Here is a 72089-nt window from a genome sequence, read left to right on the forward strand (position 1 = left end):
GATACACCGGCACTGGAGGGGGTGCAGAGGAGATTCACTAGGTTGATTCCAGAGTTGAGAGGGTTGGCTTATGAGGAGAGACTGAGTAAACTGGGCCTATACTCATTGGAATTCAGAAGAATGAGAGGAGGTCTTATAGAAACATATAAGATTATAAAGGGAATAGATAAGATAGAAGCAGGGAAGTTGTTTCCACTGGCGGGTGAAACTAGAACTAGGGGGCATGGCCTCAAAATAAGGGGAAGCATATTTAGGACTGAGTTGAGGAGGAACTTCTTCACACAAAGGGTTGTGAATCTGTGAAATTCCCTGCCCAGTTGAGGTTCCCTCACTGAATGTTTTTAAGGCAAGGATAGATACATTTTTGAACAGTAAAGGAATTAAGGGTTATGGTGAGCGGGTGGGTAAGTGGGGCTGAGTCCCCAAAAAGATCAGCCATGATCTTATTGAATGGCAGGGCAGGCTCGAGGGGTCAGACGGCCGACTCCTGCTCCTAGTCCTTATGTTCTTACTGTCACCCATTCAATTTGTACAACAATAAGAGCCACACCAGATTCCGTGTGTTCCCCCCGATCTCAAGTATTATGAGCTTGCTTCTGCTGCAACGACAGAAATACATTGTCACACTTGTCTCAGGGCCCAGTTGCTCCCACAAAACTGTTCTTCAAATGGTCATCATCGTGCTATTGAGAGGACTTCTGCAAGCTGTCAACTGATGCTTGGCACTGCACTAATTCCCTCTGACTACATGGTTGTCTAGCATGAAACCACTCTGTGGGGTGGGGGGGGTCTTTGTGCATGTGGCATTTGATGAGTCCCTGTGAGCAGGTCAGCCATCTCACCTCACATCTCATAACCACTATAGAAGATAGGCAGAACCGCCATCCACCATTATGTACACCACCTAGCCTTGCTGGACCTTATGGGGTCATTAAAGTGCTTCTAGCCCTACACCCATGTTGTATGACTATCCTGAGGCTGCTCAATTCCTTGGGCATGACTTGTGATGCTTGAGGGTCTCCTCCCCACCTATGCTGGGAACAGATCCTTCTGTTCACTTGCTGGTTCCAGGGGGAATCTCTGGGGCAGTGTTACTGAAATGTAGAACCACCTCTCACTGCAGCCATTCCTGCACAAATTCCCTTCTGCTTCATCACCTCTCAGCCTTCTGTGGGCAGACTGCAGAAAAGCAGCAAACCCGCCTTTGGAAATGGCTCTGTTAACCTCTGCAATGACACGAGACACAGTTTATTCGTCGGCTTCCCTGCAAGGTGAGTGTTAATTGACTGCACAGCAGAAGATCACTGCAAAGATCCCACCACCCATTGGTGCAGCCACATGGTCCACAAGTGACCCCCCCCCCGTGTTGGGACTCGAGTGTCTAATGCTGCGGGGTCAGACATTAGAAGGAAATGCTGGGGCCAGAGTTAAAGAAATTGCAGAATATGTTGATGCCAAGCAGAAATTACTGAGCTGCTGGGAAAGGAACACAGAACTGGTAATTCCGAGTGTTTGCAGGAGTCAGGACTTTCCTGACAATGAATTAACGTCTGAGAAATGAACAGAACAGGGGTCATGACCCAGAGACGGGAGTGTCAATTGCAGTATGGAAAATCTGAGCTGGAGAGTGGTTTGAGGAGCCCCTCTCATGCCACATCCTGTCAAGAGGACAAGAGGGCAGCAGATGGCAGCATTACCTTGTCCATTGGAGACAGAAATTGATGAAGCGGGGGTGTTTTCAGAATTCCCAAAGTCCAAAATGGAAAAGTAACCATGGGACAGGGAATATAATCACTTTCCCTTCCACACCCACTTTAACCTCCTGAATTTGAAGTCCTGAGCCTGTGTGATGTTAACTGGAGGAGAATCAGTTAGACCCATGATGTAGTGTGTTCTCTCATTAAAGACCTGTTTCTGCCGTTCTTATAATTAATTTGTTCATTCTCAGGTGTTTAACCTAACAAAACAAATTTAAAGCAAGAACACAATCCAACAGTTATCGCATTGAACTTTAAATAATTTTGATAAATAGCACAGCAAGGACCTTGGGTGTGATCTTACCTGCCGTTCACACCTTGCTCCCGCTGCATGAGATCAAGGAATTTGGTGGCAAGTCTCCCTTCACTGTGGTGGGAGGGGAAAATCCCACTGGTGTGAACAGGAGTAAGATTCCGGCCATTATCTTTTATATTAAATATGTTTCAGATCTTCCTGGTCAAACTGACTCAAGTGTCAACTTAGAATGTTTTTCGAATTGGTCTCGATATTGTATCTAATATTATAAATGAATGCTAGAATTGTTAGAAATTAGAATTATTTGCTTGATTTGATTCTAATAGAGATCACCTCCTACAGAAACATGAGGATCTATTCACTGTATTTTATTAACTTCACAGCTATGTGTCCCATGGTTAAATCCTGGTAACTTACAACCTTTAATAATCTTTGAATTTGAATCCACCTCTCGGACCTGCTCACAATGGTTAGCGCTTGTCTTAAAACACCAGGGACCTGGGTTCGATTCTGGCCTTGGGTAGCTGTATGGAGTTTGCATGTTCTCCCTGTGTCTGTGTCAGTTTTCTCCAGGTTTTCTAGTTTCCTCCCACAGTTCAAAGATGTGCAGGTCAGGTGGACTGGCCATGTTAAATTGCCTCTTAGAGTCCAAAGATGTGCTTGGTAAATGCATGTGGTTATGGGGATCGGGTGGAGGGGAGGGTCTGGTGGGATGCTCCAGACTTGTCCAAATTGCCTTTTTCTGCAGTGCAGGAATGCTATGATTATAGATTCAAATTAAAGCTATTAATTCAAAAAGGCTTTCATTTTCTGTCTTCCACCAGAAATTTGATCATTTACTCTTTAAATGTGCAAAGAAGAGGCATCTTAAATTGAATGCTCGGATTTGTTCTCAAATTGGATTCAGACAAATGGCTATGCTGTGCTTCATTCATATACAAAAGGTATATGTTTCCTCAGGGCTTCACCAGTGAGATAAATAACATGTGCAACGTTAATTTACATTTAACTATAGTATGGAGGCTTGCAGCCTCATGGCTGTGAGTCAGCTCCAGAGGAGGTTCTGGAAGAGAAACCTGAGCTCACCAGGGTGATCCCACACCCTGTTTTCCAATTGGTTTCCCAGGTCATGTGACCCTTACTTTTGCAGCTTGATCCATGGAAGGACAATAACCACAGGACTCTCATGCTTTGCTATCCCAACCTCACCAGAAGAGCTGTGAAAACTACATGGATAAACTAGTAGGGCAATGGATGGTAACAGTGTGTACATGTATTGTAATATACAATTGTGTGGGACAGGCTGGGTGAACCAGCACTGATTTGGGAATTGTTTGTCATTGTTTATATGTCCCAATGACACAAAGTGGATGGACTGTCTGTTTTGTTGCTATATCCTTTCTCTACATGTTTCATATGTAACATCAGCCTTCTGTATTTCTTTCTCAACCCCCCACCTCTTCTGAAACCTTCATCTGTGTACTTCTCATCTTTTGACTCGGCTTCTCGAAGCTTTCCTTGCCAGATCCACTGTACAACGATCAAAAAAAAAGTACCTTTATTAATGTTATAAATAGGCTTACATGAACGCTACAATGAAAATCCCCTCGTCACCGCACTCTGGCGCCTGTTCGGGTTCCCGGAGGGAGAATTTAACAGGGCCAATGCACCTAACCAGCATGTCTATCAGACTGTGGGAGGAAATCGGAGCACCCCAAGGAAATCCACACAGACACAGGAAGAACGTGCAAAGTCCACCCAGACAGTGACCCAAGCCAGGAATCGAACCCAGATCACTGGCACTGTGAGGCAGCCCTGCTAACCACTGTGTCACAGTGCCACCAAATCAGATAGCACAAAGAAGCCAGCTAAGTGAAAGTTTCCTATGTGCAGAAGATTATTAAATGAGCCATTTTGAAAAAAAGAATTCCAGTGAAAGCATGCTTGCCTATAGGTACATAGGGACAACATGTGTGCATCAAATCCAGATGTTGTTCAAATCTCATTTCCATCATATGAGCAAACTGCTGCTTATTATGCCTCCACAGGCAACTTGCTGCTCATTTGTGTTTCAGAACACCAGTAATGGTCTCCATGGAAATGCTAACGTTAGGCGAAGAAAAATAGGAGAGAAAAGCAGATTGTGAATGACCAGCACTGCCGAGGAGGGCCGCAGAGCCAGAATAAACACTCCTGTTCCATTTGTCTCCACAGGGGTATTTAAAACTAACAATTTTCTGTTGGCAGTCACTGAATAATTTATCGGAGGTGGGGAAACTTAATTCTTGTCTTGATCATTGCAGACCAATACCAACGAGTGAGCTTAAAACAGCCATGAGGTCCCCTTCTCCACCCGGACTGACTGCCAGGAATGTCTGAAAATTCCTTTGACTCAATCTTGGGTCGGATGCTTTTCAGGCATCCTTGGACTGCAGGACAATGGTCTCTGAAAAGAGATTTCATTGTGCCCATTTTACATCTAGTTGGAAAACAGTTACGTTGGAAGGAAATGCTCGAGAAAGTAAGGCTTAATGCTCCCAAAAGGGACACTGGAGGCCCAATTTTACCATCAAGTTGCATCCATTTTTTCGGGCGTGAAAACTTGGGAAAGACATACATTTAAATCGACTTAATAGGCTGCATGCCCAGCCTTACTGGCAGTTCCGCCATTACCACCTCGTTCACCCATCCAGAATCAGCGTGAAACAGACATGCTCCACAAATTCTAAGAACATAAGAACATAAGAAATAGGAACAGGAGTCGGCCATCTAGCCCTTCGAGCCTGCCCCGCCATTCAATAAGATCATGGCTGATCTGTCGTGTCTCAGTTCCACATTCCCACCCTCTCCCCATAACCCTTAATCCCCTCTCTTATCAAAAACCTATCAACCTGCGTCTTAAAAATATTTAGCGAGGCAGCCTCCACCACTTCAACGGGCAGAGAATTCCAGAGATTCACCACCCTTTGAGTGAAGAAGTTCCTCCTCAACTCCGTTCTAAACCGCTCCCCCTTTATCTGGAGGCTGTGCCCCCTAGTCCTACTATCCTTTCTGAGCGGGAAGAGTCTCTCCACCTCTATCCTATCCATCCCATTCATCATCTTATACGTCTCAATGAGATCTCCCCTCATTCTTCTAAACTCTAACAAGTACAAGCCTAGTTTGTTCAGCCTCTCCTCATAGTTCAACCCCCTCAACTCCGGTATCAGCCTAGTAAACCTCCTCTGCACTCCCTCCAAGGCCAAAATATCCTTGTGTAAGTACGGCGCCCAAAACTGCACACAGTACTCCAGCTGCGGCCTCACCAATGCCCTATACAGCTGCAGCAAGACCTCCCTACTTTTATATGCAATCCCCCTCGCTATGAAGGCCAGCATCCCATTCGCCTTCCTGACCACCTGTTGCACCTGCAAGCTGGGTTTTTGCAACTCATGCACAAGGACCCCGAGGTCCCTCTGCACCGTCGCCTGCTGCAGTTTTTCGCCATGTCAGTAATAATCCTTCCTACCATTATTCCTACCAAAGTGGACAACCTTACATTTGCCAACATTAAATTCCATTTGCCAGTTCCTGGCCCATTCGCCCAGCCTATCTAGATCCTTCTGCAGACTCTCCACACCCTCCGCACAATTTGCCGTTCCACCAATCTTGGTGTCATCAACAAATTTCGACACCCTACACTTGGTTCCCTCCTCCAGATCATCTATATAAATGGTAAATAGCTGAGGTCCCAGCACTGACCCCTGGGGCACTCCACTAGCCACCAACCGCCAATCCGAATAGTACCCATTGACCCACACTCTGCTTCCTATTTGACAGCCAGTCCTCTATCCACGCTAACACCCTACCCCCAACTCCATGCCCCCTGACCTTCTGCAATAACCTCTTGTGAGGCACCTTGTCAAACGCCTTCTGAAAATCTAGAAAGACCACATCCACCGGCTCTCCTCTATCCACCGCTCTAGACACATCCTCATAGAACTCCAGTAAATTCGTCAGACACGACTTCCCCTTAACGAAACCGTGCTGTGTCTGCTCTATCAAACAATTCTCCTCAAGATGCCTCGCTATTTTCTCCTTGATGACGGATTCTAGCATTTTACCAGTCTATTGTTCCAATTAGTGAGAAGGTCAATGCCGAGTGTCCAATGGCTCTCTGCTCGAGATCGGTGGGGTGGGGATGAGGGGGGGAAGGTGGGTCCGACGGCTCTTTGTTTGAGATAAGTGGGTGGAGGAGCAAGGGGGGGGGGGGTCCACTGCCACTGTGCTTTTGATCAGTGAGGGGGAAGGGGAGGGTCCGCTGACAAGCTGCCTGCAATCGGTGGGGGGTTGGGGGGAGGAAGAGGATGGATCACTCTGCCTGGGATCAGGTGGATCACTCTGCCTGGGATCGGGTGGGGGGGAAGGGGGAGAGTGGATCACTCTGCCTGGGATTGGGTGGAGGGGGGGAAGGGGGAGAGTGGATCACTCTGCCTGGGATTGGGTGGGGGGGGGGGAAGGGGGAGAGTGGATCACTCTGCCTGGGATCGGGTGGGGGGGAAGGGGGAGAGTGGATCACTCTGCCTGGGATTGGGTGGGGGGGGGAAGGGGGAGAGTGGATCACTCTGCCTGAGATCAGTGGTGGGGAGGGGGGAGGGACTCGTGATCGGTCTGGGTGGTGAAGGGGGGGCTAAGGGGGGAGTTAGTAATGTTGTGGGTGTGGGGCCATGACTGTGCAAGCCCAGGGGCAGGCACCATCTGCCCCAGGAGCACGGTGGCAACGGAGCCACATGCCATCATTTCTTTTCTGCAAATGTGCAGTTGGAGGTCCCGATCGGAGCTGCAGGGTTTTTGGGTGTGCTAAGATCCACCCATTGGCTTCTACAGCACGATTGATAATTGCTGATATTTGTTCAGACAGAGTGAGTATGGGGGCGCCTGAGAACGGGTCTAAAAGTTAGTTCTGAAACACTCCCAGTTTTAAGTCCGCCCAGTGCTTTGAATCAGAATAGTAAAACAGGGCCCTGGATGTCTGGTACCTGTGGGAAAAACAATTTATTCTGTAACCTTGACCTTATTAGCATGCTTGATTAAAGTGATTTGGAAGTTAAAAAAAGTCTAAAAAAGTGAAAAAAAAGATGGAGAGTTCTAATGAAAACGATGCCCTTGGTCTTTGCGAGGTTGCATTATTTCACAACTGAAGAAACAAATAAAGAAATGAATAAGAAACATGGAATAACATTCTTGCCCAGTATAAGGGCAGCAAGATGACACAGTGGTTAGCACTGCAACCTCACAGTGCCAGGGACCCAGGTTCAATTCCAACCTCTGTTATTGTCTGTGTGGAGTTTGTACATTCTTCCCATGTCTGCTTGGGTTTCCACCGAGTGCTCCAGGTACCTCCTACAGTCCAAAAGATGTGCAGGTTAGGTGAATTGACAATGTTAAGTTGTCCCTTTAGTGTCAGGGTGATTAGCAGGGGTGAAGTCGATAGGGGCTGGATGGGGTGGTTGTAAGTGCAGGCTCGATGGGCCGAATGGCCTCCTTCTACACTGTAGGAATTCTATAATTCTAAGAAACTCAGAATTTAACTTCGGTACAATAAACTAATATTCAGCTGTGGCACAGAGACAGATACATTTAAAATTGTCAGAAGAAAGACTTGCATTTATAGCATCCCTTTCACAACCCCACGACATCCCAAAGCACTTTACAACCAGTGAAATACTTTCAAAGTCCCATCACTGTTATAGTGTGAGAATCGCGACAGCTAATTTGTGCACAACAAGTTCCTACAAACAGCAACGAAAGGAATGCCCAGATTATCTGATCGTTCGATCTCGTAAAATATTCCAAGTGGAAACGTATTGACCTCAGCGCTCCTACAAGACTTGTGTTCTTTTCTGTGACATTTATTAGCAAATTAAGGGGAAAATCAGCTCAAAAACCCACATAAAACCATCATTAATTTCATGTACTAATTGAAGTCTGTCGTTGAGCGCAACATGACTGTTAGCTCCCTGCATCTGTTCCCAATAAATCTGTCAGCAATCTGCTGATTCGCTGTATGAGCACTTCAACATGTTACCAACTATTACAGAGAGCAGCAGAAGAAGGAGACAGCTGTTGATAAGTTAATCTAAATCAGACACCCACTCTGCTCCCAAAGATCCCTTCTGTACTTGGAAGAGGGATGTCACTACCTAACTAACAAATTTCAAAGAATGACACCTGATGGTTGTTAAAGGGCAGACAACTTTATCTTTCTACCAGAAAAAAAACGCAGGTGCATTCATTGACTTTTTAGTCATTGGTTCAGCTTACACGGCAACCCAGGTTGCACAAGGCAGTCAGCTTCCTGTCAGGAGCATTTCCCACAATCACAGCTGAATTCAATGCTGCATTCCACAAATTTACTGTCTGTGTGAAGCTTTGCACCAATGCTAAATCTGGAGTGTAAACGGGATCCAGACAGACTCCAAAGCAAAGTAAAATGAGTCTCAATCTATCTCTGCTTTGTTTCAGTGACACTGAAGCTGCTGATGTACTGGGTTGGGTTACATGCATCTATAACGATGCAAGTTTTCTGAAGAATTGCTGATACAATCGTAAAAATTCTTCAGGTTATTTCTATGCAAATGGAATCATACAGCCAGACTGTACCTAGGATTCATCTAAAAACAAATTCCATTCACCGAAGTATAACTTATCGAAATGACTTTAATCTTAAACAGTCCTTTAACAGCCACCATTTTTTGAAAATTGTACTTTTGTAAAATATCATAGGATCAGTTCTGAAATTTCAGTGTGTTAATCTTGCAATAGAGACAGTTTTGATAACCAGTAAAGTGTCAACATTCCTCTTATGTACCTGTCTTAAACTTAGAACAATACCTTCCTTTAAGTTACGTCTCTTATCTTGATACATTTGCAGAAATTCTATTTGATAAAGATAATGTCAAAAGTCATCAATGGTGTGTTCATGTGAGGGAGGGAGCCCCAGCTTTATATTCTTTCTTTCCCTGCTGCTACAGAACTTTATTTCTCTTGTAAGAAATGCTAATGAAGAAACACAGAAATAACATAAACAAAATTCTAATTAACGACAGATTTTTACTTACCTATCCTTTAATTGTCAGATTAATTGAGGTATTTCCTTTTTATGAAATCATCTCTTACATGTCAGTGACTGCTTTGTAATATTGTTTTGCGTTACTTTGTTGTAAAAAACAAGGACACCAAAAGGCTTCTTATCTCAGCGTTAACGCAAAATTACACTTTGACCTTTTTGATTTATTACAATGAATGCTACATGAGATTAGCCTGAAAACGGTTGGGTTACATTAAAATGTTAGTACACAGCCTAATTACAGGAGGTACTAAGCCCAGCAGAGGGTATATAGGCAGAGGATTAACTTTCTGGATGCATGAATGAGCAACAATGCCTCAGGAAGATCAGAACTTGATGCCAGGCAGTCGCTGATGTTTGCAGCTTTCAGAAAGGAGGCACCTTGCCAAGTGAACCAGGTGGACACGCACAGCTAGTGACCATTAAGATCAACTGTTTCTTAATTGCTTTACCCCTGGCTCCTCCCAGGGATCTGCTGAAAGGATTTGTTGAATCTAACAGGCTTGCACCCACAAATCTAACTCCCAACTGCTGGATACAATGTTAAGTTGGGCCAACGCTTTGTCACAGATGATGAAGTGAGTCAGAATGAGAAGGCGCTTGGATATGCTACTCTGGCTGGCTTCCTCCAGCTTCAGGCAGCCATGGATTACAAACATGTAGCAATCAAGGCACCCCCCCCCCCGGGGTCAACCAGCAGTACCCATCAAACCAAATGAAATTCTACTCTGCTAATGTTCAGACCATCGTGCACATCTTTGCAACATTCCCGGGGAGCTGTCGTGACACCGCAGCCCTGTGTGCCAGTCAGGATTACTGTGGGAAATCAAAGACATGAATTATTGCAGATGAGGAAAGAGTTCAAATGCTGCATTGTATATATCTCATGGCATTTCAGTTAGTTGTGACAACAGTTCAGAAAGAGTGAGCGTTATGTGGCAAATGTGGGCAAACATCAAATTATCCATTTTGGAAGGAAGAATAAAAAAAAACAGCATATTATATAAATGGTGATGGGTTGCAGAGCTCTAAGATGCAGAGGGAATGGGTGCCATCATGCATGAATCGCAGAAAGCTTATTATGCGGGTACGGGAAGATATTGGGAAAGCTAATAGAACTTTCTTGCATATTGTGCGGGGAATTGAATACAAAACAGAGAGATAATGTTTCATTCCATACAGAAACTCACTCAGCCCCCTTCAGCTGCACTTGCCAAACCTATAGACTTTACCACCGAGAAAGCCAAGAGCCACAAATGCATGAACTGCAACAGTTTTAGAACTCAACTCACCAGAACCTTCTTCAGGGTATTTCTGGGATGGGAAACAATTTGTAGCCAATGGCTGATCTTATCCTGGTCCTAAATCCACCTTCCTGCCAGCTCCTTGTCACCTTTTATCCCACTTTTCAACAGGAACATATCTGTTTCTGTTTTGAATATAAGTTGTTAGAAGGAAAAAAGAGCAAGATCCAAAGAGAGGGGGATAGGAAGAGAGAGATAAATAGGGCTAAGGAGAGATACAGACAGGCAGAGAGGCTGACAGAGAGAGCAACTCTTACAGAGACAGACAAAACGTGGAGACAAGCTCGACATAAGCAACTGGATGGGTTAATATTTCAGATACGGCCCTTCATAGGAACATGTTATGTAGCAGTTCAAGCAAAATTTAGTACTTCGTTTCTTCAAGATTTTCATGCGTAATGTTTTGACTATTCTTTCTGACTCTTTCTACATTTTTATCATTGTGTGTTTGAATGCCAATTCATCCATATTCATTTGCGAAGCTTTTTACCAATCTTGAAGAGAGGATAATATGCCATATGAAAAATGTAACAAATAAAGCACACACATCACCGGTGTTAGGTTTCAAACACTAGCTGCTCTTTCATAAAAGAATGAAAGTGCGAATGGAGAGTTTAAATTCTTTCAGTCGAGCAATAGTGTGTGGTCAGAAGGGCTCAGCTGATGCATTTTCAATCACCTTCACAGTTCAAATGCTCATTTTGTGTTCTCTGATAACTAAACATCTTAATGGAAATTAATTAGGACATGGTTCATTTCTGCATTAGTATAAAACAGCATTTGGAACAATCAAATGAATGACTGGTAATCTCTTTCAAGCACAGTCAAAGCTCCAGGGTAATGTTGGTAAGGGGAATGGATTTTTGCTTTGATAAATCTGGAGATCAAGGTTTAAAGATTTTTTTTTCTTGCGGCACACACATTGCACCACTCCAGATTACCAAACGAAAATAATGAGAAGTGCACACATCTTGCAGCTTCTGAAAGGGGGAGGAGAATTTGATGTTTTGGATGGAAATTCTTAAATAGCACTCATGCAGGCAGGCAGGAGAGCCTTTATAAAGGTTGGGGGTAGATAAATCAACATAAAGGACAATTAAAATTAAAGATACATGAATTTTTTTTATTAATTGGGAAATGATAGGTTCAATACGCAGATTTATCGAGATTTAAACACTGCAAACCTCCTTATTGCACCTCTAAACTCCCACATCCATTCCTCCCTCTCTGCATATATTTCCTGCTCCACCAGCCACAACCCTGGTTGCATTTTGCACGCAATGATTACAGGTATACATTTCATTCAGCAGGAAAGAAGAATGTCAACATATTGCCTCACGTAACGGTGGCACAGTGATTAGCATTGCTTCCTCACAGTGCCAGCGGCCTGAGTTCGTTTCCCAGCTTGGGTCACTGCCTGTGTGGAGTTTGCACATTCTCTCCGTGTCTGCGTGGGTTTCCTCCCACAGTCCAAAGATGTGCGGGTTAGGCAGATTGGCCTTGCTAAATTGCCCCTTGATATCAGGGGGACTAGCTAGGGTAACTGCATGGGGATAGGGCCTGGATGGGTTTGTGTTCGGTGCAGACTCGATGGGCTGAATGGTCTCCTTCTGTACTGTATGATTCTACGATCTCTATGATTGTAACTGCGTGAAGTTATGATGATGAGGGGACCTGCTGCATTCTCCTTTAGAATAAATTCTTCCTGAAAAGGCAGAAGGTCTCGAGACAGGCTGTGTGGATGGCAGAGTGATTGTGAGTCAAGTGTTGCGTATTCCAAGATGTTCCTCTTTTTGGCAACGAATCTCCTCAACACTCAAATGCTGAGTGAGTAAAAACATTGTTCGGTAGGGAGGAGGTGGAAGGCAGTATGAATGGTACAGGATGTATTGCTGGTGTCAATCACTAGATTTATATTCATTAACTTTGTGTAGTCATTATATATATTCAGGCATGCGTAGGCCATTTCTGGGATAGTGTAGATAGTACCGACAGCTGCTTCTCTCCATAAAACCTAAACCATCCTCTTAGTGGATTTCTGTTCTCCATGTCTAACAAAATTATTCTACTGGTTCTCACTTTGGAAAAAAAAGGGGCTTAAACAGAATTACTGGTGGAGAGGATGGTTAGATGTGCTTTAATGAGATGGAGGCTCCAACCCTGCGTGACTTGCAGTCATTTCGACCACTGTTCTCAGCTGCTCCCCAAAAACACCTCTGCTGGTTCAGAGTGTTCCTGATTTTGAAAGGTAAAGCACTGACATCCTCCCTCACGCAACAGCACAACACTATATTGCAAGTGAGTATCCTGGAGAGAAGTGCAGTGAATTAGTAGCAGATTGATGGATAATAATCCCTTTCACCAACGACGATCTTGCCAATACAGGGTGAATCCAGCCCTTTGAGTCTACAGGTGACAAGAGTAAGCTGTTCATTGGCAATTATTGTCTCCATTTCCACTGGAATCCTACGATGGATTTTAACCTTTACAACACATACTTTCTGACTCATCTCTGCTGCATTTTTAGAAAGGTAGCTAGCCTATTCTTCTTGTATTTCCGAGTGAGAAAGTATTTTTTTGACAAGCTGTCATGGTTTTATTGCATGAATGTCACTTTGACCTGACAGTAATAGCAGTTATGTGGGCAGAATGAACCATTCAGCCAAGTCAAAATTGAAATCCCACAAAAGTTGTAACTGTTTTCCATGGGTGATTCCGTGGCTGACATTATTAGCTGCTTTCCTCATATCTGATTTTAAGTTGATGATGATCTGCCACTAGTATTCAGACTCTAATGTTAATAAAATGAATGTGAACAAATGCTATTAAACATAGATCAGGAAGTTCTTTATCAGTGTAGCCTGGTATCCTTTGTTTTTGTTTGGCAACTGTTGTGGCTATTGACCACTCACTAAAACGTTCAATAATCCCAGTGTGAGGAGATAAGAACTGATACAAATCAAACCCATTCATCTTGTTTGCTTTCCTAATAGAAGCAGAGTGGAGGCATCAGTTGTGCCGGACGTACAAAATACAATTCAAAATCTTCAAAGTATTTCTTCTGTTTCCAATTGTCTTTCTTTACACTGTCCCTCCTGTAGGCAGCTATTTCCTGGTGTTCAGTGAGTTCCACGCTGATCCTGCGGCAGGAGCTGGGGACTGGGGGGAATGGGGTGTGGGGTGTCGCTGTTGGCAGGATCGCAAGAACCTGCTGGCAAGAAGGTTGGAGGAACTTTGCCCACAGCCGTAAGACCTATTTAGAATTTAGCATCTCCGGGTCAGTGAGGTGCTTAGCAGTAACAATGAAATTATACACTGTTATAAACTCAGTCCCACCTCATTCCACAAGGAAGCTATTTCCTGGTGTTCAATCTCTGGTTTCAAATTTGATGAAAAAAAATTTTTTAAGCCTCCTTCTCAGGAAAAATAAACGTAACAAAAAAAAAGGGAACTAGATTTCGATGGGCTGTTAACACAGTTGCCGGACAGTAAAAGCAAGTCAAGAGGTTTCATTGCAGGGACAATGGAGTCTGGGTCTCAGGTGCTGGAGGAGCAAAATGTTCACTTTATATCTCTGCAGTCAGGCATTGGATCAAGTACTAGAAGCCTGCCAAATGTGAGCTGGTTATTAATTAGTTATATATCTGGCTGCTAGTGGGATGTCTACGGAGAGAAAAAAACAGACACCAGAGTATAACACACTTGGACCCTCCTTTAGGAAAGAATTATGGCCCAGATTGTGTTGTGATACTGATGATGAAACTGTCGGTGATTATTATTATTCCATAGAAACAAATTACTTCTGGAATCCAAAAGTTGCTGTCAGCGATTCGGTGTTGAGGCAACACTAGTTTGCAACCAATGGTCAACAAATTGAATCGACTAGAACATCCCTCTGACACGATCAGTTTTATGATTAAACTCTTTGAAACAATACACCTTGTGGAATGAGGTGGGTCTGAGTTTATAACAGTGTATAATTTAATTATTACTGCTAAGCACCTCACTGACCCGCAGAAGCTAAATTCTAAATAGGTTTTATGGCTGTGGGCAAAGTTTTTCAGCTCTTCTTGCCAGCAAGTTCTTGCGATCCTGCCAACAGCGACACCCCACGCCCCATTCCCCCCATCCCCATCTCCCACCGCAGGATCAGTGTGGAACTCATTTGATCTTGTAATCTTTGCTGGAAACTTCCAGAACAGATGGTCAACCTTGAGAGTCATGTGGCTTGTAACAGCCATATTTTAGTTCAGCAAAAGTCCATTTTAAGGTAGGAAAAAAGAATCAAGTTTTATGCACGCGGTTTTGACTTACTTTCACATCTTATTGTCACAGTACAAAGTTCTGCCAACAAGTGCATTCCTGTACTTGAGAACAAAAATCAAGGCTGACATTTTAGTGCAATACTGAGGGAGTGCTGCACTATTGGAAGTGCTGTCCTTTGTATGAGACGTTAAAATGGATCCCCAGCTGTCTCTCTGGTGAGTGTAGAAGACTCAGTGGGACATTATTTTGAAGAAGAGCAAGAGAGCTCTCTCCTCTGTACTGGTCAGTACTCATTGTTAATCAGTCCCACAAAAGTAGGTTATCTGGATATTGACATGCTGCAGTGTGTAATTCACAGCTTACCTACTCTCCCTGCTGCTGCATACCAAGATATCTCGTGGCTCCAGGTTGAAACTGCCATCAGGAAAGGGGAAATTGATGCGACCACAATCGTCAGATCGCCCTGGGCAACTTTCTTCAAAACAGAAGCAAGCAATGCTGCCTTGCCCACGATCGAAAAACGGGTCAATGCCTCCAGCCAGCTGAGTCATGAAATAAACATTAGCCTTGTAGATGCAGGAAGGATTAATTATGCCAATTCCTGTTGAAAGATAAAATAGTGTGAATTAATAGTTTAAAAAAACTGACAAAGCAAATTTACTGATAAGATTAACTGAATGGAAAATATATTGAGATTAATTGAATTAAGAAATAGCTATCCTGGAAAGTCTGATGCAGCAGATAACTGTTAGATAGATATTTGGAAGCTGTTTAATCTGAACATTTGAAGCATAAATTCACAATGAGGTATTCTCACAAGTCCCATCAGCACACAATTTGTGCATATAATTATCCCCAGGTTTTTGTGTTAGAGGCTTAACGGCGTACCTCATCATTAACTTAGACCAAGTAATTTCACAGTAAAATTCAATTATTTCAATTCTCCACTCAGCTTTTTAGTTCAATACGAGCAGATTCCCTTGTGGTGTTTCTCAGGAGCAGCCAGAGGTTATGGGACTGCAAAGAGAAAAGCATGATAGCACACGGGAGCAGGAAAGAAACATGATTATTGGAGAGATTTGAAAAGCAATTTGTGGGAAATGTACTCAAAAGGCAAGTAAGTGGTTTTTGATTTGTTTCTGAAAAAGATAAATTAATTTGTAATGATTCCAAACAAAGTGTGCTCGAAAGAAATACGTGTTGTGGATTCCGAGGTTGCCAACTGTGACTAAGTGTATTCCTGGAGGTTCCATCACATGACTTGCTCCCACCCTCCAGCTCGTCATCAGCCAATATGTCCAAGCTTGTGACGTACTGCCTTTCTCCACCAACTGGAAAGCAAAAAGGCTAATTACCCAATTGGATGATACTTGACTGTCGGTTAAACAGCCTTTTCTTCACCCTCCCTGTGATTTTCATTATCTTTCTATTTGATAATGAAATATGTTCAAAGAAAACAACCAAATAAAAAACAATGTCCTGATGATTTTCTCCCACATTGCACACAGTGGTGTCCTGGAGATTGGTGTTCAATTCCTGGAGACTCCAGGCCAATTCTGGAAGCTTTGGCACCACAGTCAATACAGCCAGGTCCTGATTTTCAATATGGAGTCTGGAACCCAGAGTCCGGATCATGTTTGCGTCCTGAACCCATCCACATTTGCATCTTGATCATGTGAGGTAATCCTTGAAAGCCAATGTCCAAATTGGGGTGGCACCCAGTTAGTGGTGCAAAAAGTTTAAGTTTATTTATTATTGTCACAACTAGACTTACATTAACACTGCAATGAAGTTAGTGTGAAAATTGCCAAAGTCCAGCACCTCTTGGGATACACTCATGGAGAATTTAGCTTGGCCAATGCACCTAACCAGCATGTCTTTCAGACCATGGGAGGAAACCAGAGCACCCAGAGAAAACACACGCAGACACAGAGACAACATGCAGACTCTGCCCAGACAGTGACCCATGTGGCCCCCCACCCCTGTCTCACCCCGCTCCCCTCAATTTGAAAGTTTGAGGCCACCTAGAAGGCGTTGAGACATTGACAGTCCATCAGCGAGCGCCATTTCCGAATTGCACCCATTCCTGCTCTGGCCCCCGCAGGCGATTGAACATCCAGGTCCATGTGTATAATTTTCTACTAATTAATTTTAATGGATGGAAGCTCAAGTATTGAACACCTCTCCATTCCAAAAATGTGAGCATTGTTGGGTGAGCCAGATCATGAAATCCCTTGGATAACATTGTCCATACTCATTCTAAATAAATAACACCATTCTTTTCACACATGACAGCAAGATAAATAAATAAATCCGGTCAACTGGGGAATACAATTTATCAACCAGCTTGACAGGGGTTGGAATTTGACTAGTTGGTGATCAAGTGTTGCCGTGCGCTGTCCACCAGCCATTCCTGCCAGCAGGAGGCATTTTGAGACCTCCAATTGATTTTCATACCACCAAAATTATGAAGGGCACAGATAGGGTGAACAGTGGGAAGCTTTTTCCCAGGTTGCAGGTGACGAACAGAAGGGGTCACAAGGTCAAGGTGAGGGGGGCAAGTTTCAACACAGATGTCAGAGGAACATATTTTACACAGAGGGTGGTGGGAGCTTGGAATGCACTGCCAAGCAAGATGGTTGAGACGGACATATTGGGATCGTTTAAGACTTATTTAGATAGCCACATGAACAGATTGGGAATGGAGGGATACAAACAGATGGTCTAGTTGGGCTCATGAGTGGCACAGACTTGGAGGGCCGAAGGGCCTGTTCCTGTGCTGTATTGTTCTTTATGAGTTACACTTCCTGAACTCAATGGAGTTAGCTAGGTTTTGATGACTCAGGTCTGGCACTGACCTCCAGCTATGTCCTGGGAGGCAATGTGTCGGAGGGTGAAGGGACACGTACCCAAGCTATCAGCAGCGTACAGTATTTCTGTGCAATCAGAAGGAACAGTCTTGCACCAATTGGTTCCAGAATAGTGTAACTTGGAAAATAACTTGTTGTTGCTGCATGTCCACCATTTGTACCTCTCAGGACAAATGAGTAGACAACTCACTAAAGTTTGAAATTTATTTATTAGTGTCAGAAGTAGGCTTACATTAACACTGCAATGAAGTTGTGAAGATACCCTCCTCGCCACATTCCAATACTTGCTTGGGTACACTAAGGGGCAATTTAGCACGGTCAATGCACTTAACCTGCACATCTTTGGATGGTGGGAGGAAACCAGAGCACCTGGAGGAAACCCTCGCAGACATGGGGAGAACATGCAGAGTCTGCACAGTCAGTGACCCAAACCAGGATTCAAACCCCCTGTCCCTGGCATGGTGAGGCAGCAGCCGAACCACTGTTTCACTGTGCCACCCCTATTAGATCATTGGGTCAAACGAAATGCGGTGCACTCGATTAATGGGATGGTCAGTCCAGAATCCTCATTCTGAAGCCATTTTAAGAGTTATACCAATCTATAATTCAGATGGAGTTTCATTTTTCTTCAGGATTAGCTTGATATTCAATAAATAATGAGAACCTTAATGATCAGGTATTTGGTGAATTATTGCTATTTAATTGTACTTTTACATTTCCAAAGTGCAGTAGGCATCTGAGGGACTGGATTGCGCAAAAAGAAATTAAAGCAATATTTTTATTCATTGTTCTGTCAGATATCACCTTCAATTCATTTACATCAAAGTCTGTTGATAAGCTCCACAGACACCTGATTTGTTTGATCTTTGAGTTCATGGCATATAAAGTTCCCCAGGGGAAATTCTTTATCAGTTCAGACTGCTGAACCACTCTGTTAACTAAACTGTGCACTAAAATGAAAATCTTGTTCAAATTTAACATTTCTGTCACACTGTATTACATTGTATCACAGGATTTCTTCAGCTTCATGGACCCGGCAACATATTTTTACGTTTGGACTTTAAAATAAATGCACTGCACGCTGAAACTTAGGCCAGAATTTTCCAGACTTGCGTGAACAGCTACTGCTACCAAATGTCCGGCCAAATTTCCATTCACAGCAGCGGGACTGGAGAATCCCAGCCACAGATGAGGTTGGAGAATTCCAGTTCTAATTTATTTACACTGCTTATCAAAGGTATACTTCCAAAAAAGTACTGTTGTCCTGCTTTTATTGTAATGCAGGTCCATCACTGTATATTCAATGTTAACAGCAATAAGTACACAATATAGTAACTCTAAAATATATATACTCTTAATATGGGATACGATGGGTTAATTTTGTCAGATCCCCTGGATTTAGACCTGGAGTCGGGAAGGTATCCCTGTGGCATTGGCATGATTCCTCCATTATCTGATCACTGGGAGTCGCCTAACTGGCCCTGGCATCTCTGGAGCCAACTCCATAAGCATGAATATCCATCAGGATATGCTTCTTATAGAATCCCTACAGTGCAGAAGAGGCCATTTGGCCCATTTCATTAGCACCCAATCTCTGACAGAGTATTTTACCCCCTCCCTATCCTTGTAACCCCACATGGTTAATACATCTAATCTACACATCTCGGGATACCAAGGGGCAATTTACCATGACCAACCAACTAAGCTTACTCAACTTTGAACTGAGGAAGGAAACCGGAGCACCCGGAGGAAACCCACGCAGAGATGAGGAGAATGTGCAGACTCCACACAGACAATCACTCAAGGCCAAAATTAAATCTATGTCCTGGAGCTGTGAAGCAGCAGTGTTAACCATTGTGCCACCGTGCTGCCCGATGCAATGCCAGCAGTGACTACCGCACCCAAGGGGGCTGTTGATACTGCTGAGCTGCCAGGGCTCTGATTGGCCCAACTGTTCTTGGGGCTTGGCCGCTGCCCTCAATAGAACGATAGGCCGAGGAGCAAATCTGTCGCTTGTAACCAGCAGCTACAGGTCCTGCCTCTCCTTCTATCCCTGACAGCAGGGAAGCTGCCACCTCACCAAAATCCTGACCAATGCTAAACAACAACATCAGAACCAAATGACCAAATCTTTCCTAAAGAATTAATTGACAATACTTATACCATCCGTTTTATTGCCTCCCTGTCAATGTTTCACTTGGCAACAGAAGACGGGCTGCCATTTATTGTTTGCTGTGGGATCTTCTGGTCCCACTGCGATCAATGGGAATTCTGCAGGACACCCACAGCGAGGGGGTGCACCATCAGCAAGACCAGAGAATCCCACTGGTGTGAACGGCTGGAGAAATTTGGCCCATATTTCACAGAATCATAGAATCCCTACCGTGCATTGAGCCTGCACTGACAACAACCCCACTCAGGCCTTATCGCCGTAATCCCATCTATTTAGCCTACAAATCCCCCTGACACGAAGGGGCATTTAGCATGGTTTTTCTATTGTCTAAAACTGCGGCATTAAAATTATCTATCTCCAAATACGTTTATTATTCTCTTTCTTCAAGTTCTCAATGTGACACACCAGAAACACACTGGAGGATTGCGTACTTTACCAATTACACCAACTGCAAATTGCTCAACCTCATCACCCACCCTACTCATCACCACAGTCATCACTCGAAGATGAGTCAAGAAATAACAAGAAAAGTAGGTCATGTGATTGATCAATTCTGAAAAATATCAGAAGTTATATTTGAAGGTTAGGCAGAAACCATATTAAAGGGCCTCCTGTATTAGAACCAGCATGGAAGAGTTAAAAAAAAACCCTCCAAGTTAATCACAGCAGGTTTGCGGCTTAATTGGATCAGGGTCCATAATGCAATAAACCAGTGTGTTATGCTGTAAGAAAGTCCTCCTATTCCAATCAATCAGGCCACCTGCGATTTAAGTCACCAGACCAATATGATCCAGGATTAATGAATGTCATCTGGATAATAACAGTAGGGATGCAAACTGCACATTGTAAAAAAGTTTGTGCCTTCAGAAACATGCACAATGCAACACCATGTGCATAAATGATTTTGTCACATTTTACAGGAATCCTTAAATATATCAGAATGGTGTAAAAACTCCTAATATTTCTTAATTTTTTAATATTGCGATAATTCCCTAGTGCTGATCATTCTAATAACATAAACTGACATCTGGTTCAAGACAGTATGGCACATAAATGTTAACAATATTCTGCATAGCTCAAGTTAATTGTATCCTTCCCAATAATTAGTTTAATTGATGTTTTACTCCAAAAACAAGCAGATCTAACTAGCACTCAAATAAAACATAAAATACAGACTATTATTTTCTGCATGGTAGTAAGTTCCTATTAAAATTATCATCAGGTGAAAAACCTTTCCTCAATGGTGTCACATTAACAATGATATGAACGTTAATCATGTAGTATCAGTCACAATGCTAAACCTACTTCCAGGACAGCGGAACCATCAGTGATATAAAAGATGCTTCCAATGTGAAGGGAAAGAATTATTTTGTTTTGTGGCACAGTGCCAGCGTTTTCCTTTCTGTCTCCAGTCTTTCTTAAACACATCTAATTTTTCCTCCTCTCTCCATTTCTCTTTTGTTTTGATCCTAATTCATCCGCCTTCCCCAATGTTGATTCCTTTCGCAATCTTTAAACTGCATTTCTTGTGGAGATACGCTGTTGGTATCCATTGCCCACTACGGGGTCTGAGATGTTTTTTGAACTTGCCTCACAATTCCACTTAAAAAAAAATTATTTGAGTCAGTCATTTGCAGGAAAACCTAAAGATTTGTGCACAATACACACCTTAAAATGGAGAGGCGATGGCCGAGTGGTATTATCACGAGGCTATTCATCTGGAAACTCAGTTCATGGTCAGATTCGAATCCTGCCATGGTAAAAATAGTGGAACTTTAATTTTTAAAAAATCTGGAATTAAGGATCTACTGATGACCGTGAAACCATTGTCAATTGTTGGAAAAACCCATCTGGTTCAATAATGTCCTTGAGGGAAGGAAATCTGCTGCCCTTATCTGGTACAGCCCACACGTGACTCCAGGTCCACACAGGTTGACTCTCAATTGCCCTCTGACAACTAGGGATTGGCAATAAATTATGGCCAGCCAGTGAAGCCCATGTCCGACAAATAATTTTTTTAATCTGTTCTGTTAACACTTTAAGACTTCCACTTACTTCTCCTGGAAGGAATTTTGATCTAATCTATATTATGCTATTAATAAGAAATTAGGTTAAGCTTGTAGGCAGTTAATTGAGAGTTACAACATTTTCAGGCTTAATATTCAGATTTAAAATTAAAGTAGACATTTGGTAATGAATAGTGGGAATGTTAATATGCTATCTCAAGGGGAAATGAGATAGCCATTAATGCTTTATATTTTCATATGTCACATTAGTTTTGAAGCCATTGAACACATTTGAGAGAAACCTGTGCCCTGGTGTTAGACGAGATTTTTATTCAGTGTGTCTCAGCAGGAAACTCAACTGGTGAAACCTGCCTATACTGCCTACTTCCCCACCAAAGGCAGGTTTTATGTAAAGGTCAAAACTTTGACTGGTAGCTTCGTTGCCCAATGCTTGTTTCACAATGGGGAGATTATACACGAGCTGTGATTTTTTCTCTCTCTGTATCAGAGGATACAGAAACCCCTGCTTTTTGAGGACTTTTAAAACAAAGTAGATCAGTTTAAAGTAGGGACCACAGTGTGCCTGATATTTATCAAAGTTATCACAACGGGCCAGATTTTACCAATTGGAGGATAAGTGCCACATCCGGACGTAAAACGGATCCGAGCCTGGAATCCCTGTTCCAGCGCGCCCACACGCTTTATACCAGCTCCGGTCCGGTCCGTGCTGTGGGGCGAGGCTTAGCGCTGCTGGAACGATCGGAGCTCTGAACCGCGCATACGCAGTTCAAAAAAATCTGAAACAGCGCGCCCAGGCGCGAAAGACAAGACAAAACAGAGAGACCGGGGTCAGGGGGGAGACCGGGGTCAGGGGGAGACGGGAGGGAGGATGAGCCATGATCGGACCCCCCTGGGAGGCAGGCCCCTCTGGCAGACACCCCTCCAATCAACCCCCCCATGATCAGATCCCCCCCCAGTCACACCCCCCCCCCCCACCCCGAGAGGCAGCCCCCACCCCACCCCCCGCGATCAAACCCCACATCTTCCCCTGGTCAGTCCCTCAAGGAGGCAAATTGGGCCCAAAGATTTGCAAAAGATGATCTATGAACATCTGTACAGAGTGAGATTTCCAACTATGATATCTGTACGCTGATTTCACTTACAAATTAGCAATCCTTTAATTATATGACACTATAATTGTCTCTTTTAGGTCATAAGTGCTCTTATATCATCTTCATGGGTCCAACTATACTATTTGTATCTGTGTCTCTCATTTTTCTGCACTTAAATTGGCCTACACTAGCTTCTTGAGTGAGCGAGAGAGAGTGGGCAGTACAAGGATAGTGAGCGTAAGGGGATTTTTCAGGGTGTTCCACTGGGAGGTCTTGTATTCAGCATTCAGTTCAGAATATGAATGGGGAGAGGGTTTCTCTGGAAGGTGCAACCACAGCCAGCCTCATGGATGGTTCAGCTGCACAGGGAAGGGTCAGAAAGGTTCAGGAAGTGACAGTTTTGGATTCTATCGTTAGGGGAACAGGCAGATGTTTCTGTGTTGGCAGATGTAATTTTCAGATGTTGCATCAGGATCAACGATATCACCGAATGGCTGCAGAACATTCTGGAAGAGGACAGTGAACAGTCAGAGGTCACGGTCCCTATCTGTGCAATTAACAGTGTGACTTTATGAACATTTCCATGTGGATTTCTTTGATCGTCCTGAGGACAGACAAGTGATCACAAGATAATATAACTTTTGGTTTGAATCATTAAACTGCTTTCTTCCACAAAATGATGGCACGTGCACAGAAATAATTATGATCAGAGACATTTAATCTTTTTATTTGGTTTTTCAAGTTTTATATTAACTTCTGGCGAAGCGTGACTGCACTTACTTTTCAGAGCAGGTTGTTTGTTTGACAGTAATCGTTAATTACCACACCATTAAAAGCTCACTGACCCATGTACGTACCGGTCCAAGCTTTTTCTCACATATTTGTTGTGGAACTACTGGTCAAACGCCCCAACATCATGCCAGTCTATTAATGTCAGTGCCAAGTCTATCAGCGAGAACTGCTGTCATGCACCCTACGGAGGAAAGCGATTTCTCTGATAACTACTTCCAGATAACGTTGTTCAAATGCTCAAGTACAGATGCCAGAAGTTTCTTTCCAATTTATTGTTGGCTGTGAGTGCTGTTAGCCTATCGTAATTATTAATGCAATATCTGGGCCAATAATTCTTTTGTATTTCATCTTGAGCAGAAAATCTGTCCCTGTAATGATCCATTTATTTTAGCATTCTCACAGCATCTTGCTGCCTGACTGTGTTGTTGGTATCTTTGTTCACATTTTTAAAGGTCTCTTTCACTGTGTTGTAAATGCCTTGCCCTTTTCCTTCTTCTTCCACCTCACAGGCTAATAGAGATCAAAATGTTTTCCAGCACGGTGGTGAGGTTTCTTTCCAAGTTGGAGAAAAGCAAATCAATGGCCGATTGTTTTGCAATGAGACAAACAAATACTTCCCAACACATAAACAGCCTTCTGTCAGAATGACACTCAATCTAAATTCATGAAAATTCACATTGCATTGAAAATACTGTTTAAACTTTTCTGTGTAAGAATGCTAAACAAAAATCATAAACTATGGTAACTATACACATGCACGAGCTAATTCCTGTTTGACCATTTTCCTCAAAAGGTTTTTTTTTAACTTGTTTAAACCTCTGAGTAATGATCTTGTAGTTGTCCTTTACAATTGTTGTACAAATAAACGTTTAGACAAATTCAGTGAACACATTAACTGTACTAAAATGTCTGTCCATGAACTGTGAATCTGTAATTAGACTACGAGATACTTTCTTGTGAATTCTTAACAGTTTTATGCCAAATTTCTCTCTGATGACACAATAATATCTCACGGCATAATTTGCAGCCTTATATAATAGAAAATTGTACGGATCGATTGTAAATGCCCTTTATTACCACCTTTCTTCAATCCAGATTCAACTTTGATTCATCAAATTCTCATTTTCATCACAGTGTAAAGACAGATGGCCTCTTATTATCTCTGTGTCCGTGTCGTCTTTGACATGTGCTATAATACATCTGGCAGGAAGTTATATGGTCCATTCATACAGAAAGCAATTTGCAACATTGCAGGGAACTCACTTTTGGCTACACATGATAGGGAATTAGTTCACCATCTTTTTAACGGCTTAATCTGGGGGGGATCACTTTAGTGGCTGTACACACCCAGTGGGACAAAACATATTGCCCTATTTAATTAAAAGCATCCTTAGCATCGTTTGCTGAAGTCACATTATTAAAAACTGTGCTTATTCTTGAATAGATTATCATTGCTTTACAAATGATCACCAAAGTATCTTAATTAAATGGTAATATTTTTCCCTGGTTCAATTCATTCCTGCCACAGTTCTCCGAACAGCTTTTAGAAGAATTCACTGGCGATCTCTCCCGGACACCAGTCACCAACTCTCATGTATTTTTAACCCAATGCTTTTCAACCAGGGCTTCCCAGGACCCAAGGGTTCCTTGAGCGTTCCTCGACACTATTTTCAAATCATACTGATCATTTTTTCAATTGTACAAGATATGTCACATTTACAAATAATGAAAAATAATCATCAACGTTTGTGGTTTCATTAAATTTTAGTTGGTTTTTATGTATTAATGATATGTAATTGGGACGGAAGAACTGGAGCTCCACAGAAGTTTAATGTTCTTTAACCAAAAAAGATTAAAAACCACATTCTTAAGGACTGAAAGGTTTAACTTTTAATTTGCAGGATGAATTTTTTCAGAAAATTTAGATGACAAAAATTTTACTAGGTCCACTGTAACAAATGAAAACGTAGAAGGATAAAATGTCGTAACGAAATTAAATCAAAGTTAATGGCACCTAAGGTGCGATCCATGCACACATTGCCAAGACACGCCAGGAAGCAAAGGCCAGAGAAGCAACCAAAAATTGTCATTTGCCTCATATAATTGGTTGTGTCCTGTGGGTGTCAATTGAGTCCTTTCAACTGTGACTACAAGTGAGTCTATCTCCTCTTTCTGCCTCCATATCGAGGTAAATTAAACAGAAGTTACCTGCGAGCATCTTCAATGGCCTCCTTTTAAGGATCTTTGGTGAAAATATAGTTCGAAACAGATTACTTTTCCTCAATTTCAATTATGGGTCCAGAAGTCAGCCAACACGACATTGAAATAAGTCCTGCCCGAGGCCTGAGTGACAGCCACGAGCATCGAATGAAAGGTCCTGCCAAATGAAGCTGTGGCTCAGGTGTGTGTGCAGTTAACGTTTAGAGCTTCATCAAAACATGAACATCCATCATTCCATGGATCCATCATCCAATTCAGATGTTAGATAATAATGAGCTGGAATTCTTTTCCCTCATCCATGGCTGGGATCCTCCGGGCCCACTGCAGTGAATGGAGCTTTGACTGAGCATCAAATTCTCAGTTCTCGCTGGCAGCGGGAACGGATCAAATGAGATTGGAGAATTCCAGCCTGGTCTCTCAGTCATTACAGCATGTTTTTTTTGTGCCAATTCTGAAAATGGTCATGTAGAATAGACTCTCGTTAAGAAAGTCCACCAAAGCCTTTACTTTGTCAGAAGGTGAAGGAAATTTGGCATGTCAGCTATGAATTCTCACCAACTTTTACAGATGCCCCATAGAAAGCATTCTTTCTGGTTATATCTTGTTTGGTATGCCTCCTGCTCTGCCTAAGACAGCATAGAACTGCAAATAGGTCACGAACGTAGCCCAATCCATCACTCAAAACAGCGTCCCATCCATTGGCACTGTCTATACTTCCTGCTGCCTCAGCAAAGCAGCCAGCATAATTAATGACCCCACGCACTCCGGACATACTCTCTTCCATCTTCTTCCGCCGGGAAAAGAATTCAAAAGACTGAGGTCACACACCAGCCGACTCCAGAACAGCTCATTCCCTGCTGCCATCAGACTTTTGAATGGACCTATCTCGCATTAAGTTGATTTTTCTCACACCCGAGCGATGACTGTAACTACATTCTGCGCTCTCCCGTTTCTCTCTCTATGTACGGTATGCTTTGTCTGTACAGCGCACAAGAAACAATACTTTTCACTGGATACTAATACATATGACAATAATAAATCAAATCAGATGATGTGTCCTTTTAAATTGCTCTTCATTTCTGCTTTTCAGTTCATCTTTGCCCTCTGATCTCTTTCATACTTTTTTCAACTCTCCATATAGATCAGATGCTCGAGGAGTATTAAAATTGCAAGAAGCTACTTAGGAGGAAAATCAGGAGGGCTAAAAGAAGACATGAGGTTGCTTTGGCAGACAGAGTGAAGGAAAATCCAAAAGAGCTTCTACAGGTATGTTAGGAACAAAAGGATAGTGAGGTATAAAATTGGTCCTCTTGAAGATCAGAGTGGTAGAATGTGTATGAAACCAAGAGAGATGGGGGAGATACTAAATGGGTTTTTTTGCATCCGTATTTACTGAGAAAATGGGCATGGAGTGTACGGAAATAGGGCAAACAGGTAGGGAGGTCATGGAACCTTTACAGATTAAAGAGGAGGAGGTGCTGGCTTTCTTGAGGCAAATCAGAGTGGATAAATCCCCAGGACCGGACAGGGTATTCCCAATGACATTGAGGGAGGCTAGTGTTGAACTTGCAGGGGCCCTGGCAGACATATTTAAAATGTCAGTATTCACGGGGGAGGTGCCGGGTGATTGGAGGGTGGTTCATGTTGTTCCGCTGTTTAAAAAAGATTCCAAAAGAAATCCGGGAAATTACAGGCCAGTAAGTTTGATGTCTGTGGTGGGCAAGTTATTGGAAGGTGTGATAAGGGATAGGATCTACAAATATTTGGATAGACAGGGACTTATTAGGGAGAATCAACATGGCTTTGTGCGTGGTAGGTCACGTTTGACCAATCCATTAGAGTTTTTCGAGGAGGTCACCAGGAAAGTGAATGAAGGGAAGGCGGTGGATGTTGTCTACCTGGATTTCAGCAAGGCCTTTGACAAGGTCCCCCATGGGAGGTTAGTTAGGAAGGTTCAGTCACTAGGTATAGATGGGGAGGTAGTAAATTGGATTAGACATTGGCTCAATGGAAGAAGCCAGAGAGTGGTAGTGGAGGATTGCTTCTCTGAGTGGAGGCCTGTGACTAGTGGTGTGCCGCAGGGATCAGTGCTGGGTCCATTGTTGTTTGTCATCGATATCAATGATCTGGATGATAATGTGGTAAATTGGATCAGCAAATTTGCTGATGATACAAAGACTGGAGGTGCAGTGGACAGTGAGGAAGGTTTTCAAAGCTTGCAGAGGGATTTGGACCAACTAGAAAAATGTGCTGAAAAATGGCAAATGGAATTTAACGCAGACAAGTGTGAGGTATTGCACTTTGGAAGGACAAACCAAAGTAGAATGTGCAGGCTAAATGGTAGGACTCTGGAGCGCAGTTGAACAGAGGGATCTGGGAATACAGGTACAGAATTCCCTCAAAGTGACATCACAGGTGAATAGGGTCATAAAGAGTGCTTTTGGTACATTGGCCTTTATAAATCGGAGTATCGAGTATAAAAGTTGGAGTGTTATGGTAAGGTTGTAAAAGGCATTGGTGAGGCCGAATTTAGAGTATTGTGTACAGTTTTGGTCACCTAGTTACAGGAAGGATATAAATAAGGTTGAAAGAGTGCAGAGAAGGTTCACAAGGATGTTGCCGGGACTTGAGAAGCTGAATCACAGAAAGAGATTGAATCGGTTAGGACTTTGTTCCCTGGAGTGTAGAAGAATGAGGGGAGATTTGATAGAGGTGTAGAAGATTTTCATGGGTATAGATAGAGTGAATGCAAGCAGGCTTTTTCCACTGAGGCTAGGAGAGAAAAAAAACCAGAGGGCATAGGTTAAGGGTGAAAGGAGAAAAGTATAAAGGGAATATGAGGGGGGCTTCTTCACGCAGAGAGTGGTGGGAGTGTGGAATGAGCTGCCGGATAAAGCGGTAAATGTGGGGTCACTTTTAACATTTAAGAAAAACTTGGACGGGTACATGGATGAGAGGGGTGTGGAGGGATATGGTCCAAGTGCAGGTCAGTGGGGCTAGGCAAAAAATGGTTTGGAACAGACAAGAAGGGCCAGAAGGCCTGTTTCTGAGCTGTAATTTTCTATGGTTTCCATTCTTCCTTCTTCTAATTTCAAATCCCAGTTTGTCTCATGATCTCTCCACTCCATGGGGGATGGAGTATAAAAGCAGAGAGGTCTTGCTGCAACTGCACAAGGTACTGGTGAGGCCGCACCTAGAATACTGTGTGCAGTTTTCGTCCCCTTCTTTGCGAAAGAATATATTGGCCTTGGAGGGAGTACAGAGAAGGTTCACCTGATTGATTCCAGAGATGAAGGGGTTAGCTTATGAGGAGAGATTGAGTAGATTGGGTCTGTACTCATTGCAGTTTAGAAGGCTGAGGGGAGATCTTATAGAGACATGTAAGATAATGAAGGGGCTCGACAGGATAGAAGCAGAGAGATTATTTCCACTTAGAAAGGAAACAAAAACTAGAGGGCACAGCCTCAAAATAAGGGGGAGTCAATTTAGAACAGAGTTGAGGAGGAACTTCTTTTACATAAGAACATAAGAAATAGGAGCAGGAGTAGGCCATCTAGCCCTTCGAGCCTGCCCCGCCATTCAATAAGATCATGGCTGATCTGTCGTGGCTCAGTTCCACGTTCCCGCCCTCTCCCCATAACCCTTAATCCCCTCGCTTATCAAAAACCCATCAACCCGCGTCTTAAAAATATTTAGCGAGGCAGCCTCCACCACTTCAACGGGCAGAGAATTCCAGAGATTCACCACCCTTTGAGTGAAGAAGTTTCTCCTCAACTCCGTTCTAAACCGCCCCCCCTTTATCTTGAGGCTGTGCCCCCTAGTCCTACTGTCCTTTGAGCGGGAAGAGTCTCTCCACCTCTATCCTATCCATCCCATTCATCATCTTATACGTCTCAATGAGATCTCCCCTCATTCTTCTAAACACTAACGAGTACAAGCCTAGTTTATTCAGCCTCTCCTCATAGCTCAACCCCCTCAACTCCGGTATCAGCCTAGTAAACCTCCTCTGCACTCCCTCCAAGGCCAAAATATCCTAGCGTAAGTGCGGCGACCAAAACTGCACACAGTACTCCAGCTGCGGCCTCACCAATGCCCTATACAGCTGCAGCAAGACCTCCCTACTTTTATATTCAATCCCCCTCGCTATGAAGGCCAGCATCCCATTAGCCTTCCTGACCACCTGCTGCACCTGCAAGCTGGGTTTTTGCGACTCATGCACAAGGACCCCGAGGTCCCTCTGCACCGTCGCCTGCTGCAGTTTTTCGCCCCGTAAGTAATAGTCCTTCCTACCATTATTCCTACCAAAGTGGACCACCTCGCACTTGCCAACATTAAATTCCATTTGCCATTTCCTGGCCCATTCGCCTAGCCTATCTAGATCCTTCTGCAGACTCTTCACACCCTCCGCGCAATTTCTCCCAGAGGGTAGTGAATCTTTGGAATTCTCTGCCCATCGAAGCAATGGAGGCTACCTCGTTAAATGTGTTTCAGCCACAGGTAGATAGATTTCTGACCAATAAGGGAATTAACGGTTATGGGGAGCAGGTGGGTAAATGGAACTGAACCATTATCAGATCAGCCATGATCTTATTGAATGGCGGGGTAGGCTCGAGGGGCTAGATGGCCTACTCCTGCTCCTATTTCTTATGTTCTTATGTTCTTACACCTGTAGTGCCCTCAGTGGAATTTTCTTTCAGAACATCTTTGTTTTCCTGTCAACCTTATTGCTTTCTAAATCTCTCCAAGAAAGCAACTACTCACTCAAGCATTTGGTGACCCTGCAACATTAAATTTCTTTGCACGAGTCTCTATGTCCATTTCCTCCTTTCATAATGGTCTGGGATAGTCTGAACTAGGCAGACCACATAAATATAGATGGTTAGTAATTTGCCCAAATCGTGATACTTATTCTGTGAGTTGTCTGTTGTAAGGGTCACCACAGCAGTGTCGAATGTTGTTTCATCCAATGGCTACTCACGCACATGTCCGTGAGTGGAGAGTCATTGAGGATCATATCTGGATGTTTTCCAGTCTGTATGGTTATTGTTTTAACCAGTTTTCGTTAAGCTTTTTGTAGTATCTCTAAATTAATTGGATTGCAATCACACAAATATCTGGTTAAAATTATGCTGCAAGCATTATCTGTTCTGATAAATCTATGCAAACATATCTTTGATAGCATTAATTTGAGTCTTTGAAACACAGATACAGTTTACAAAAAAACTTGTAGGCTTGAGCAAGAAGATGGCCACTTGGGAAATCATCTACAAAGACTTTTCTAAGTCTTGTTATTATTTGTGATTCACTTGTAAAATCTCTTGTTAGTTTTACTACTTCTACAAGGACAATCCATAAAATAAGCACAGGTTACTCATCCAAGCAAGACCGCTTTCACAGAGATTTAGAAATTCATGGAGATTAGCTAATAGCTTAAGTATAATCATGGGTGAAAAATTGATAATTAAATCCAAATAAAATATGCCCACAGTTCTTTTTGTCTCTCACATTAATATATTAAATGATAATATGTATGTTTTAGATATTGTGTGGAGTGCCTTGTTCTGAATAGCTAAGTCCTGATTTTAACTAAACCCGTGTGGTGGGAATAACATGTTACACAGAGACAATGGAATTTTTGACTGTGTGGATTTTAAATTGTCATCCCATCCAAAGTCGACCTGTTCTCCCCAGACGTGCTTGGTTAGAATCAAAGCTTTACTCACAGAAATTGGTTTTGATTAGAATTCTAAAGAAGCAAGACAGGCAAAAATATCAGTTTTCATATTTGTAGTTTTTTTTTAAACTTCAGCATATCCCAAACCCTTTTACAGCAAATGTAAGACTTCTGATGTGTAGGTAGTTTTGTTTTGCAGTGAAATGCATCATTCAATTCACACACAACAAAATCCCACAAACAGTAATGTGATGAATGGCTTGCTAACCTGTTTTTTGGTGCCCATGGTGGAGGAATTATTGTTGACCTTGACACTCAGAGATCACCACCACCCCCAGCCCGACTCTTTTTGAATTGTACCAGGGGATCTTTTATTCCCATCACTGCTTCTTCACAGCGCCAGCGACCCGGGTTCGATTCCCGGCTTGAGTCACTGTCTTTGTGGAGTTTGCACATTCTCCCCACGTTTGCGTGGGTTTCCTCTGGGTGCTCCGGTTTCCTCCCATATTTTGAAAGACGTGCTGATGAAGTGCAGTGATCTGAACAGATGCCGGACTGTGGCGATTACGGGAGTTTCACAGTAACTTCATCGCAGTGTTAATATAAGCCTCACTTGTGACCGATAAATAAACTACTTCTTTAGATAGTTTAACACCTTATTTTAACACCTCTGATGACACAGCACTCCCTGAGTATTGCACTGAAGCATCAGCATGAATTATGTCAGCCAATCCTTAGGCGCCTTAAAACCACGACCATTTGATTCGGATTCAAAAGTGTTACACGAGCACTGATTACTCACTTTTGGTTACGAGGACTATTGATCCAATATCGAATATGATAACGATGAGTTTTGGGTTGGATTATCTTGCTGACACATTTTAATATTCAAACAATATTGATTGAACGGAACTGTCCCATGTATTTGAATTCTTTGTGAAATTTAATGCTTTTTTAAAAAAATTGCTGATTGGAGCAAAGGACTATTTGGCCATACAGTACATTCTCAATACATTAATTTTCTACTGGCGCTGATAGTAATTACGAATATTTTTGTGTGGGAGTAACATTTTCATAGACTCACAGGGTCGTAGAATTATTATGGTGCAGGACGGGGCCATTCAGCTCATCGTGTCTGCACCAGGTCCCCAGCTGAGTATAATGACTTATTGCCATACTCATACACATCGTGTCTATTCAGATACTCATCTAATGCCTCTTGAATGCCTCGTTAAACCTGCCTCCATCACAGTCCCAGTCAGCGCATTCTAATCCTAAACCACTCTGTGATAAAGCTCTTTCTCACATTGTACATGAAGGGCAGCACGGTGGCACAGTGGTTGATACTGCTCCCTCAGAGCGCCAGGGACTCTGGTTCGATTCCCAGCTTGGGCACTGTCTGTTCAAAGTCTATACATTCTCCTCGTATCTGTGCGGGTTTCTTCTGGGTGCTCCGGTTTCCTCCCACAGTCGCAAGGTGTGCTGGTTAGATCGATTGGCCATGCTAAATTCTCCCTAGTGTACCTGAATAGGCGCCAAAGTGTGACAATTAGGAGATTTTCACTGTGACTTAATTACGATGTTAATAGAAGCCTACTTGTAACAATAATAAATGAACTTAAACGTTTGCTTCTTCTGTACACACTTTAAATCTGTGCCCTCTTATTCTCGATTCCTGGAGGTGGGAGAGGGTCAGTCAAGAGCATGGAGTTAGCCAGTGGGTAGGTCCTTGTCACCTATTCAACTTTCAGAATATGTAGAGGGATGGGCAATGCCTCAGACATTCTGAACTCTCTAATGGCAAAACTAACAAGATGGTCAAAACTGGGAGAATCAGAAACAAAAATCCGGAAGTAATTTCTAGACCGCAGAGGTGAAACTCTATATCTTTAAAAGGTGTTTCCAGGGGCCTCCTAGACTGAGGACTGAATTTTCTGGCCCCACCAGGGATGCAAAATAAGGCAGACGGATCTGAAGTAATCAGTGCCAAAAATGTGTCAGTTTTGCAATGTTGTTCCATCAGGATGGGGCAGTGATCCTGACTGATCCTTGATTAATGGCACAGTGGTTAGCACTGCTGCCTCACTGCGTGAGCGCCTGGGTTTAATTCCAGCCTTGGGTCACTGTGTGATGTTTGCTCGTTCTCCCTATGTCCGCATGGGTTTCCCCAATTTCCTCCTGCAGCCCAAAGGTGAGTTGATTGGCCATGTTAAATTGTCCCTTAGTCAGAGAATTAACAAGGTAAATACATGGATTTATGAGGATAGGCCTTGGTTGGGATTCTTGTTGGTGCAGGCTTGATGGGCTGAATGGTCTCCTTCAGCACTGCAGAGATTCTATGATGAAGGGCCATGAAGTTACTTGAAGAGCTCACTGACCTAATCGGAATTGTCAAAACAATTAATAACTCACACCGTGATTTCCTGGAGCTTGCATGCTGAAATAATGTCATTACAACTACACGGTGACAGTGCAAGACATTCTGAACTAATATTTTTCAGCTACATGATTAAAAATTCCAATGGCCTTTTGGTAAAATGCAAGATCAACAACTGATGGGCTGCATCTGACTTTAATAATAATCCAATCCTGAAAGTATCTCTGACAAAAGCTTCACAAATTCAAGAGTGGTGGCCAAACAGTCTGTAGTACAACAATAAATTAAAAAAGCAGAAAGTTGTGGGGTGACTGAAAAACTGTCTTTAAAATTAAGGGAGTATTTGATGGGGTGGTTATGTATGAGGAATGTAGCTCCTTTAAGAGGATGGGCCAGGTGACCCGGGATGGTCGGGGGGTGGGTGACCTGCCCGGGAAACCACCTGAACAGCCATTCGAGGGCTTGGAGTGTGAGAAGTACAGTTCTTAATTAAACCCTATTGTTCCTGTGGCTTGCCTTTGGTGTGACTTCTTCGGAGCTATCTTCCTGGTAGTCCCAGGCTTAATAGGGATAGACACAGGAAAAATAGGTGAGAACTTAACTCACTCAAACCCCATTCACCTGCACCATGGAATTCAGAAGTAACTTCTTTGTCAGCAAGTAAAGAGAATCTGGAACTTGCTACCACAGTTTGAGGCGATTAGTATTTAAGGGAATGCTAAGTAAGTAGATGTGCAGAAAGGAAATGGAGATGAGATGAGATAAAGTGGGGACGAAGTTGATGTGCAACTTCGATTAGATGGGGTGAATGGTCTGTTTCAGTGCCATTAATTTTATGTAATTCTTTATGATCGAATAGAGAAATACAAATATAGAGATCATTTTATGTGAAACACAACACAAAGGAATTTTGTTACAGTGAGAAAAGCAATGAATTATGAACTTATGTACAAATATTATGTAATCATGTATAAAATATTGATAAAGACCACACAAGGATTGAGATTTGAGGTGGATTTTAAAAGAAACTGGGAAATAAATGCAAATAAATAGATAATTGAAAAATAAACTTTGAAGAAAGCTTAAATGATTTTGTACAGAGGGAGATAAAAGGCATTTCATCTAAATAATGATGAAAGCTTTTCAATTAAAGACTAAATTAAAACAGTCATTTTTTTACCCAGTCCAATGATTGAAAGATTGAATGAATTAATGCACAAGAACACCTGTACTTGGTTGCAAACTTTAAAGCTCCTCGGATGGAAATTAATCTCAGTCCATTTTCGGGCCTCAGACAGAGTCAGATTGTTCACTTTAAATTAATCTTTATTGGATCTTAGCAACATCCGTGTGACAGAGCTTTCAGGAATGTCGTGAAGCTGGTCAGAGCTACACTCATCCTATCCATACCTAGCTCCACATAAAGGTAATTTTATAAAGATACACCAGCCTAAATCTTCTAGTACCTATACTGTAATATTTGATATAAGTTGTGAGAATGTGATGTTCATTAGAACCCTAGGGATGTTCTGTGGGAACACAGTGCTAATAATGCCTGGGGAGTTTAAACTTCCAATGGACCGATTTCCACTGCCCAGGATTCTCCTGGGATCTTGAGCTCAGTCTCAGAAACCTGGGCCAATATGTAGGATTAACCCCATATCTAACCTGGAAATGTTATTGAGGTTAATACTTGGTCTAATTATATAATTAGACAGTATAATGGAACTGAGCACAACAGCTGATAACCATCCTCCTCCATCAACACCAAACCTGACTAATCCCCCCCCTCAAACACAGCTCCCCATTTTTGCTCTGGGATTGTATCCGAGTTTTGTCAAGAGACACTGTGGGTAGAAATTTACCCTCGTTGCACCCATTTTCCTGAAAGAAACTGGAGGCATACAACGCTCAGAATCAAAGTGATTTGAAGTAAATGGCAATTAGCTTAGCTAAACTAAACAATGGGAAAAGACATTATCACTTTATTTCATCAAATATATTACGAAATATGAATTAAGAGCACGAGTCGGCCACTCAGCCCCTCATTGAAAAATGACCTGTGTTTTTAAAGGGTCTGGGTTACAGATCAAGTATGTTGTTCTTTACTGCAATGCCTCGTGATATAACCGAATTCTGTCTGTGAGGGGAAACGCCTTTTGTTTCCCCACTATTAAGCTCCCAAGCAAAATAAGTTAAGAAAGCTCAACCCAGCTTCTAATGGGAACAATGTTGGGAACAGAACAAAAATGGTCACCATTTGGCACAATTCAATTCACTCAGATACAGCAGAAGGATGGCTGGCACTGATGACTCAAAAAGACACACAGTTGTAATAACTCTTTGAAATAATTCACGTTGCTTGGGCTTGAATAGAGATGAACTTGACATATAGGTGCCAGTATAAAATACCTGATCTCAGGAGTACTCAATATTGGAAATGAATGTCTGAACTAAGAAAAATAATCTCTTTTCCAGGATCGGCCAGTTCTGACGAAAGGTCACACCTTTTATTCTCTCTACGTACTGCCGTTAGCAGCCTTTCCCCTTGTTTTTGTGGCAATGATTCATCTTTCATTCCCTCACACTGCAGTACAAATATCCCCCACTTCCTGTGCCTTTTAGCTTTGACAAAGGGTCATGTGGACTCAAAACATCAGCTCTTTTCTCTCCTTATAGATGCTGCCAGACCTGCTGAGATTTTCCAGCATTTTCTCTTTTGGTTTCAGAGTCCAGCATCCGCAGTTATTTGCTTTTATCTGACAAAAGGTTGTTGGACTAAAACATCAACTTCTTTGGGTTTCTCTCTTCATGTTACTGTCTAATTTGCTAAACGTTGCCAGCATTTTCCAGTTTTATTTCAGATTTCCAGCATCTAAGAACATAAGAACATAAGAAATAGGAGCAGGAGTAGGCCATCTAGCCCTTGGAGCCTGCCCCGCCATTCAATAAGATCATGGCTGATCTGTCGTGGCTCAGTTCCACATTCCCGCCCTCTCCCCATAACCCTTAATCCCCTCTCTCATCAAAAACCCATCAACCCGCGTCTTAAAAATATTTAGCGAGGCAGCCTCCACCACTTCAACGGGCAGAGAATTCCAGAGATTCACCACCCTTTGAGTGAAGAAGTTTCTCCTCAACTCCGTTCTAAACCGCCCCCCCTTTATCTTGAGGCTGTGCCCCTAGTCCTACTGTCTTTTTTGAGCGGGAAGAGTCTCTCCACCTCTATCCTCTCCATCCCATTCATCATCTTATACGTCTCAATGAGATCTCCCCTCATTCTTCTAAACTCTAACAAGTACAAGCCTAGTTTATTCAGCCTCTCCTCATAGCTCAACCCCCTCAACTCCGGTATCAGCCTAGTAAACCTCCTCTGCACTCCCTCCAAGGCCAAAATATCTTTGCGCAGGTGCGGCGCCCAAAACTGCACACAGTACTCCAGCTGCGGCCTCACCAATGCCCTATACAGCTGCAGCAAGACCTCCCGACTTTTATATTCAATCCCCCTCGCTATGAAGGCCAGCATCCCATTCGCCTTCCTGACCACCTGCTGCACCTGCAAGCTGGGTTTTTGCGACTCATGCACAAGGACCCCGAGGTCCCTCTGCACCGTCGCCTGCTGCAGTTTTTCACCACGTAAGTAATAGTCCTTCCTACCATTATTCCTACCAAAGTGGAGCACCTCATACTTGCCGACATTAAATTCCATTTGACATTTCCTGGCCCATTCGCCCAGCCGATCTAGATCCTTCTGCAGACTCTCCACACCCTCCGCACAATTTGCCTTTCCACCAATCTTGGTGTCATCAGCAAATTTCGACACCATACACTCGGTTCCCTCCTCCAGATCATCTATATAAATGGTAAATAGCTGAGGCCCCAGCACCGACCCCTGGGGCACTCCACTAGTCACCATCCGCCAATCCGAATAGCACCCGTTGACCCCCACTCTCTGCCTCCTATTTGACAACCAATCCTCTATCCACGCTAACACCCTACCCCCAACTCCATGTCCCTCGACCTTCTGCAATAACCTCTTGTGAGGTACTTTGTCAAACGCCTTCTGAAAATCCAGAAAGACCACATCCACCGGCTCTCCTCTATCCACCGCCCTAGACACATCCTCATAGAACTCCAGTAAATTTGTCAGACACGACTTCCCTTTAATGAAACCGTGCTGCGTCTGCTCTATCAAGCAATTCCCTTCAAGATGCCTTGCAATTTCCTCCTTAAATGACAGATTCTAACATTTTACCTACCACAGACGTTAAACTAACCGGCCTATAATTCCCCGCCTTTTGCCTGGCACCCTTCTTAAACAACGGCGTAACATTAGCTGTTTTCCAATCATCCGGCACTTCCCCGGAATCCAGCGACGTCTGGAAAATAACCACCAAGGCATCCACTATCACCTCCGCCATTTCTTTCAGAACCCTCGGATGCATTCCATCCGGTCCTGGAGACTTGTCCACAATCAGCCCCTCCAGTCTGTCAAGCACTGCCTCTCTAGTAACAGTAATGTCATTAAGACCCTCCAGTCCTACCACCTTTCCATCGCTAACACCCGGCAAATTATTCACGTCCTCCTCCGTGAAGACAGAAACAAAAAAGTTATTCAATACCTTAGCCATATCCTCATCCCCTACCACTAAGTCCCCTTTCTCATCCTCTAAAGGACCAACGTTCACCCTAGCCAGCCTCTTCCTTTTTATATATTTATAAATATATCCGGTCCATCCGGTCCTGGGGACTTGTCCACAATCAGCCCCTCCAGTCTGTCAAGCACCGCCTCTCTAGTAACAGTAATGTCATTAAGACCCTCCAGTCCTACCACCTTTCCATCGCTAACACCCGGCAAATTATTCACGTCCTCGTCCATGAAGACAGAAACAAAAAAGTTATTCAATACCTTAGCCATATCCTCATCCCCTACCACTAAGTCCCCTTTCTCATCCTCTAAAAGACCAACATTCACCCTAGCCAGCCTCTTCCTTTTTATATATTTATAAAAACTCTTGCTATCCTTTTTTATATTAAGTGCTAGCCCAGCTTCATAGTTCCTCCTACCCTCCTTTATCAACTTCTTTGTCAATCTTTGTTGACATTTAAACCTCTCCCAATCCTCTTCTCGCCCACTACTCTTAGCTACTCTAAATTCCTCCGCTTTTAATTTAACACTTTCCTTCACCTCCTCTGTTATCCACGGCTTATTACCTCTCCTCCTACGGTCCTTTTTGACCATTGGAATAAATTTCCGCTGAGCACCAAGAAAGATCTCCTTAAAGATCCTCCACTGCTCCTCAGCAGACCTACCTTCCAACGCGCTCCCCCAGTCAACATTCGCCAATTCTTCTCTCATCCTACCGTACTCCCCTCTATTCAAACAAAGGACGCGTGTCCGGGAACCCACTTTCTCCTCCTCCATCTGCAACAGAAACTCCACCATACAATGATCACTCTCTCCAAGAGGATCCTTCACCGCAAGGTCCCTAATTCTACCCGCCTCATTACATAGCACCAGATCCAAGATAGCTCGCTCCCTCGTCGGCTCCGACACACACTGTTCGAGGAAACTATCCCGGCAGCATTCCAAGAACTCCTCCTCGAGCCCTCCGCGTCCAACATGGGTCGACCAATCAATATGCAGATTGAAATCCCCCATAACTACGGCCGTCCCATTCCTGCACGCCGCACTTATTTGCGCGTTAACAGCCCGCCCCACCTCCAGATCATTATTCGGGGGCCTATAGACGACACCCACCAGCGTCTTCCTCCCTTTGCTGTTCCTAATCTTCACCTACAACGATTCCACCCTCTGCTCCTTGGCTCCAATATCATCCCTTGCTACTACCGTGATGCTATCCTTAAACAGCAGAGCTACGCACCCCCCTTTTCCCTCCTGCCTATCCTTCCTAAACACTTGATAGCCCTGTACATTCAGCTCCCAGTATACATTATTTTGTGTTTGTATTTGACATAAACACAAAATGCTGGCAATATTTAGTAGATCAGATAGTGTCAAACCCGATCCAACTGCCTAATTGTCCCAGAATTGATCGTCCTCCCTCCCCCCCCGCCACCCAATTACTTCCCACTTGACTCGACCCCGGTCAACTCAATCTGACTCAACTAACCCCTCACCCGACTCCACGAACCCCCACTTTGACTCAGTTATCCCTGCACCTGACAACCTCTGACTGGACCTGACTTGCTCGACCTAACTACCTCACAAAGAGCTCGATTACTCCGACTACCCCCAATCTGACCATTCGCTCACTCACTGAAAGACTTGATAGCTTTAAAATCTTACCTGAATATGGGGAAAATCTTCTCTTTGCGTGTCTTTCCTCATGCTCGTTGGCGTTCTCTGTGGATGTCTGCAGTGACCCCTCAATGTTTTAGCTGGGATCGGAGCTCCCAGTGGACAATTTGGAAAATGCTCAGGTCACTGAAATCTTCGTGGGTATTGTCAATGCTGCAGCATCAGAGCCGACCAGGAGACCTGGGCCTTTGACCTTAAAACCACACTTAAAAGCATCAAAAGTGACTAAAGCCTTTAAATCAGAATTATCATTTGAATATTTCACTGAAAGATCCTTTCACAGGCATTGATGCCAAGGAAATCAATACAACGTCAAAGATATTTCAGGAACTCTTGAGGCACAGCAATTTGCCTCCAGTTTCTGTCAGGAAAATGGGTGCAATGAGGGTAAATTTCTACCCACAATGTCTCTTGGCGAAACTTGTATACAATCCCAGAGCAAAAATAGGGAGCAAAAAAAGATGCTTCCTCACATTACACTTGCGCAATTCTTTATGATGAAGGTAAAGGCACTGAAATCATGGGGCAGCCCAGTATTAATCCAATGTTCAAAAATGCTAAAATGACAATCAACCTGTTCATAAGTATAGATTCTCCACAAATATACAAGGTCAATAAAATGCATGGACATATGCCTTTTATGTACATTTTGATTTTTTTTTCCCCCTTTAAAGATGAACAGGACAAGTGTACCTCAGGATGCAAAACAACAGTTCCCCTTTACACAGACAAAATACACGCCATCGTTCACCTGCAATTTTCCAACAGCAAAAAACCCATCAAATCTGTCTCTCTTCATATTGGACTTAAAACGTTAACTCCGTTTCTCTCTCCACAAATGCTGCTAGACTTGCTGAGATTTTCCAGCGTTTTCTGTTTTTAGTTCAGACTTGCAGAATGTTGCTTTTACCATTCCTATAGTGTCACACCCAAAACTGGACCCATACACCAGCTGGGCTGAACCAGTGTTCTAGACATTGCATATAACCTCCTTGCTTTTTGCAAGTCCAGAGTCCCTTATGTTTTATTAACACTCTCTCAGCCTACCTTGCCACCTTCAATGATTTGTTCACATACAGGCTGGAACTCAACCACTTCACTCGCCATGGAATCAGCGCGGGCAGGGGTCTAACAACAGAAATCTCCACCGTCTTCAGGTGGGAATTTCGGGTCTCACCCGAGTGAGGCTGTAAAATCCCACCCATAGTGTCAGGCTCTGGGTGAGATGCTCTTTCAGAGAATGGCTGAGATTCTAATGTTTCAGCTTCAAAATGATGCATTGCAGCCATGTAGATGGTGTGAAGAGGCTTTTGTAAGGTAGTTGAGTGTCCGGTGATCTGCTATTCTGGATGCAGACTGCACCAAGTATCAAGATCTGTTTGTGGGCTAAATAACTGTGTATTCCAGAAACTATTTGATCCCTGATTAGCCAATCAGTGAGCATTCCAAATGCACATTTCTTTGCCAATATTTCCAGGGTAGCTGCGGAAGATCATATTGATTTGTCTGCTCTTTGATTTGTTGGATTAATTACATGTCTATGTAAGATTTTACTGTAACCAGGATCCCAGAGCCTTTTTCTCCTCCATCAGGAAGACAAACAACTCAAATCTTTTGATGGCATCGTTGTCCGCCTGGTGTAATATGGTAAAAGCCTACATCTTTTTTAATTTGTCATAAAATGCACCGCACCTTCCTGATCATTTCCCAACTATTCACAACATTTTCATCAAAGACCAGTGTGTCAATGTGGCAAAGTCCTTGTGCCATATTGCCAACTCCTGATACCACGTACATGCATTGGATACCAAATCACAAACAGCAACAATTTATAACAAAGTGTAGTTTATTCATAGTTCAGTAGCCACTTAATGCTTGCACTCTGGGGTGGCACAGTGGCAAGAACTGCTGACTCACAGCATCAGGGACCTGGATTCGATACCTGGCTTGGCTCACTGTCTTGTGCGGATTCGACACATTTTCCCGATGTCTGCGTGGGTTTCCTCAGGATTCTCCAGTTTTCTTCCAAAGTGCAAAAGAAATGTTGGTAAGGGGCAGTGGTCACGCTAAATTCTTCCTCAGTGTACCCGAACAGGCGCCAGAGTGTGGTGACACTGGGATTTTCATCGTAACTTCATTGCAGTGTAAATATAAGCCCACTTGTGACACTAATAATTAAATTTTAAAAAACTCTGCCCGTGCTTCTGGGGATAATTCCCATAAGGGGGTGAATTTTCCCATTCCATCTGCCACGGGAAATGTAGGAGGAGAAGGGTGGACATGAACAGGTCCATTGACTTCAGAAAGGATTTTCCAGTTTCGGGGCAAATATGGTCAGAAAATCCCATCCAAGATCTCTTTTGTCGCAACAGCATCACATGACCATTCGGTCTACACACAATGCTTCCAAAATATGATTATCCACAAATTTTGAAGTTGTGCTCTGTACACCCAAGTCTATATCATTAACAAAGAACAAGAAAAACAAGGGACCCGACACCGACCTCTGGCAACCCACTTGCTCCGGTGTGAAAGATAACCGTCCAGTCCTGTTGTTGCCATTCGGGTGATTTATTATCAATGCTGCCATTATCCCTTTTATTCTATCAGCTCAAACTCTGCGGCTAAGCCTATTGTGTGTAACTACAACAAATGCCTTTTGGAAGTCCATAAACCACATCACCTTCATGGACCAAGGCTATCACCTCATCAAAAAATATAATCACATTAGGATAAACGCAATTTGTCCTTCATAAACATGCTGGTTTTCTTATATAAACCACATTTTTTCAAGTGACTGTTAATTTTAACCTGAACTATCATTTCTAAAAGCTTCTCCACCACCAAGTTTAAACTGATTGGTCTGTAGTTGTTAGGATCACCTTGAACAATGAGAGAGTTCTATGTCTGACTGGCCTCAACTGTGAACACAAGTGGCAACCTTGACATGCATGGCATTGGTCACCTGGGACATACACTAATCGGCAACTGTTTGTGAAATCCTGGAGATATGGGCAACGAATTCCAAGCCAAAAAAATTCATGATTGTGATGACTTAATGGCCATGCATGCCCACCTGGCCCATGTGAAAGATGGTCTTGTTCCAAAAGGTAGCGGATGTCACAAAGACCTACTGTGAAAGCCGAAGCCTCCTGAGGCATTGTTGTTCAATCAAGTTTGGTGTAGTGCTGAGGCGATTTGCCTCCTTTAAGGTGCACTGGTCCTTCCCTACTGTCCTTTGGAGTGCCATTACCTGAGGATAAGAAAGGTTCTGTTACTGATGGTGTGGCTCCTGGTGATCTAGGTGTTGATATGGCCGTCCCTTTTTTTCCTTCATCGAAGGTCCAACATATTGGTGTATAAGCTTCTTTTCGTGTTTGAGTGACAAGCAGGAAAGATCAGATCAAAATAAAGTGAAATGACTTCCAAACAATTGGGAATTGAGATCAGACAATCATCACTTCTGCAGAATTGAAAAAGCGAGTGGCTATAATGGTGACCATAAAAATATTGTAGCAAAGACTCAGCAAGTTCACTAATGTCCATAAGTGAAGTAAATTTGCCAGCCTTATCCTGGTCTGGCCTGCGTGTGATGCCAGACCCACCACAATGTGGTTGCCTCTTAATCGGCCCAGCAAGTCACTCAGCTCAATTAGAGATGGGGAACAAAAGTTGGTCCTGTCAGTGATTTTATTGAAAATATAAGACCTCTTGCAAATGGAAGTAAACAAAATAAGACCGACATAATATTCAACATTGCAATACAAGGACATGGTCACCCCATTACAGGGAGGGCTGATTTTTCTCAATTGAATTTCCAATAGAATCATAGAATCCTACAGTGCAGAAGGAAGCCATTCAGCCCATCAAGTTTGCACTGACCACAAACCCATCCACCTATCCCCATAACCCCATGTATTCACCCTAGCTAGTCTCCTTGACTAAAGGCAATTTAGCATGGCCAATCAATCTAACTCGCACACCTTTGGAGAGAGGAGGAAACCCACGCAGACATGGGGAGAATGAGCAAACACCACTCAGACAGTGATCCGAGGCTGGAATTGAACTCAGGTCCCTGCTGCTGTGAGGCAGCAGTGCCAATCCACTGAGCTGCCCCAAACGAGGAGACTTGCTGATGAACGAAGCATTTCATGGTATCGTAGCTATGTTGCACATGAATGAATGGGGAATTGTGGATGGCACGCCTACAATTCCCTGATACACCTTCCCATGCAGACAAGGGATATAGTCAATACTGTGAACTTGGAAAATGCTCAAAACTCATAAGGGCATAATTGCCTTATGTTTCTTTAAACCAGCCATGTCATACATGTTAAGTGTAATAACCCACTGTGTGGTTCGTGGCAAATGGCATTAAAGGTGAAATTTTCTGCTTCAGCAATCTTGACAAAGAAATAAGTCCACTGGAGCGCACATTTGGAATCTCTGCAGTCCCAGTCCATGATTAATTTATTATGCATTACTTTTCATGATCAGCTCTGTTCAATTTCAGCTTTCTTGTTTCTGATTTCAGACTCCACTCCAAATTTTAAACATATTGCTGTCAGTTCAGTGCAATACTGAATTGCAACGGTGCCATCTTTCAGACATAACTTGAAATTGAGGCTCCATCTTTCTGTTCAAAATGAAATATAAAATTCTGTGCTATTATTTGATGAAAAGCATGGAGCAATCCTTTTGTCCTGGTCAATATACATTCCGTGGTCGTTAAGCAGATTTACTCATCATCATATTTGATCTTTGCTACACCAAATGGTGACAATGGGAAGAATGTTCATTTCCCTGACCAGATGGATGGTCAGAAGGTCAGGGAATGCGAGCATTGTAGGATTTTCCCTACTCTTTTTGATTGATAACATAAACTGTCTGTCTTCACCCTATCCTTATATTCCAGGTTGCTATCCTGAACATCATTTTTTTTGTCCTTATATCTTGCGTTATAGTGTTTGATGATTCCATAAGTTGTCTTATTATGTTTTTTGCCCAGTGGTATGAATTCACTTTGTAATTAGTCCATTGCACATTTAAAATTACAATGGGCCTGAACAGCAGAGGTGGCAGAGTACTATTGACACCTGGATTCAAATCCCAGCACGGCAGATGGTGAAATTTGAATTCACTAAAAATCTGGACCAAAAAAAAAATCTAATGATGATTGTGAAACCATCATTGATTGTTGCAAAAACCCACCTGGTTTACAGGGAAGGAAATCTATCATCCTTACCTGGCATAACTCCAGATTACAGTAAGAAGTCTGACAACACCGGGTTTGTGTTTACCCAAGTCCAACGTTGGCATCTCCACATCATAACTCCAGATTCACAGCAATGTGGTTGACTCTTAATTGTTCTACGAATTGGCCCAGCATACCATCAGTTTGAGGGAAATCAGGGATGGGCAATAAATACTGGTCTGGCCAGTGATGTCCATGTCCAATAACTTTTAAAAAATGCTTCCTCGGTGTGGCAATTAGCTTTGGATTATCCATTCTCATTTTATCTCAGATACGGGCAGGAGAGGGACCAGACTGGGGCTCGTTAAGAGAGTGGAATAGTGCCCGTGATTAACGGGGAATCCTGTGGGTTGGGGAGTTGGCATCGTGGTCACTTAAGGGTTGTGGGAGCCCAGTATTGTAGGGGAGGTGGAGGACGAAGGGGTAAGTTAGTGGTTGGAGGGAGTTCCCTGGAATACCTGGAAGTTACAAGTGCTCTGCATCCTTCTAACACTTTCGGGATAACTATTGCTGTAGCCCAGTCAGAAACACCCAAGTTTGCGATTTAAGTCACATATTGCACCCAGTGCAGGGCAATTTCACTGTGGAAGCTCCTTTGGAAACATCCAAACAAAGGAGATTCCAGCCTTGGAGCACCCTGCCTCTCCCATACAATGCTGGGAAACTCACATTCCCCTTCAGGTTTTCTCCCCTCTAACACTCTGTTCTCATTTAGACCTGTTTTTACCTGTTCCAAAAAGTGTGCCTTGCTAAAATTAAGTACATTACAATGGTGAATCTAAGGTCAAACTTAATTCTGTTATGGTCACAGTTTTCAACATCTTCCCTGGTTTGAACTATTCAATCCTCCCTGTCTTGATGTAGAAAGCTAGATCAAAAGACACATCCTTGAATTTATATGTTAAAAAACAGTTGATAATCATATATTCCCCATTAATCTGTAATTAATATTCTCCAAGACATTCATATTCGCATTTAGATATACCGCAAACTTGTTTGCACAGTTTAATATCTGATTTGGTGACTTGTAGCAGATTATTACAACTAACGATAGAAAGCATTATTTCTGGTTGTACCATAGTTTGGTATGGCTCCTACTCTGTCTCAGACTGCAAGAATTTACAAAGGGTTATGAACGAAGTCTATCTTCCTCTCAAACAAGCCTCCCATCCGTTGACACTGTCAACATTTCCCAGCATAGCAAAGGATTCCACGCACCCTGGACATTTTCTCTTGCACCTTCTTCTGTTGTAAAAAAGGTACGTAAGTTTGAGATCACGTACCAACCAAATCAAAAACAGCTTCTTCCCTGCTGCTGTCAGACTTTTGAATGGACCTACCTCGCATTAAGTTGATCTTTCTCTGCACCCTAGCTATCAATGTAACACAATATTCAGCACTCTCTTCTTTCTTTCTCTATGTATGGTATGCTTTGTCTGTCTAGTGCACAAGAAATAATACTTTTAAAAACTGCAGCAGGCGACGGTGCAGAGGGACCTCGGGGTCCTTGTGCATGAGTCGCAAAAACCCAGCTTGCAGGTGCAGCAGGTGGTCAGGAAGGCGAATGGGATGCTGGCCTTCATAGCGAGAGGGATTGAATATAAAAGCAGGGAGGTCTTGCTGCAGCTGTATAGGGCATTGGTGAGGCCGCAGCTGGAGTACTGTGTGCAGTTTTGGGCGCCGCACCTGCGCAAGGATATTTTGGCCCTGGAGGGAGTGCAGAGGAGGTTTACTAGGCTGATACCGGAGTTGAGGGGATTGAGCTATGAGGAGAGGCTGAATAAACTAGGCTTGTACTCGTTAGAGTTTAGAAGAATGAGGGGAGATCTCATTGAGACGTATAAGATGATGAATGGGATGGATAGGATAGAGGTGGAGAGACTCTTCCCACTCAAAAAAGACAGCAGGACTAGGGGGCACAGCCTCAAGATAAAGGGGAGGCGGTTTAGAACGGAGTTGAGGAGAAACTTCTTCACTCAAAGGGTAGTGAATCTCTGGAATTCTCTGCCCGTTGAAGTGGTGGAGGCTGCCTTGCTAAATATTTTTAAGAAGCGGGTTGATGGGTTCTTGATAAGAGAGGGGATTAAGGGTTATGGGGAGAGGGCGGGAAAGTGGAACTGAGCCACGACAGATCAGCCATGATCTTATTGAATGGCGGGGCAGGCTCGAAGGGCTAGATGGCCTACTCCTGCTCCTATTTCTTATGTTCTTATGTTTTAATACATGTGACAATAATAAATTAAATCAAATCTTTCAGGCTTGAGCTGACATGTGGCAAGTAACATTCATGCCACACAAATGCTACGCAAAACCATCTCCAACAAGAAATAATCTAACCAACTCCCCTTGACATTCAATGTTCATTATCGTCGGTGAATCCCCAACGATGAACATACTGGGTGTTACCATTAACCAGAAATTGAATAGACAAGATAGATAAATAGTATAGCTTAAACAGTAGATTGGAGGCTGTAAATTCTGTGGAGAGTAACTCACTCCTGACTCCTCAAAATCTGCCCACTATCTACAAGGCACAAGTCATAATGTGATAGAATACTTCCTACTTGCCTGAATAAATGCAACTCCAACAACACTCGAGAAGCTCGACACCATTCAGGATAACACAGCCTGATTATTTGGCACCAGCCATATTCACTCTGTCCACCAGCAACACGCAATGGCAGCAGTTTGTACCATCTACAAGATGCACCGCAGCAACTCACCAAGGCTCCTTCAACATCATCTTCCAACTCACAATCTCTACCACCTCAAAAGGACTAGGATAGCGGATACCTGGGAACACGCTACCTGAAAGATCCCGCCCAGTCACCTGTCTACCTGACTTGGAAACAGGTTGCCTTTCCTTCACTGTTGCTGAGTCAAAGTCCTGGGATTGCCTTCCAAACAGCACTGTAGGTCTACCAACATCACATGGACTGCAGCTGTACAAGAAGGCAGCTCACTATTACTGCTCAAGAGTGGCATGGTGGAACAATGGTTGCACTGTTGCCTCACAGGGAGGTCCCTGGCACTCAGCCTCTCTTGTCTCTTGGTGCAGGAAAGAATAAAAACAACTTATGTATAATATTTTTATCTCCCTTGTTTTTGCGAACTCCATATTCAATTCTTACTCTTACATTCAAAGTAATGATTAAATCCACAATTGTCTCTATCCTTGTATATTAATCTATTATCATTGAGATGTACCTTTCATCCTGTGTCCCTATTTAAACAGAATTTTGTTTTCCCAAGATCATGGCAGTGGAATTTTAACCTATCCAACTTCTGGCAGATAAGTATTGAAAATTCCTCGTCATGTCGAAAGCCTTTGTCCCAGTGCACCCCAAACTTGAACCTTTCTCTGTACTTATAGTCTGTTTGATCCTACCATATATAAGCATCTTGTAAAAATTGTCTACTTTCCAAAAATCTGACTGCAGGACCCTTAACTTAGTTTTCCCCCAGGTTGTTATTTTCACATCCATCATAATCAATGGCTATTCCTGTACCATTACCAGAAAGTTGCTATTGAATGACATCTCTCATGCTGACACCAAGAAACAACAAACCATGCAGGGCTCATAACTACAAAGTCTACTATTAGATGTGACTTAGGATATTGAAGATTTTACTATAGTTATCTTCACCTCTTCCTCCATAACTTTACCTTTCCCCCTGTCAAAACCTCTCACCACATGCTACAATGCTAACACATTCCAGTCCCCTGGCTCCCCCAGCTTATTAGGAACATTAAAATGTAGGACCAAGGATCAGTATTAGGCCATTCAATAAGATCATGCCTAATCTCATTGTGACCCCAACTTCACCTTCCTATCTGACCCCTCTGTGATCCTGCTAGCTATGCAAAACCATAGAGTTAGTGGAAAACTCCTGGAAACTGTCCTAACACCTCCCATCTCTTCCTATCTCCACTCAGTTTCCCGCATCCCTTTTCTCTCGCCACTGGTCTTACTGTTTGGTTGCCCCTTTTTTATATTGCTTTCATTCCCATTTATCAAATTGTAGTAGATCAAACAGAACTGTGTACAATACTTTCAATATGTCGATACTTTTATTAAAATAGACTCTTCTGATGCTTTTTTTGTTTATGCCTCCTTCTCTTCATCTCAACATTAACAATGGTGTCTTTAGTGCCTGAGCTCACATTCAGTCAAGAACAAAGAGAACAAAAAAAAAAGTACAATACAGGAACAAGCCTTTTGGCCCTTGAGGCTGTACCGATTATGATGCCTGCAGAAAACCATATGCACTGACGGAGTCCGTATCCTTCCATTCCCATCCTATTAACGTATTCGTCTAGATGCCCCTTAAATGCCACTAGCATACCTCTTCCCACCACCTCTCCAGGCAATGCATTCTAGACATTCGCCATCCTCTGTATAAAAAAAAATTGCCTGACACACCTCCTCTAAACTTTTCCCCATGCACCTTAAACCTATGTTTCCTAGTGCTTGATTTTTCTACTCTAGGGAAACAGCATTTGACTATCCATTCTGTCCACGCCACTCATAACTCTACCTTTATATTGCCTCTCCTCCTTTAAGACCCTCCTTAAAACCCATGTCTTTGGCCAATTCCAATTCTCTTCCCACACTGAGTGGTTCACTAAGGCAGATTTTTATCCGATTCCATAACTGGTATTCCTGAAACAGGCCTCTAGTCCGGCAGAGGCTTATAGCTTAAGGGGTGCCGCTCCACATCAAACATGGCTGACCAGGAGTCTTTCCAGCTCTCAGTGCTAGCCACTGGCTTGTTTGAAGGATTTGCAGTTGAATGCACTCAACCTGTTTGGCCACATTGTGGCACAAGCCTACCTCTTTGGCCAAACTTTTAGTCAAACCCGCTCGTAATTCCTTTTCTTTGGAAAAGCACTCATTCTTGTCCGACTATAATTCTGTGAAACACTTGAGATATGTTTCTGTTCATAGTGCTGCACAAGTGTAAGTTGTCAGTGTTTGACATACTGTCCCAAGAACATGTTAGGTCCCCTTATTTCATTATCAGTTTAATTCAGATATAACTAAGATCCCAACCTTGTTTTCTGTTCTTTATTTAGAGCTATTTCATATATGGGTAATGCTATATATAGATTAATTCCTATGTGTGCAAGAAAGATGACATTTTTCAATTAACCTCGTGTTGATAAGTTACAGTTTAGTGTTTTTCAATTTGCGTGCTTACATCTAGCACTGGTAAATATAGTTTTCCATTTCATTTAAATTTAATTGAAATTGATTTTGAAGCACTTCTTTCAGTTTGTCTCATCTTACTTGAGCTTGCCACGATGTAGGTTGACCACCCTTAGCCTAGCAACTGGTGCAAGCAAGAGAGTCTGTGTGTCCCAAGCCCAGAGAAATGGGAAAGGTTAATGCCGGGAAGAGCATCTGGATACAAAGCCATCCAAATTCAAAAGATGGTGGATGTGCTGAGATGTCACACACCCTCAGCCTTAAAATGAACACTTCACATCATAACCAGATTACACACACTGCAGCGATTGGTTGTTGAGATCCTTCCTTACCCTTTGAACAATTTTTTTTAAAGCTCCAGTAAATCATATGTCTGTGAATTAAATTATTCTCACTTCAAAGCATATCGCTGTTAGCCTCTCTCACAGAATAGTACACATCTAACAACAGCTACCATTTGTACAGTGAACTTCTAAGGGTAAATTATGACAATGGCTATCCAAGCCTATTGAAATACTTGGTTTGTTAGTAATGTTCCTATTGAACTAAATGTTGATTCTCTTCTTATAACATTTCTCCTTCTTGCTGGATACGCCACCATCGGGTGTCTTTGTCAACATGACCACGTTGACAAATAGAGATTGAAAGAGTTTAAATCTTTTTATACTTCATATTGTTACTTATCCCAGCCAAAGTTCTTTGGTATAAACCTCTGATGCTCTATCATCACCCCTTGCCTTTTTCTGACAGTATTCTCCTTTTTCACACAACTCCATCACTCACTTGAATCAAAACATGGGTTTTAAAAACCACTCTGTTTTAACCCTGACAACCATTTTAGCTCAAAACCAGTTTATTTATTTAATAATCTATATGTGTTAACCCTGTTCGCTCTAAACCTAATATCTGCAGATGTCCAGAAACCAACATTGAAGAATCCACATCACGTGGAAAAGTTGATCTCGTGGAGGAAATAACGAAGGAAACAAAAATGGCCCTGCATTTCAAAAGCAGCTTTCAAACCCCTAACACACATTCAAGTGCTTTACTGCCAAGTAATTACATTTGAGGCACAGGGCTTAATTTTAACTGATGGAACAACAGGGGGTCCACATTAGATGGGTGCGAAAGGGCAGGATCTTACCAATATTGTTTTTCAAAGCAGACAATGACCATTCCTGATTTCCAATCTTGATGGTGTCCGAGTCCCATGCATCTGGTTAGTGGCTAATTAACAGAACATCTCCCTATCTTACAATTAAGGATGGTGGGGCAGTCAGCACAGACACGGTGGCCTATCAGATAGTTTGGAGATGTTGGCAGTTCACAACCCCACTGGCAGAGTTGGGTGCTGCTGCTGTAGCTGTAAGACTATGACTAAGCACCCTCCACAGACTTTTGAAATTTTAATAGCAAGGCCATTATTGCAGAGATTGGCCTCTGTCTGTGACTGTGACCATCTGAACCCCATTGCTTCAAGGTGGAGGGTGGGGACTGGAATTTAAAGAATGCATTGATGGCCAGAGGTCACCAAAGGCCATAACTGAGTTTCTACCTCAGTAGGCGACCTGTTCATCATTGGGAAGATCCCAGTGTCCTCACCAATTCCCCCCGCCCCCCCCAAAGTGCCACCTTACTTATCCTATTTGTCTACTCATCACAGCTATGAGCTGGTATCAATGTGACCCCACCTCCAGCAAGTTAATTCAGAGGTAGGGACACACTGAGTGGATGATGTGAAATGCAACTGTCACAATCCGCCCTGCCCTGCCTCCAAAGCTACCTCTGCATAACTAATAAGATGCCGTCCAAAGAATTTCTTTCCCGACCCAATCAAGCTGGATCTCCAGATTCCAATTTGGAAGTGCTGTAATGGCACTCATTATGTTCACAGCAAGGTACCATAAACAGCAAAGAGACAACTGAGTATATCGTCCCTTGTTAGTGGTGTTGCCAAGGAATTTTGGGCAGCCTGGTGGCACAGTGGTTAGCACGGCTGCCTCACAGCTCCAAGGACCTGGGTTCGATTCCCGGCTTGGTCACTGTCCATGTGGAGTTTGCACATTCTCCCCGTGTCTGCGTGGGTTTCCTCCGGGTGCTCCGGTTTCCTCCCACAGTCCAAAGATGTGCGGGTTAGGGTGATTGGCCGTGCAAAATTGCCCCTTAGTGTCCTGGGATGTGTAGGTTAGAGAGATTAGTGGGGTAAATGTGTTGGGTGGTGGGGATAGGGGCTAGGTGGGATTGTTGTTGGTGCAATCTCGATGGGCTGACTGACCTCCTTCTGCACTGTAGAATTTCTATGATTTCTATGAATAACAGAGGGAACTCCTCTGCTCATTTTTGAAATAACCATTGGATCTTTTACATTAACCAAGAGAGAAGGAGGGGCCTTCGTTTAGCACCTCATCCTAAAAGTAACAGCTCCAGATTAAACACTCAAGTCTCGAGACATTGGTTAATAAAACAGAAAAGCAAGGGATCGATGGTAAACGATTGAAGTGGATTGGCAATATCAGTGTCAAAGGAGACAGAGGGTAGTTACACAGAGAGTTATGATGGATTTTCAGGAAGTGATTAGTTGAGTGAATTGAGCACCAGCCCCAGCCGTTTTCTGCTTTTATGTTGCATATCGATGAGTGAAATGGAATGGATCTAAAATAAAACTGTCAACATTTTCTAGTGTCAACAACATGGGACGGTTGCCAAGAATCACGAGCAGGCTGATCAAGTTACTGGAGAACAGATGAAAATAATGTTAAATTCAATGTCAACAAATGAAAGATGAAGGAAAAAAACTAAGTGTCAGCGCACAGGGGGCTGAATGTTTTGTGGTGAAGCAGAACTGTCATAGTCCCACACAAGTATTAAGTTCAATAGAGTGAAGATCAGTTCCCAACCTGATATCAACTCACAATTATATGATACACAGGAAGAGTCCTTAATTGATAGGCCACCTACAATTTGAAATGAATATTTAATAACCCAACTGACTGCCCTAAAACATTGCCCACGTCGTAATATGGTGCATACGTGGAAAACATATGTTCGGAAGCCCTTTTTTCTGGGATTGAGGTGATCAATAAAGGCTGGAGGTGGATCTTTGTCTGACTTTCACAGGAGAGGCTGCTGCGAATTCATTATTTATTAAAATATTGATGTTCAAATGCCTCTGATCAGATTCAGGGCTTTTTCCCCAGGGGAAGATCCAAAAAGTTGCTACTGTGGTAATCTTTGAGCATCGTATCATTTGTGGAGTGTGACGGTGTCCCCTACGGCCATGTACATTCCTGTGGAAGGCACTTCCCCCAGTGAAGAGGAGGAGGAGGAGGAGGAGAAGACCGACTGGCCAAGCACAGATGCGATACAAGTTGTGAGAAGGTGGATAAGATAAAGATCAAGGAGTTGCTGAGGTGAAGCAGCGTTAAAGCACAAAGGTGTCGGCAAACGCTACGTCCAAGAACTGAATTTATAAGGCCCAAATATCCTACCTGCAGAAATAGCAGCGTCTCCAGAGATTCTACCTTTCACGAGAGGCTGTCACATCCCCGTGTGACATGTGAGATAACTTCCAATTATGTGGCCTTAAAAGTGACGAACCATTTTGAATTTCTTTACCTCCAGGTTATTCCAGGCTGCCCGTGGAGATCTTAATGGAATCATGCAGCCTGCAGCACTTCAATGCACAAAGGTCTTCACAGGTGCCATGTTTAGACATGTCCATCAACACATTTTCTTTACAACAGACAACAAAATGTAAGTGTAACGAACCAGAGGCTGCTTTCCCACAGGTGCTAGTAGGTTATCAATTGCCCCCATGTAGTGATCAAACCACTGTAGGACAGTCAGGCGTTTTCATGAACCAAAAGGGTGTCACTTCACAGATTGTGTGCAACCACATGAAAGGTTTATGCAGGTATGTGGAAGCAGCCATGAAGGATACATACTCAGACAGGTGGCAGGAATCTTTGTGGCCTGGACAATTTGGATGGATGGCTGCTCAGAGGCAAAGGTTGTTCCCTGAAAGAAATGGCCGATGACACCAGTACAAAGTCCAAGGATAGAGCCTAAGCATTGTTACAATGAAAGACACACAATGACCAGGTTCCTCACTGAGCAGGCTATTGGTTTGCTGGAAGTGAGATTCCAATGCCTGGATAGTTCAGGCGACTTTCTCAGATATGCACCAGCCAGACTCCTTCGCGGTGGTGGTCTGCTGCATAATCAGACCCTCCGGAAAGGCAAACTCTATCTATCTGAGGAGGAATTGAGGGAGATACACCAGTTCTCTGATGGAATCAGAGGAAGAGCAGAATGAGCCACAGCAGGTCGCTGGTCCTAGAGAGGGTCTGAATGACCACGAGGCGTAAGAACTCCAATCATCAGCATATTCCGGAAGCTGAGTTTCTCCAACTCGATATCACCTTTATGGGCACCGGCATCTTCTCCTTACAACTCCATGACGTGGACACATTGCCAGCTACGAGTGGTGTTACTCAACCAAATAGTGTCGATTGGAAGGAGACAAACATAATTAAAGAATCACATAACAGCATCAAATAAATCCATATACATCCATCCACACATGCATAGAGAACAAATGCTGCCAGATAGTTACGGGACCATGAGAGACCTGGTGTGTCTGGAGTCTTCTGCATAGCAACAAGTGTCTCACCCATTGCCATGGCTCTCTGGGGCATCTGTGCTAATGGCAAAAGGGCCAGAGGAGAAGCTGTGGCCATCCAAAGTACCCTGTCAGTTGGTCCTCATAACATCGGCAGCTTCTCCTTTGAGACTTGAGGTGATTTCCTGAGGAGCTGGATGTGACCCCAGGCTTTTTGGCCCCTCTCACTCCGGAGCCTGGAGGTTAGAGATAAGGTGATTGATTGCAGGTCGGAACAGATCCTCAGTATTACACCCATGCTCTGTTGGGTTTGGCCTTCCTGTAAGTTGCCAATCTATCAATGGTGGAATCCATGCATTCTGTTGAGTGCATGATTGCAGTGCATTGATGGACTCTTCCAACGTCTATGGCAGAAAGCACAAACCCTCTGAAATCACTGCCACATCCCCCGATAGCTCAGACTGCCTGATGGATGACTCCTGCGGCTCATCAGCCTAGGGCTCAGTATCGATGTTGCCTTCCGAGATAGACAGAGGCAACTTCCATCTCAGTCTCTGAAAGATATTATGTAACTGTGATGTGCTCTCACCAGCCGAGTCATACATATCCCTGGAAGTGCAAGTATCAGCACTGGTGGTAGGTGTGAAGCAAAGATGTGATGTTGCACCCTCTTGTGTGTTTTAACATCTAATAAACATTTTATTATTGAACAATTTACAAGAAGACTGACTCCTTTCCTCACCGGCTTTCATCTCTTTTCTCAAATTGTTTCCAAATCTCAAGAAAGGCAAAAGTAAAGAATATTTACAATTAACTACAATAGTGGTTACCCAGACAGGATCCTCAAATTACCCAAATTCCAATCCAATTCATGCTTCGACTTTCTCAGAAGACTGAGGAAATTTGGCATGTCAGCTATGACTCTTAGCAACTTTTACAAATGCACTATAGAAAGCATTCTTTCTGGTTGTATCACAGCTTGGTATGGGCTCCTGCTTTGCCCAAGACCGCTAGAAACTACAAAGCTTCATGAACGTAGCCCAATTAATCACGCAAACCAGCCTCCCGTCCACTGACTCTGTCTACACTTCCCGCTGCCTCGGCAAAGCAACCGGTATAACTCAGGACCCCGTGCACCCCGAACATTCTCTCTTCCAAGTTCTTCTGTCAGGGAAAAGATACAAAAGTCTGAGGTCACGTATCAACCGACTCAAGAACAGCTTCTTCCCTGCTGCTGTCTGAATTCCGAATGGATTTACCTTGCATTAAGCTGATCATTTTCTATACCCGAGCTGTGAATTGTAACATTACGTTCTGTACTCTCTCATTTCCTTCTCTATGAACGATATGCTTTGTCTGTACAGTGCACAAGAAACAACACTTTTCACTGTATGCTAATACATGTGACAATAATAAATCAAATTAAAAAAATCCATCCACTTTTCTAAATTCCAAGAATATATTTTTCCAAAACAATATTCCGTAACTTTTAGGGGTGGCATGTTGGCACAGTGGTTAGCACTGCTGTCTCATAGCGCCAGGGACCCAGGTTCAATTCTGGCCTTGGGTCACTGTCTGTGTGGAGTTTGCACATTCTCCTCATGTCTGCATGGGTTTCCTCTGGGTGCTCCAGTTTCCTCCCACACTCCAAAGATGTGCAGGTTTGGTGGATTGGCCGTGCTAAATTGCCCCTTAGTGTCAGGGAGATTAAAGGAATGATTATGGAGATAGGGTACGGGTGGGATTGTTGTTGCTGCAGACTCAGTAGCTTCTTTCTGCACTGTAGAGATTCTAAGATTAACACTAGCCAAATCCAACAAATTGTTACCACACATAATCTGTAGCTTTATTTTGGGAGCCTTTCTTTTCACTCAGAGCAGAGTGTATGGGGTCTCACATTCTGCTATCTTCCTGCACAACAGTTTGATCCTCTCCAAGCGCCTTGCTTTGCAATGGGGCATGACATGATCTAGATCCCTCGACTGCTCATTTCCACTTTGTTTAACAAAGTATCTGTCTTTCGAAGATGGGGGCAGAATTTGGCAATCCACAGGCTTCAGCATTGGAGGGAGGGGGTTGGAGGCCAATGTGCCAAGTGAAATTCCAGCTGGAACCTTTGAGGAATTCATGACCAGAGATCAATGGGTCACCAAGAGGAGCATCTGAAGCAACTGAAAATAGCCAGCTTCCCAATCCTCTGGAAGCTGTGTCAATCCTCCATTGCGGTTGCAGTAAGAGATTAGGAACTTTTCAGAAATGCTTTGCTGCAGTTCTCCAAAAAAATACAGCACCGAGAAACGATTAAAACCAATTGTACATTTTGGCAGCAGCAAGAAATAAGGAAACTAAGATATTCGGGTACACATTGCATGAAATCAAAAGAAATGAGACGAAAAATTGCCTTTACAGAACTTTGAGCTGTCCCCATCTGTGTCCTGGGTTAAGTTTTGATTGCCATATGGCTAGCATGGCCCTGGAAAAAAAAATTAGCAAATGTATACCCATTTCATTTGTGATCACTTGCTTGAGCTACAAAGAGAAACTACAAAAGTTGAGTCTGTTAGAATGAGAGAGCAGTAGACTGACAAGATAGCTTATTGACATATACAAAATCTTTAAGATAATTGTAAAATTGAAGACTGGAAAGCTGTTTTACATGTCCTAGACTAGAGAATTACAACAATGAATTATATGCAGAAGAGAGAAGGTGAAGGTACAGATCAGGAAAGGTGAACGAATAGATCAGATCTAACTATTTCACAGAGGGATCGCTAAGTGTTAGTAGTGGATTGTTCAAGGAAGTGATCAAGGTTGGCAACGTAAGTAATCTAAGTAGGAAGCTGGACAGACTATTATCAAGAAAATCAGTTCAAGGATATAAGTAATGAACTGAATATATTCAGCTCTTGAACTTTAGAAGAAGTGAACCAGATTGGTCTTTTCCAATCCTGTGCATCCAAAGCTCACTGAGTCTGACCTGTAAGGACGATAATGAGCTCAGAATTGTTTACTCGAGAGAACAGAAGGGTCGGGTGGAAATATCATTCAAATACTCAATATCCTTAGGTTTAAATTAAGCTCCCCATAATGTCTTCAAAAGAGCCACCATTTCCAGAAGCATTAGGTGACAGCACATAATTAAAACGGGGAAGGTTGACAGACAGTTTAATTTAATTACTTCATGCAGGCATTTGAAATGAACAGCCCAGGAATACTTTGATGACTAAAAAGGGAGTTAAAATAGATAACCCTTGAAGCTGGGCACAGAGATTGTGATGTAAAATGAATCATTGCCTATTGATTAAAATCAAAGGAGAATGCCAGGTTCCTGCTGCCGACTTATTTCCATGATTGTCACATGTAGCCAGCACTACCTATCTTTTTAAAAAGTTGCATACTTGAGCAAGGCGGTGAAAATCATTAGTGCCCTGTACTACTACACTTAAAACCAGCTTGCACCTCAGAGAAAGATGGGCATTCTGAAATTTGCGTTCGGGTAAAATCAACAATGGATGACCCTGGAAGAGATTGTGTGTCAAGAATTCAAATACTGCACTGAGGATCTTAATGGAAGAGATGGAGAGAAGACAGATATTCCTTTAATTCTGGTCAAAGAGTGCTGGGGTGGTTGGACGGATGGGCAGAGACCCAGCTTTAACAGAGAACAGCAGGAAACATTTCTGAAGATCAATGTCAGAAATGTAAACCCAAAAATTACCAGCTCCATTCTCTAAATTCAAAGTCCTATTGTGTGAAGGAAAACAAATGTTAAAACATTCAGCCTTTTGCATTAAATTTAATTGATGACGTTTAATCAAAAACATGGGTAAAGTATAATCTCAGTCATTTTTTAATGGCCTTAATTGGCCTTCTACTTGTCAGCAAGTGCAGCTCCGACTGCTGTGCATGCTCATTGACCTCAATATTGTATGCATGCATGATGTCAACTTTTTTGCACAACTTTACGTACATTCAAGTTGGGCATACACCCAACCTTGCAATGTAAAGCTCATGCCATGACCAATCTGCTTTGCATGTCACTGTCAATTGTTAGGTGCATATTGCAAGTAATTATGAAGATTGTATCACTTCCCATCAGAATGGTCAATTGCTTGGCCGACACCAGTTTCCAAGCTTAAAAAGATCTTCGCAATGTTGCCTTCATTATATCCAAGTCAGAATTCAGGAGGTGAGTGATTGGCGAGTATTAGAGTTTGAAATAGCCCAAGTAGACTGAAAATGATGTTGCCGCTCTGTATATTGTTATGGAGTACCTCTGATCAGCTTAACATCAGAACCAGAGTAACATATGGAAATAATTTCAATGTGAGGAGGCAAATCTCATCAGGTTGCTAATAGGATCGAATGAGGTTATTATTCATCTCACAACCACTTTGTTGACATCCTAGAAGAGGCAGTAGAAGACCCAAATTAATATTTCTAGTCCCATCCACTCCCTATTCTTTGACATCCAATTTCAGGTGACATGAAAGTTTGCCACATTCTTTGGAAAGGTCACAAAAGGCAGTGGAACTTATCGGTCATCAGTGCCAAGCCCGAATAGGAGTGGTTAGGAAGTGACAGGTGAAGTTGAAGAGATGAGTAAACAACCTGGTGGAGATGGTACAGATAGTACATGAAGCATTTGTGGCAAAGTTGATTCTGTCATCCATTTCATACCACCACCCCAATAAATCAACATTTCAACTTGCTCACAAGGAGAAGGAGACAGGTTGAAGGTCACATTTTATCACTGGTTATACCAGTCCTTAACAGTGTGTCAGATGGAGGTGCATTTTCAACAAAAAAAAACACAGATTTGTTTCTCCTCTGTCAATATTTGAATCAATAACGATAGTTTCTCAAGTTTGCTGCCCAGAACCCCCTATTTCATTTGAAGTTTTGCCAGTGTTGTTTAGCAAGTGAACCTAGAGATGACACTGGGAGCTGGTCACCCTGGTTTGTTGTTTGCCATGCAGAACCACTGGAAATATATGAACATGCAATGAGACGGAGTGGATCATTCAGCCCTTTGAGCCAGAGTCACCATTTGATAAGATCGTGGCTGATATGGTCTCATCTCATGGGACCTTCCTCGAATCCAAAGAGTTTTGGAAAATTAAAAATAATGGACTCACTCAACGCTTCTTCTAAGACCCTTGGATGAAATCCATCAGAACCTGAGCCCTTGTCAGTACAAAATTCCAATAATTTACTCAGCACCACTTCTCAAGTGACTACAATTTTCCTGGGTATCTTCCTGCTTTTGTTTTCATAGTTTATAGCTGTTTCTGGGATGTTACTTGTATCTTCTGTTGTGAAGACTGATGCAAAATATCTGTTCAGTACTTCCCTCCAACTCCTTTTTTTTAAAATCATCAATTGCCTGGACTCGCTTTCTATAGGACCAACATTCTCTTTCCTTTTCTCAATGGTTCTAAAAACTCTTACTATCTGCTTTTACATTTTTGGCTCGCCCTCTCTCGTAATCTTTCCCTCTTTAATCTTTAAGTCGCCTTCGCTGTTCCTTTAACCTTCCTATTTAACAATTGGTCTGTCTCTTGGACTTTTTCTTATTTGTTGGAATATATCTACTTTGTGCACTCTGAAATATCCTCTTCAATATCTGCCACTGCATCTTTATTGATTATTTCTTGACCTGCTTTGTCTGTTCACTTTAGCCAGCAAAGGTTTCACACCCTTGTCATTGTCCTTATTTAAGTTTAAAAACATGTGGGGTTTTCTGTGTAACTGCTGCATGTTTCTATTTAACAGATGTCCCAAGGTGGAGGAGATGATTGAAGCTGGACCTCACGGAAGTGCCCAAGTGGCATGTTACTAAAGATACATGAATTCCTTCAGGACACAACCTCAGAATGCATACAGGAAACCATATACTCCACAGTTGATTCCACTGCGCCAGTTAACTTGTACCAAAATACTATTTAAGGTGACACTAGATTCTGCATACTGTCTGAGATGTTTCACACAAAAATTATTCAAAATATTATAATTTAAATACCCTTTGCAATTGCCTCATGCTAATTACTGTTTTGATGTCGACCCCCAACTTGTATTCCTAATTACTCTTTCACTTATGATAATGCATTGTAGAAGCTGATGGGGTCCAGTTAAATGCTCTGCTTGTCAATGATCCCGTGCAGTTTGGGTGTTGTTGTAGAATTCAGTAACCTGTTATTCCCGGGGCAGTCTGACCCTGTTAGTGTTTTGGCAGGAGGGTGGGCATTGCTTTGAGTCCAGACATGGTGACATCCCAAGAATTAACAACTTGTTCCATTCTGATTACATCACCCCCGATATCAGGCTATGGCACAGTGCTCCAAATGACCTGGAGGAAATTGTAGATGATCCACCAAGCCACTGAAGCCCTCAGTCATTCAGTCTATCAGACTTTGAAAAGGTGGAACAAGTGATGGAGCCTACATCCTACCGGGTGCAATTATGACCATTTCTGAGAGATTCTACCAATGGTGTCCGGCTGCATTGTCCACAGAGAGAACCACATGCTCTTTGCTTTACTGTACACCTTTCTAATGCCATGTGCCAAAATCCCATCCAAGTTGCTGTTAGTTTCTGCATACCATCTGACATATAACAAAAGCTCCTGGCAGTCCATCAAATGGAGAAAATAATTGTAGATGAAACAAAATCACCTTTCTTTTCAAGGAGAGCTACTAAAATCTGGCAACTGCAATTGCTCTTGAATGGAACAAAATCGGCAACAGAACATCAGCGGGTGTTTTCACAACCCACCAATGGAAAATCGTGCAACATATGTATTGAGCTGCCAATTCACTATTGTTAATTTTGCACTGCCAAAGAGCAATTTAATCCCTTGTATTTCTGTCCTCGAGAAAGAGTAAATGGCGTATCATTCTGCACGGCTTCCAGCCTGACTATTCACTCGTGCTGTCAGAATCATAGAATCCCATAGTGCAGAAGGAGGCCATTTGGCCCATTGAGTCTGACTGACCACAATCCCACCCAGACTCTATCTTCATAATCCCATGTATTTACCCTAGCTACTCCCCCCGACACTAAGGGACAATTTAGCATGGCCAATCAACCTAACTCGCACACCTTTGGACTGTGGGAGGAAACCCACACAGACACGGGGAGAATGTGCAAACTCCACACAGACAGTGACCCGAGGCTGGAATTGAACCTGGGTCCCTGGTGCTGTGAGACAGCAGCGCTAACCACCGTGCCACCGCTCTGCCCATGTTTTCCATTAACATCACAGTGTGAATAGAATCTTCTCCTCTGCATGTACTAACCCTCCTGACGTATGCCAGTTACTCCTGCAAAAAGAATGGAAGCGGTTTAATCTCTGCATTGTTAAATAGTTTCCAAGAAGTATGGTAACATAAAACCATGGATCATAGAAGTCCTAAAGTGCGGAAGGAGGCCATTTGGCCCATCGAGTCTGCACCAACTCTGACAGAATATCTTACCCAGGCCTTTCCCCCACCTTCCTATCCCTGTAACCCCAAACATTTACAATAGCTAAACCATCTAACCTACACATTTTAGGACACGAAGGAGCAATTTACCATATCAATCCACCAAACCTTGAACAGGTAGAAATGTGCAAACTCCTCACAGTCACTCAAGGTCAGAATCGAACCCTGGTCACTGGCGCTGTGAGGGAGCAGTGCTAATCAATATACCACTGTGCCTCCCAGAAGTGTAATGGAGAATGTGGGCATAGAAGAAGCCTAAGACTTCTTGGCATACTCTCCAGGATGAGAGGAGGAAGTGTGGCCAAATGAGGGGAGTTACTGTCAGGGCATTAGAGTTTTTGAGTGTGTGACCACAAGAGGAAGGAGGTGGAAATACATGTCCAATTTTAACTGAAACTGAGACTTGGGAAAGGGGAGGATAAGACTGATAGCACTGGGGCTAAATAGAGTGCTGTAGTTCCATGGAGAGAAAATGATCAATGTGAAGGGCAGTTTTATATTGGCAGTCATGTTGAGCTCATTATCTTTCTCCTGCACTACTCACCACGTCCTAGGAAAAATGTAACATTAACTCGCTTTGTCACATCTTTCAAGGCAATTTGCCGTTGCTGTGTATTTTAGTTTTCACATTACTTGTATTAAGCACCACTGCAAAAGAATAGATTAAATATTTTAATTCAAAAACTAAAGCACGAGCACTTGCAGAGATGACGCTCGTTGCCTTTTCAGAGCTGTAGGCTTCTTTTAAGTAGAAACCTTGTTCAACATTTCCTGTCCTTCTGGAGTGAAATGCAACATATTACATATCACATCTGCCCTGTCACCCTCTTTTGAAGTGTTTCAAAAAAAAAAGTAGTGGGAATAAGTTACTGAAGAAAAAACACCTAGTAAATGAAGGCAGGGCGATATGTCGCTGTCCTTTGCCTCCAGCCTAATGCCACACTCTCGAGACATTGGGGATTAACATTACCGTGTAGTGGTTCGACCTCCAGCTCATGAGCTCTTTGATCACAGCTCCCTGGAGCATTAAACTTACTCTCAGTGCACTGGCAGGTTTTAAAAGTAAATCAAAAAATGGAATGCACAGGAAGCTTGTTATATTTTGCTTGCATAGCACTCAAAGGATGAATAAAGACACTGCTGCACAATATTTTCACCACGTTCCCCGGCACTAAAATCAAAACGATAGTGAAGGGATTTTGTGAAATGATAACACATTTGCTTACTATTTTCCAAACATATTAAGCTACAGCTTGTTGGAGTAAATTATCTAGCAGTGAGTTGTTCTGTGAGAGTTAGACTCGCCCTCACACAGTAAAGTTTCAAACACACATCTGTTGGATGAACAACTTGATAAAGGCTCAGCAAGGGAAACAGGGCCACTGCTTAACCGACACGACTGAAGGGTTGTGCATGTTACAGTGCAAGGACTGAACAAAGCCAAGTGAGGGGACCGAGTGGGGAGCTTATTGATTTATTTCCTGCTCCCGTACAAGCAAAAACAATTTTAAAAATTTCAGGTGACAAGGACGTGTACCCCCAAAATGGCAGGAGCTTCTTTAAATAATGTAACTGGAGCTTGGTCAGCTGGTGTGACTGATACCTGAACAGGGGAGTGGTGATAGCTTCTTTATTAGGCCAGTTATAACTTTGATTTGATTTATTTTTTATTGTCACATGTATTGATAGACAATGATACGTATTGTTTTTGTGCACTACACAGGCAAAGCATATGGTTCACAGATTGCATAGGGGAGAAGATAAGGAGAGAGTGCAGAATAGAACATAGAACATTACAGCGCAGAACAGGCCCTTCGGCCCACGATGTTGCGCCGACCAGTTAAAAAACAATGACCCTCTAACCTAAACCAAACCCTTTCCATCCATAAACCTATCCACGGATCTCTTATACGCCCCCAAACTAGGCGCATTTACAACCGCAGCAGGCAGGGCATTCCAATCCCTCACCACCCTCTGGGTAAAGAACCTACCCCTGACATCCGTCCTATAACTACCACCCCTTAATTTAAAGGTATGCCCCCTCGTGCTAGCTTTCTCCATCCGAGGAAAAAGGCTATCACTGTCCACCCTATCTAAACCTCTAATCATCTTATAAGTTTCAATAAGGTCCCCTCTTAGCCGCCTTCTTTCTAACAAAAACAACCTCAAATCCCTCAGTCTCTCCTCATCGGACCTCCCCTCCATACCAGGCAACATCCTGGTAAACCTCCTCTGCACCCTCTCCAAAGCCTCCACATCCTTCCTGTAATGTGGGGACCAGAACTGCACACAATACTCCAAGTGCGGCCGCACCAGAGTTGTGTACAGTTGCAACATGACGCTGCGGCTCCTAAATTCAATCCCCCTCCCAATAAACGCCAAGACACCGTATGCCTTCCTAACAACCCTATCTACTTGATTCCCAACTTTCAGGGATCTATGTACACATACACCAAGATCCCTCTGTTCATCCACACTATTCAGAGTCCTACCATTAGCCCTATACTCTACACATCCGTTATTCCTGCCAAAGTGAATTACCTCACACTTTTCTGCATTAAACTCCATCCTCCACCTCTCGGCCCAGCTCTGCAACTTGTCCAAGTCTCCCTGTAGACTAAGACACCCTTCCTCACTATCTACCACACCTCTGACTTTGGTGTCATGAGCAAATTTACTAATCCATCCAACTATACCCTCATCCAGATCATTTATAAAAATTACAAACAGCAGTGGCCCCAAAACAGATCCCTGAGGCACACCACTCGTAACTGAACTCCATGTCGAATACTTACCATCAACCACCACCCTCTGTCTCCTATCCGCCAGCCAATTCCTAATCCAATTTCCTATATCACCCTCAATCCCATACATCTGCAATTTCTGCAGAAGACTTCCATGGTGAACCTTATCAAACGCCTTACTAAAGTCCATATATACCACGTCAACTGCCTTACCCCCATCCACCTCTTTGGTCACTTTCTCAAAAAACTCAATAAGGTTAGTAAGGCACGACCTACCCTCCACAAAACCATGCTGACTATCTCTAATCAATTCATTACTCTCCAAATAACTATAAATCCTATCCTTAATAATTTTTTCTAAAACCTTGCCCGCAACAGAAGTAAGACTCACCGGTCTATAATTCCTGGGGAAGTCTCTGTTCCCCTTCTTAAACAATGGGACAGCATTCGCTGACCTCCAATCTTCTGGCACTATACCGGTGACCAACGACGACCTGAAGATCAGAGCCAGAGGCTCTGCAATCGCCTCCCTTGCCTCCCAGAGAACCCTAGGGTAAATCCCGTCCGGCCCAGGGGACTTATCTATTTTCAAACCCTCAAGAATAACTAGCACATCCTCCTTATCAACTGCAATACTGTCCAGTTTACAACCCTGCAACCCAGTGTTCTCCACAGTTACATTTATGTCCCCCTGCGTGAACACCGAAGAGAAATATTGGTTCAACGCCTCTCCAATCTCTTCCGGTTCCACACATAAATTCCCTCTGCTGTCTCTAACTGGCCCTAATCTTGCCCTAACCAACCTTTTGTTCTTAACATATCTATAGAACGCCTTAGGATTCTCCTTAATCCTATCAGCCAACGTCTTCTCATGTCCTCTTTTAGCCCTTCTTAACTCTCTCTTTAATTCCCTCCTAGCCAATCTAAAGCTTTCCAGTGCACTACCTGAGCCCTCAAGTCTCATCCGGACATAAGCCTCCTTTTTCTTTTTAACCAGCGAATCAACTTTCCTAGTGCACCACGGTTCCCTAGCTCGACCAATTCCTCCTTGCCTGACAGGGACATACATATCAAGGACTCGCAGTAGCTGCTCCTTGAAAAAACTCCACATTTCGGACGTATGTAGTGTTATAGTCATAACTCGGGTGGAGTGAAAGATCAACTTAATGCAAGGTAGGTCCATTCAAAAGTCTGATGGCAGCAGGGAAGAAGTTGTTCTTGACTCACTTGGTACATGATCTCAGACTTTTGTATTTCTTCCCCAATAGAAGAGGATGGAAGAGAGTACGTTCGGGGTACATGGTGTGCTTGATTCTGCTGGCTATGTGTCTGAGGCAGCAGGATGTGTAATAGAGTCAATAGATGTGAGGTTGGTTTGTGTGATGGGCTGGACAATGTTTACAACTCTTTGTAGTTTCTTGCAGTTCGTAATCATGCTCCTAGCCTCCTTCATGTTTGGAAATTGTTCCCATGGGCCCTGGGTGACAGCTTCTTGCCACCTGTATTTTCATGCCCATACGCCTGTAGCCAGCGTTTTTTAATGGATTCAGGTGGAATTGGATCTGGAAATAAGGCCTGGACATCAAGGTTCAAGCTGTTGCTTGTTCAGAACCTTTAGCATGGAATACACCCTGTGAGAAAATTGACAGGCAATGTGATATTTGATATTTTAAATGTGATTCATTGAATCATTATTAGGCAGAATTGTTCTGGAAGGTTTTTTTTTGAAAAAAAGGAATGTAAGAATTTAACTCGACACCATTGAAAGGTAGGTTTATAATTACTTTAAAGCTTTTAAGTGTTTTGGAATGGAAGACGGCAAGATCATAATTCCCCAGGGCCTCACAGTATTTCATGTCACTGTACAGATAATGAGTTCCCATCTTCTTTAATTATGAGGAATTGATACAATGAACTCTGCAGAATCACTGGCAGTCGTGGGCAGCTCATTCAGCATTTGGCGTGAGTTATCAAAGTAAAAAAATAGAAACACAACGAATTCTCAAATCTTGTACAGGCCACAAAATGAGGTCCGACATGTCAGTAAATTTGCGCTAGACATATATAAACTGTAGCAGTGCAATTTGTAATGATCTATTGACCCAAAGTAATATTGGAATAAAATTTCAATAGCTGATTCGAATTTTGATGGTGCTTTTGAAACGTGCTTTTATTAATTGCTTTAACTGATATTTCATTCACTATGCATGCTGAGCAGATAGAAAATAACTGCAAACAAAATGAATGAGATATGCCTTTCTATGAAGTAACTAGATATATAGAGGGAAGCACCTCCATGAAGGGAAGAGTATACACCACACTGGCTAAATAGGTGACATCCACAGCAAAGTTGGGTTTATCTGCAAACGTGGGCAAACAGACATATAACTTATTATTGCAAGCGTGATACGTGAACAACTTCAGCATCTCTGCTAGACGCAGAGGAGACATACATTACTGAAATATTTTCAATACTTTCATTGTCATGTTGTTCCAGAGAGAAAAACGAATTCTTGAATACCATCCTTCAGCTTTCATTGCTGATGAATCAGACAAAATGCTACATTTGGATACAAGGCTTCTGCTAAGCTTGCATTTCTGGGTTCTACAATAATGCAATCATGAAATGTAATCACCATGAATTCATGTAACCATCACAGAATTTACCTTTAATGAAAAAAAACAGAAGATTGATTGTTTTTACACATGTAACTAAATCACATATTTAGCAGTCACAACATTTCACGAGTGGATTGTTAGTTATGGTTCATCTCTTTAGTTAGTCTCTTTATTTTGTCAAAAGAAACATTTCACCTTCCACAAGGTTGCTACATATAACCTGTTTATGTTGGGTGGTATGAATGTTCGTCTGTATATTTTGCTGAACACTAGCCATAATTTCCTTCATTTAAGCATTGAGAAGGTCAAAGATATTGGCTGGAATTTTCTGGCTGTTCCTGCCAGCAGGACCTTCTGGTTCCCACGGACAATGGTGGGATTCCACTGCCAACCAATGTGAGCTGGCTCTACTGCTGTAAAATATGTGGCAGATAGCACAGGAAATCCTGCCCCTTATCTCCAGTTCTTGCTACCAGCTCTGCTCCCTCACTACTAACTCCATTCCTCTCCCTGACAAGGTTGAGTTGTAATCTCTGCACCATATTTGTCCCCAAAATGAGCTTCCTAGCTTACATCTATGCCATCACTAAGACCTACTATTCTCACCCCAGGAACATCACCCGATTTCTTCCCCATTTCAGCTCTTTTGCTGCTGAAACCTTCATTCCTACCTTTGTTACCTCGAGAATTAACTGTTCCAATGCACTCCTGATCAACCTGCTGTAGAACCACAGAATCCCGACAGTATAGAAAGGGACAATCAGGCCCACTGAGCCTGCACTAACTGTCTGAAAGAGCACTGCATCCAGGCTCTGCCCTTTTCTCACAATCCCATGGATTTATCACGTCTAATCCACTTAACCTATACATCTTTGGACACGAAATGGACAATTTAGCATGGCTAATCCACCATAAACTGCACATCTTTAGACTGTGGGAGGAAGCGGGAACACCAGAAGGAAAACCATGCAGACACAGGGAGAATGTACAAACTCCACAGTCACCCAAAGCTGGAATCGAGCCTGCGTTCTTGGCACTGTGAAGCAGCAGTGCTAGTCATCGTGCTGTTCTCTTGCCACTGTGCCATCCTCTACCTTCCATAAGCTGGAGGTCATCTTAAACATTGCTGCCTATCTCCAAACATGCACCAAATACGATTCACCCATCATCCTTATGCACATTGATATACACTGCCTCCTGGTTATAAAATCCCTGCAATGCCTGGTTCTTTGTGATCTCTGTGATCTCTTGCAATCCCACAACGTTATATCTGCACCCATCTAGTTTCTTGAGTATCCCCAATTTGAAAAACTTCACCATTGATGATTTTGTCTTCAGTTGTCTGAGCCCTAAACTCTGGAATTTCCTTCCTAAACCTTTCTATTTTGTTTACTGCCTTTAAGACACTCCTAAAAGCCAAGCTTTGACCAAGCTTTTGATTATATGCTTTTTTAACCTTCTAACATGATCCCTAAAGAGCAACATATATTTATGTATCACCTTTAATATAATGAAACGTACCAAGTTGTTTCACAGGAGCACGATAAAACCAAGTATGACAGTGAGCCAGATGAGGTAGAGCTGGGTGCTGTCACTGTACATGTGAAAGCTACTGCTGTGCCTTTGGATAATATCACTGAGGGGCAGGATCTCGGTGAGAAAGGGGTCAAGGATGAATCCTTGAGGTCACTGGAAGGAACAGTGCAGGAATAAAATGAGAATCCATTGCAAATGGCTCACTGGCAATGGTTAACATAGAACTAGAAGCAGAGGAAGCCCATTTGGCCCTTCGAGCCTGCTTCAACATTCATGTTGATCATGGCTGATAATTACATGCAATATCCTGATCTCCTTTCCCTCCCCCAATATCCCTTGATCCCGTTAGCCCCAAGATTTATATCTCTAATCTTTCTTGAATTCACACACTGTTTTGGCCTCAACTATTCTCTATGGTAGTGAACTCTGAAGATTCACCTCTCTCTGGGTGAAGAAAGTTCTTGTCACTTGAGTCCTTAAAGGTTTACTCATTATCCTCAAACTGTGACCCCTGGTTCTGGACTTCTGTACCATTAGCATAATTCTTACCATAGGATAACTCCCCTGTCTGATCCTGTTAAAATTTTCTAAGTTTCTATGAGATTCCCCCTCACTCTTCTAAACTCCAGAATAAAATCCTAACTGGCTTAGTTAAACGGATAAGAATGAAACCCAGTGAGAGTGGTTTCACCCAGTTGGAAGTGTTGGACGTAGATGGTGTGGTCAACTCTGGCAAAGGTTGCAGAGACGCTGAGAAGGATGAGGAGGGTTTATCTTGGGAAAAGTCACATTGGGAAGAGTGGTTTTAATACAATGGCAAGAAGGAAACCGGATTGGAGGGATTCAAACATGGAATTCCAGGAAAGATGAGGAAAGGTTTGGGAGGTCACAAGACATTCAAGGAGCAGGAAGAAAGGCTGGAAATGTGATGGCAGCGAGCAGGGATTCAAATCTTGCTTTTATTTTTTGCAAAGAGCAGTGACAATAGCAGATAAGAAGAGATGAAGGGGGTGAGGCTCAAGAGATTTGATGAAAATATCAGCAAACTCGGAGCCAGAGGGAAGTTCGATGATCTGCAGCTTTGTGGGAATAGGATTGAGGGCTCAAGGGCAAATTGAGTTCAGAGAAGGTATGAACGGATATCAGCGAGACACTGGAGAAATGTGTGAATACAGGGCCATAGGGCAATGGGAGCTTGAAAGGAAGTTAGAGGCTAGTGGACCTGTGGAAAAGAGAGCTGCAGCAAAGGCAGCTGATCAAATTCTTTTGATCTTGAAGACAAAGAATTTGTGAGCTTTTTGCACTTCTTGCTGGGCGCACAGTTGGAGGGATGGGGAGAGGGGTTTAGGAAGCATTTTACAGCCGAGAAAAAAAAAAGTGAGGCGATATCTTTGCATTCCTGGATGATCATGGAATACTGAACAAGTTGAACAGACGAGAGCAGAACTTGGTGTTTTAAAATGCTTCTGGAAAATGCCTAGGGGTCCTTTTTTATATTAAAGGTTTACTATAAATACAGCTATTTTCATGCTAAGATTTGAGTATTTTTAAATCTGTTGTCTTTGTGTAATCCGTCATTATTTAAGAAAAAGTAAAGTGTACTTGCGCAAAATTAAATGTCACTATTCCAGATATCAGAAGACAGCTGGGTGGCACAGTGGTTAGCACTGCTGCCTCACAGATCCAGGAACCTGGAGTTTGCACATTCTCCCCGTTTGGATGTGGGTTTCCTCCAATGCTCCTATTTCTTCCCACACTCGGAAGATGTGCTGGTTAGCTGGATTGGCTTTGCTAAATTGCCCCTTAATGTCATGAAGATTAGTGGGATAAGTACGTGGGGTTATGGGGATGGGATCTGGGTCGGATTATTGCCAGTATCGGCTCGACGGGCCAAATGACCTCATTCTGCACTGTAGGGAATGTACGTAGTCAGTCAGTAATCAAAGGCACAATCCAGGACCCCACGCAACCCGGATACACTGGGTCCAATTTTACCATTTTGATTCTAAATGCTGGGATACTTGAAACTGGGAGTGTTTCGGATCCAGCTTTTCAACCCGTTCTCCAGCACCCATTCCCCATTCTGCCCGAAAAAACTCAGTGATTCCGAATTGTGCTGAACAAGCCTGTGCGCAGGGGTCATCGTGCCTGAAACCCGGCCGTTCCGGTGGGAGCCTTCAACTGCGCGTGCCCCGAAAAAAAACAGAAAAAACACTCCCCTGCCACATCGCTCCTGGGTTGGATCATGCCTCCCCCTGGCCCCCACAGACATTGCCCCACCCCACAACATTACTGACCATTTATCTTCCCATGCTCCCCTACTACCCAGACCAATCGCAGCCCCCTGCCCCCCTTCACTGCCACCGATCACATGCAGAGTGGCA

This window comes from Carcharhinus amblyrhynchos, chromosome 8 (genome assembly GCF_965287045.1).
Source record: "Carcharhinus amblyrhynchos chromosome 8, sCarAmb.v2.hapA, whole genome shotgun sequence".
Lineage (NCBI taxonomy): Eukaryota > Metazoa > Chordata > Chondrichthyes > Carcharhiniformes > Carcharhinidae > Carcharhinus > Carcharhinus amblyrhynchos.